The 72,089-nt window shown below is 44.9% G+C and overlaps 1 protein-coding gene across 1 annotated transcript; it reads right to left on the reverse strand.

The window, feature by feature from the left end:
- Positions 1-11,272: 11,272 nt before the first annotated feature.
- Positions 11,273-41,984, reverse strand: Roe1 (grpE protein homolog, mitochondrial Roe1). Its single transcript, XM_065439739.1, has 3 exons — positions 41,828-41,984; positions 38,282-38,423; positions 11,273-12,279 (listed from the first exon to the last, which is right to left on the reverse strand). Exons 1-3 carry the CDS (start codon positions 41,923-41,925, stop codon positions 11,851-11,853), a joined length of 669 nt encoding a protein of 222 aa, XP_065295811.1. The 5' UTR covers positions 41,926-41,984; the 3' UTR covers positions 11,273-11,850.
- Positions 41,985-72,089: the final 30,105 nt, after the last annotated feature.

The raw sequence follows: 72,089 nt of genomic DNA on the forward strand, positions 1-72,089 counted from the left end.
TTCCTCCGGTACAGCCTGCCTCTTATGTACAACACCTACAAAAACAATTTGCGTACAGTTCATAGCATTCATGCCCAAGCTCTGAGGATATACCTTGGATTACCACGCAGTGCGTCAGCGGCTGAAACTATTGCCATTGCTGAAGATTATTCACTCACGACGCACATCGCCGTCGAGACAATGCGTGCACATGTCAGGCACATTGCCCGCAGCCCTTGCCATTACCTCGCCGCACTCACCTTTGCAAGACCCCGCACGTCATTTAGCACAACTGTCAGAGCATATCGTGCCTCGCTTACATCGGGGTACACACCTGCGGCAACGTCGGTGTCCCCTCCATGGTGTTTGTGCCGCCCTGAAGTACACCTCACAATTCCAGGACTTCAGAAAAAGTCAGATCTACCACCGCTTGCACTAAAACAATTGAGCTTACTCCTGTTGTACGAGAAATACAGTAGCCACGTACACATCTACACTTACGGATCGACCACATCGACCAGGTCTGGGGGTGCTCCGTTTATACCGACACACAGACTAACACTGCCATTCAAGACGTCACATGTCACGACGTCCACGGCTGCAGAACTCACGGCTCTGCGCAGTGCGCTTCAATTTATTGACACAGAAAGTCCTGGTAAATGGGCAGTGTTTTCCGACTCGATACCGGCTTTACACAGCTAGCAAAGGGATCCACCCATCGCTCTTTGACCCCTTTTCCGCCACTCCCTTTCTTAATAAAGTTTTACTACTACTACCTGTGTACCTAGACTTATGTGCACGTTAAATAACCCCAGGTGGTCCAAATTTCCGGAGTCCCCCACTACGGCGCGCCTCCTAATCAGATTGTGGTTATGGCACGTAAAACCCCATTATCTATCCCCCAATAACCCGTGTATAGGTTGATAGTTCTACGCGTATTACTTGAGCGCACTCCGTTACATTTATTGACGTTCGAATGCGTGTCTTTGAATGATAGAGGACAGTTACGATTATTTTATATGGACGCTTCAAACGCACCAAGCGTTTATGCCTACGTCCGCATCTGATTACCTCCGGAAATGAGTATTGCGTCATATAAATTTGAGCCAGCAGCAGTTATCATGAAAGGCTGAGCAGGAAAGCCTGTAACTTCCCGTACATCTGACTAGTAATCATCTCTACTGGGATAAGTGATCCTGTATGTGTTCCCGGCGGCCATAACTTTCGCTCTTGTGGAATGAACTGACAGTTCGTTTCATAACATCGAGCTTTCAGGCCTCAAAATTAGCGTGCTCCGTTATCAGCGGCTAAAAAAGACAAATCGACTGCGTAAAATTCACTGACAATTACGATACTCCCTAATGGGAAATTTGAGCGCAGTTCTATACGTGTTTTCATTTCGCGATATATGGGCTGGCGCGGACAATCTGTCGCGTGCGGCACGTTCCAAACCTAGCGAAGTGTGGCGCGACTGCCTCGCTAATCGGGAGAGCGCGAGGGGCAGCGCGTGGGTGACGCGTGGGCGCAATTTACAGCAGCTGCCGCAGACAGACATCCGCTAATGCAGCGCTTTCTTTCCAGACTTGCCCTTTTCACGGAGCAATTTGTTCTAGAGAAACGAGATGGCGCTTTCGGCGGCGCACTGCACGTAGCCTCAGCGACACCGCACGAATACGAAACCTCTACCGCTTCCACCTTGCTTCTGTGCGATCAGCTGTCGGAAATGCAACTGAGTTTTCGCTAACGCGCTGTGCTCCAATCATGCTGGATTGAAGAGTGTGCAGTAGCTGATTGCAAAAATTGTGACTGGCATATTAAGGAATTGAATGAATATGTGTGGCCAAGTTCGCAGGCCACTGCTGTAACTCCGCACGTGTTACCGGCACTTCGAGATGCACATCTTTCCTCGAGGATACAGAAATTTGCTCATCCGCCAGCGTTGTATCGCGAACTTTTAAAAAAATGCGCCCCAGTCCCTGAACGTCAGCAAGAGTGAGAACCGCTCATTAAAAAATGACAAAGGGAGTAACGCTGCTTCCAAAGGGAGTTTCGCGCACATGTCAGCACACATCTACCCCAACTGGCACAGAAACTTACGCCCACTCTGTCGCCAACGTGTTAATGAATGAATGGGCGCACACTTGAATATATGCGCACCATACACGCACAATAAATGACGGACTACACCGATTGCGCACGAATGGTCGAAGCCGAATGTTTCGTGATAGTCCACAAGAGTAAGCGACTTACCAGCGATAATACATCTTTGCTACATGGTATTACAAGGTACAAAACAGCTATGTTTCATGCCTAGCGCGCAGCAAGATCAAATCTATCGGAAGTGTGCACACCCGCGAGTGATTAGGCAGAAAATAATTAGATTGTGGCCGCATGCAGATAGTCAGAAATGTGACACGCTGCTGCTTCAAAATATTTACCAAATAAACAACCAAGAGCAAAACATACTAATCCTGATTCAATTCATGAGCGGAAAGTTTGGATAACTTGGAACACATATTTGGCTTTTAGAATAAGCACGGTATACGCTGCTTGCGCCGTTTGGAGATAGCTTAATCAGCTCCGAGAGCGCTTTTGCATGTTCTTAGACGCTGTGGCCAAAACTTCGTTTCGTCCACCCAGTCACCGTCTACGATATCTCCCGAAACAGGGGTTTGCTAAGCCGCACAGGCGTCATACACACCCATTGTAAATACGGAGGCAGTTGAGGCAAGCAATGGATGCGTCACCAGGTGAACAAACATGGCAGCGCCTAGGGAATCGCCGCGAAAAGAGTCAATATGTTATCAGTGGTGTCATCCCGTAGCCGTCGTCGCCGCAGAGCCCCGTCTTGCACGGCACTACGCTTTTCTCACACTTTCGCCATATCCTCCCCGCGCTCTTCGCTATTGCCGTCTTTCATCCCCCGCTGCGCTCCGCGTTCACTCTTCCATCATTCGCTGTGCTCCTTCGCTCGGTTACGAGACGCCGACACCGACGCTCGCCGCAGAAACGGGCGCCTGAGAGCTCCGCTCTGAAAGAGATATTTACGCACTTCCGTTCAAAGAAACACCTTCCGCGCCGTTTTGTCCCCGAGGAAAGTACTGCCCGTGGCCTTTACTCTCAACTGATGCAAGAGCCTGTTGTGAGAACACCACTCGGGCATTTTTTCGAACTGCTCCATGGGCTGCGCAGGCGCAGTACTTCGCTGTCATTGAGATTAATTGCGTCATACTGGCTGAAACCGGTATTCGCTTGGAACGTACTTATGTCCTTTTACATCCAGAAAAAATTCGAACGGCCCGGCATTCGTTACGTGCGAAACAACTGGGTGCTTAGGAACTGAGTGAACAGGAACCTACGAAGTGGGCTTTTATACTGTCGGGTACTTTGCAGGGTGCTCCACACCTGCGATGCTGGTCCGAAACGAACATTCAGATGACGTAAAAAGCAACTGCTACTGCGAGTAGCCTCCGTAGCCGTTTCTTAAGCACCATCTAATAGCAATCACAGTAGCTATACTACTACAACGACCCGCCGTGGTTGCTCAGTGGCTATGGTGTTGGGCTGCTGAGCACGAGGTCGCGGGATCGAATCCCGGCCACGGAGGCCGCATTTCGATGGGGGCGAAATGCGAAAACACCCGTGTACTTAGATTTAGGTGCACGTTAAAGAACCCCAGGTGGTCAAAATTTCCGGAGTCCTCCACTACGGCGTGCCTCATAATCACAAAGTGGTTTTGGCACGTAAAACCCCAAATATTATTACTACTACAACGCTTGCTCAAGTGCGGGCGTATTGGCAATTAACGTGATCATTTACGAGCTTCTATTTTCTCGTCCGACATCCTTACCATTTTTCTTTTAAATCCTCTGTTGCCCGCATAGCGCGCGCACAACCTTCTGCCAGCAGCTGAGCTCTAACAGTGACATGCCACCAGCAAAGCCGTATCCTGAAATTATTTAACGGATCGAGTCAGCCGCTTGTTGACATGGAGGATTAGTACGATCAAAACATCAGGTCACGCTGCGAGACTCGACGATTCGAGCGCAAAGTCGTAGCCACGTGCTCCGTTTTACGCCGCGCAAGCGAGACGGAGAGAGAAAAACGGGAGCGCGGCAAACGAGATAACTACAACGGGATCCTCTCTTTCTCCTCGAGCGAAGTGCGCCCCCAAGAAAGCGGTTTGCAGAACCGGTGCACCGGCAAACGGAAACGCACTCTCCGAAGACTCTCAAAGGGAACGGGAGTTTGCGCGCCGAGCCAAGTACGGCCAATCCATTTAAGACGGCAGTGATTAAAGCGCGCCGCCCAAATGCGCAAGGTACGCTCTCGTCATCGCGTTACACGTCCATTACGGCCATTTAAAAGCAGGGCGCAGTGCGCCCCGCGAGATCGGCGGCGGTCAATACAGTCATCTCGCACGCGCGCCAAAGGCGAAGCTCTCCGGCACCACATTCAGCTGGGCTTTACATTCAGCGGCGCCATCGCGGAGAGCGCGCTCCCGCCGGACCCCAGACCGAGCCATTTTCCGCTGAATGCGCTCTCATATTGCGGTCTCGTTCCTACTCTTCTTGACCCTGGCCCGGGCAAACAAAAGCAAGAGCGGGGATTCCCGGCAGAGCACAGAATGAAAGAGCCCGATGGGGAGACTCCCTGAAAAGAAGCCCTCCGCCGAGCCCAACGAGGAAAAACAGGGCCGTGGGCTCTCGCAGCCAGGCGAAGAGTGCTCGCCCTGTTGGGGGAAAGTACGGGGGGAAGGGAGGGGGGAGGCAAAGCGCCCGTCCGCCAGCCGTTCTGCTCGTGCTCCCTCGGGATTCGGTTTCCCCTCCTCCACACCGACGAGCGCACACACCGAGCCAGACCACCGCTCGCTCCGGCGGTGATAGGCGACTTCCGATGGCAATCTTTCGGGGTTAGAAACGAGATTAAAAATCCGTATCATTAAAGCGCGCTCGCCCCTCGTCAAAAGGGGCTTGAGCGCCTATGCCATCACGAAGGCCCGCGCAGAGGGGACTCAAGGAAGCGCGGATCGAAAAACGGCGAATCGGAAAAAGGAGAACCGCACACCTTGTGACGGAGAGAGCAGTGCCACAAAAACGGCGATAGAGTGAAATCAGCATTGCTCAACACATTGAACACGTTACAAAAACTGAGGGACGAGGTTAAAATAGGAGCTCCTATCAATGCAAGGCGCCCAAACGATGTCCCTTTCCCCCTTCACTAAACACGTTCATCGCAGTGAAACTCCTCAGACCGCGCAGAACAGCTTGTCGTTCGTGCGCGATAATGGCCACGAAACACACCCATGTCAGTTCAGTTTGCATAATTTCACTCAATGCAGTCATTCAGTGGGTTCACCAGTGCCGTTTTTCAGCCGACAGAAAGAACAGCAGCGTCAAGATCAGGTGCTGCCCTCTTACGATAGAAAAACGAGACTGGAAACAGCGAGGTTCCGCCAACGCCTCGAGAGAGAGCGCTGCTCGTGTTAATCAGGTTGAACCGACGTCTGAACTTTACAGCTCCCCCCCCCCCTTTTTTTTGACAGCTTCAAAGGGGGCCTTTATTAGCTGGTCTTTTAAGCATTGAAGACGAAATAGCACAGGAATAAGTTCGACCGTGTACATATACGGCTGCTGCTGCTTCATGCCAAGCCAAGGCGCTGAGCATAGTTTTGTACACCATAATGTCTTGCAACCACAGATAGATGGAGCAAGCACAGAGATGCGGGGAACTTTGGAATTTAAATGCAGCTAAAGGTGGAGAGTGAGGAAAAAAAAATATGCGAGAAAGTCAATGAGGTTAGCCAGCCAGTGAATACACTGGCTACACTGTACCTGGGTAAGGCAGTTATAGAGATTGAGTTTTTTTTTTTTTTTTAGGAAAAAGCTAATTGAGTGTATGTGTGAAAAAATGCATAAGAGAGCCTATCATAAAGTGTGCATGTTATGGCAAAAAGGAGATAGCACTACACGCATTTCCTTATTATAGCAAGGCAACACCCATTCATAGTCTTGATATATGGGGGAAACCTCTGAGGATCTGACAACTGACCTTTACTAGGCGGCATTCACACTGCATTCAGTGTCCAACAAACTTAAAGGTGCTGTCTACCATCTTTCAAAGCTCTATTTTCATAGCACAAAGTAGTCTATCATTCAAAGTGTCTAAACATGCAGTGGTTTCTCGGGAAAGCGAGCAGAAAATTTTAAAAACAATTTTTCTATCAGCGTAAGTCTCTTACCAATTACTGGACACAATGGCAATGCCGTGCCAGTAAAGGTGAGTTACCTTTATTATGATCCCAAAAGCCATCCATAGCATATAATCAGTTGTATAAGCCATTAGCTTTTTTTTTTTTCCTGATCACCTATAATCACATGTTTCCTACAAGCACAGTCTGTGTAGTCAATTCAAGCCTTTCTTGTGTGTAACGAATGCCTATAGTGGTGTAGTGGCGATGCCAGCAGCCCTTAAAAACAAAGTATTTCCAACATCCTGAAAAAAAACTGCAAAACTCGCACCACCCCCGCAACACTCTAGCACTGTTGCCCATCACCCTGTCAAGAGGGAATACTTGAGGACCCTCAATGCATCATTCATAGGCACAAAGGCACCACCACTTTTCAACACGTGCCAAGTGGACATAAGAAAAATTAACCTCTGACACAAAGAAAAGTTAGCAGCATATAAAATACAATTTTAGGCAAGACGTCAATGTCTTTTAACAAAACAACTTTCCCTTCGTGCGTTTTTGGTTAGATGACGGTCGACCGATTCGTTGATGCTGTTTCACCGGCAAGCAACGCCACATGCCATTTTTGCACAACTTTCAGTGTCAAATAAAAAATGCAATTCCTCGTTCAAGGGACACAAGCATGCTTGTTTCCGTCAATGTGAAACACAATCTTCTCATTCCCACCACAATCCAAAGTCACATTCTGAGCGGTACACAGTCCCTTAAGGTGATAAACAAGAACAATGCATTTTCTCAGGGCAACTGGTTAAGTCCCTCAAACAAAATATTTTAAAAGGAATAAATCTAAAAGGTGAAGTATTGATCTCAATTTGAAGAGAAAAAGAGCAAGTCGAGATGAAACAGGCCTACCCAGAAGCAGTCGGAGTAAAAGCAGATGAATTTTATGCTAATGCTTGCAAATATGAGGCTTTGGAACAAGAGAATGAAGGTAACAGATAATGAACTTACATTTAAATAATTTAATTTCAGAGGTGACAATTCAAGTTAGAGGTAAGTCACCAAGGCAACAAATAGGCAAGCTTTCCCAAGTAAGAAACAACCTAGTAAAGAAATGGCAAAGCATGAAGGTGTCTAACTGCTGAGATAAGACAAAATTGGCTGAACTGTCAAAGCTGATAACAAGAAGAAAATAAGCAATATTGGAGGTTGCGCCATCAGAAAGATTGAGGAAGCAGTAAAAAAAACAGGGGCAGCATGAAATCAGTGAGAAAACTTGGTACTAGAAAGAACATGGTATACACTGTGAAATGTCGTCGGCAGTTTCGATAACATACTAAAGGCAGCAGGATTGTGTACGGAACTGCTCAGTACCCAGAGCAGCCATGTAACCACGATTGGACATAGTGACAAACAGAAAACAAAGGTTTAACATAAAGCTAGCAATGAAGTTAGAAGGCATATCTTGGGGGAAAGTGGCAGGAGAAGACGTAACAGTCGAACTGGCCAAAGACAGAATGGATATTATACTCAAAAAGCTTGAAACCTTTTAATCGCAATGCCTCAAGGCTTCACGTTCAACAGATTTGTAAGAATGCCAACAACATACATAAAAAAGGCAATGCTAAATTGAATTATAGGCCCATTAGCTTCCCTTTGGTATTGTACAAAATATTCACCAAGGTAATTTCCAATGAAATCAGCGTAACGCCCGATTTGAGTCAACCTAGAGAGCAGCTTCAGGAAGGGGTATTAGACTATGGATCACATCCACGACATCAATCAGGTAACTGAAAAATTTGCGGAGTAAAACCAACCTCTTTATATGGCTTTCAAAGAATATGAAAAGGCATTTGGCTCGGCAGGGATGCCAGCACTCATGGACGCATTGCATGGTCAAGGAGTACAGACAGCATACACAAATATCTTGGCAAACATCTAGCAGGGGTTGCATAGCTACTTTAATTCTTCCCAGAAAATCCAGAAATATTCCAATAAATACAAGGGGTCAGGCAATGAGAGACAACCTCTACAATGCTATTCACTGCACTTTTAGAAGTATTCAAATTGTTAGAATGGGAAGAATTAAGAGTAAGGAACAGTGAGGAGTATCTCAACAACCTGCGGTTTGCAGATGACATTGTCCTGTTCAGCAATGATGGAGATAACTTGCAACGAATGACTGAGGACCATAGCCAACAAAGTAAAAGAGCAGACCTAAAAAGGAAGTTTTTGCTGGGGTGCTCCTGTCTAAATACTTGTAAAAAGAGAATTCGTTTCTCTTGGCAACTACTGCCAATTTGACGAAGTCTGTTGCATCTCAAAGAAAAACTTCAAATCTAGTGACGGTTGGTTTCAATTTTTTTGTTTAGGTGGTCAATTTTTATTAAAAATTGGCAAAAATCGAAAATTTTCAGAAAAAGAAACTATTAAGTTTACAACTCTGTAATCTGCAATGAAAAATGATATCAAAATTCTGTGAACTGAATCTAGATCAGACAAAATTGATATGTTACACATGACTCTAAAAATATATTATTATGAAAGTACAGCTTTTGCAGAATCCTTGTACACAACGTAAGGAATTCACGTAAGATATATATTGACATATTGAATTTGTCTGCTTTGAATTATCTAATGGATGCCATTTGCACAACCGTGATATCCAATTTTGATGCAGAGCTATTAATTTGTAAACTTTGTGCTTCTATCTATTTTTAGAACTTCCGAATTTTTAAAAATTGTTTAAAAATTCAGGCCATAAAGCGAAGTTTCACTGCCAGTAGCCACTACAATTTAACTTTCTCTCTCAAATGCAACAAATTTCATTAAACCCGGTCCAGGGGTTATCTCAGAAAAGTGTTTCTGCGTTTTGTATGTATTTGAATAGGCAGCGTCGGAGTTGGGCCCGAGCTAAACTTCCTCTTAAGATTAATATGCAAAAGACTAAGGCAATGCTCATTAGCCTGGCAAAAGATAATAATAATAATAATATTTGGGGTTTTACGTGCCAAAACCACTTTCTGATTATGAGGCACGCCGTAGTGGAGGACTCCGGAAATTTTGACCACCTGGGGTTCTTTAACATGCACCTAAATCTAAGCACACGGGTGTTTTCGCATTTGGCCCCCATCGAAATGCGGCCGCCGTGGCCGGGATTCGATCCCGCGACCTCGTGCTCAGCAGCCCAACACCATAGCCACTGAGCAACCACGGCGGGTCCTGGCAAAAGAATGAGAATTTGTTAGTGGCCGTGAACCTCTAGAATCTATGCACGAGTATGTTTACCTAGGTCAATTAGTCACAGGGGACCCTGACCACGAGAAAGAAATTTACAGAACAATAAAAATCAGTTATGCTCATACGGCAGGCATTACCAAGTCATAACTGGTAGCTTATCACTATCCTTGAATAGAAAAATGTACAATCATTGCATTCTACCAGAACTAACATATGGGGCAGAAACTTGGAGGTTAACAAGGAAGCTCTAGAAGTAAAGGACAGCGCAACAAACAATAGAAAAAAAAAGTGAAAGGCTCAATCTTTAGACATCCAAGATGGCAAGTTGGGCCAGTTGGTTGGGATTCATTGTAAAGTTCATAACAGTGCAACACAAGACACGAACAAAAGGAAAGTAAAAATGACAACAGAGCGCTACATGATGACACAGCGCCGTGTCATTGTTTTTACCTTCCTTTTGTCCATGTCTTGTGTTGCACTGTTACGAATCTTACACTCAATCTTAAGATACTGGAAGACAACACATAACCAAGCAAGAGAGCAAATTCAGGGTTCATGCAGAGCATTCAACTAAAAAAATTCAAGTGTAATGAAAGGATATCAAGGATGCTGAAGGACAAAATTAAAGTAGGGGGGAAACAAACCTTATTCGTACACACACACACTGAAAAATAGCAAAACTTCCTGCTTCTTAATGCAATTCATTGCAGCTAAGCAGCTGCTGAATTGTACACACACTTCAAACGTTTCATGTGGCATATTTTAAAAGTTGACTTTCCTGAATTGTACACACACTTCAAACGCGTCATGTGGCATTGTAATGATGTCAATCACCTTCTCGCATGATGGTTGGTAGTGTGTGGCTTCAGCCTAAGACAGTCATGTTAAAACCAAAGGGCTAAAACTTACTTACCGCCAGGTATTTCTAGAGCCTAGGGCTCAAAAACGGAGCCACGATGGATGCAGTGTGAACCCACTAGCATAGATAAATGAAGCTACAGCTGATCTGGCTTCGTCTAGGTTCACAATGGCAATTTAGATTAAGTAAGCCTATCATTTGTGGCTGTAGACATGCCACAATGCAATCACTTAGCAACACTCTACAAGATATCTAGGATCATTTCCCAATAGACAGTGTCCCCGGCAAAACCTGTATGCGGAGTTTGCTACTTTCAATATTCAAGAGTCAGCCCCCCTTCGCCCCAAAATCCCAGCTTTCAAGGAATTCAAAGAGCATTATTTTTAAGGATTTTTAAGGGCCCTTGGTTCTATTTTTCCCAATTCAAGGGTATTGAAAGGTTTCAAGGAGGTGTAAGAACCCCGAAAACGAGGCTAGGCAATGTTCTAGCTGACATTAAGAGGAAGAAATGGAATTGCACAGGTCATGTTGTGTGTAGGCCAAATAATTGGCGGTCTATTCGAGTTATAGAGTGGGTGTCACATGAAGGGAGGCCTAGTTGGGGATAGCAGAGAACTAGATGGTTTGATGAAATTAGGAAATCTGCAGGCAGAAGATGGGAGTAGCTGACACTAGACAGGGGTCATTGGAGATCACTGGGAGAGGCCTTTGCCTTGCAGTGTACTTAACTAAGATGATGAAGACTAAATCTTAAAACAAAACAGTTGTGCTGTAAAAGCAGCACATGTTTAAGTAAGGTATGAAACAGGGCCAGCATCTTTTGGAACATACCAATTACGTACATCCAAATAAGTGCAGGACATATGCAGCACACCATCAAAAACATTAGTCTTCTAAACGCATCTCTTTGGATTTTACAAATAAGTGCACTGTGCACTGTTTGGCGAGTCAAAATTGATGCATAACACTGTAAACAAAATATATAAACTTGCAACAGAGAAGCTAGTAACAAAGTTAAATTTATTTCAGCCGCACTTCATAGTCACAGTCAGTGAAAAATCTGCAGGCTGCACACCAATTTCTAAAACAGGCACGCTATTACACACGCACCTGACTACTAGTGGAGTTGCAAGCTTCTCAGCATCATACTAAATTGGCCAGCCACTTCCTTTTGCCTAGCACTGCGTGGCCTATAACTGCAAAAAAAGCAGCACAATTAGCAACAATTTATAAATGACCTACACAAGTTATCATTCATTCACCTGACTATTTGTCTGCTGAGTACAGGCTGGCTCTTGTCTACTAGGCCTTTAAGAAAAGCCCACAAATATAGCAAGCCCTTGCAAATGCCTAACTTACAGTTTCTTTAGCTTGTTTATCAAATACTTTGCCCCCACACTTGGAATGATCAAAGTCAAGTCCAAAAACCACAGCCTGCCTGTCATGCTCACTGCAGTTGTTTCATGTTTCAGCTGCATGAGAACACATCTGCTCCTTTCCCAACCTGAGCTAAATGGCCAAGAAGACTGCAACCCAAGCTACATGTCAGTGCCAGACTAAATTTGCAAGTCCAGTTCCATCAGGTTCGCTCAACCACACCAACCATGGCTGGACGAATGGTGCGATCTTTGAGCTTGTAGCCAATTTTAGACACTACACCTACTGTACCGGGCTCTTTGCTTTCATCATGGTGCACAAATACGGCCTGATGCTCATTGGGATCAAATTTCATTCCGATAGGATTGAGCTGTGTAAGTCCATGGCGCCGAAACACTGCCTGCAGTTGTGCCTGAGTCATTTCAAGGCCAGTGTAAAGGTTTTGCAAATGCGGATTGTCAGGGGTCACAGCTTCCTTGGGAACACTTGAAAGGGCACTACTCAGCACATCGGCAACGTCTAGCAGGTCCTTGCAGAACTTCTGAATGCCAAACACACGGGCTTCTTCAATCTGTTTCTGCATCCGCACACGCAAGTTCTCGTTCTCTGCCAGCGAGCGCTTGTACTTGTCCTGCACAAGAGCAAAACATATTTTGTATCATCTATCACTGCAAGAGACTGAATGGCACAGCAAACCTTTGAACTACACAATTTTTTTGCTTAAGGCAAAAACATTATGCAGTGTTATGAAAGGGCCACAAGACAAGCATGATACAGGCGTAACATCACCAAAGAACTTATTGCAATGCAGAAAACTAAATCTTTTGAGGAAGTAGGAAAAGTACGCAAAACAATTTGACCATCCTATGTAAGCACTATCTCTGAAATCCTCAGAAGCCTTAAATTCCTTCTACCTAAATGCATGGAAACACGAAATGTTAACTATTTACCTTCCATAAATGAGCTGACTATGTCCACACTAAAATGCATCAATTTTTCACACCAAGGACCATCCTAGCATATCCATGCATCAATAAGGTTTTGAAAGGGATAGCTTTCCTTGGCTCTTCCCCCTACATTGCAATTTGTCAGTTTCAGGCTGTTTACGGCAAACTTCATACACAGGGTGTCACTAGGCGCTACTAGGCACCGAATGAAAGTACCAATGAACAGGCTTATATAATCCTTGTACGCTGACCAGGTATGCCCATCTCTGTTTTGCATAACAAATTTTTAAAAAACTTTCGACATAAAAACTGAACATGCAATGTCAGTTGACAGGCATTTCTAAAGCACATTGATCTGTTAATACAATAGTGAATTGTACTCAATGGAACCTTTCACTTACTTTAGTATGTTCTTTCGTTTAACCAAATAGTAAAGTATTTTTACTAAGAAATACTCAGATGCTAATGCGACGAAAATACCGCAGTTTAGCAAAAGAAAATAGACAAGACTATTTCCATTGAATAAATTTGGTATTTTCTTTGCTTTAGCCACTCAGTTTGTGCCAGTTAGTGTCTGCCCATTCTTTGCTAATCATAAAAAATAGGCTAGCGCCACTATGATTCTCGCACAAAAAATCATTAAACCAACTCAAAACAGCCTTCGTATAGCATCAAATAGGCATCATTATTAAACAACTATTGTGAAAAACAATAAACATGTGCATGTAAATATGTAACAAATGTAACTAAGTGTGTGTGTCTGTGCGTGTGCATTACTACATAACATATGCTGAAAGACGCTTCCAAAGCTATAGCTTTCAAAGATATTAACCCAATCAATATTGGTTCTACCTGAATTATCTTATATTACAGATGGCACTAAAATAAAATAGAACTGTGGCTTGAATTATTTGTAATTCTAGCAACAATAAAAATAGAGTTGTCATCAGTCAGCGATGTTTCTTGTGTTTTCTAAACGATTCAAACAATCTAACAGCATGACTTGTTGCTTATAGCGTACTATGGTACATCCCTGCAGACTAAATGCAAGAAGCCCACAATATGCTGCTTTATGTGCCCCTGTCAGGTTTCTTCTTTTTACGTGTTGGTTCAACGGACATTATATGCTACGCAGAAGCTGGTTCTTCATTGTCACTTTCTACTGTTTGAAAATCCACGAACAGTTAGTAAGCTCCCGTCTCTCACAATCTGGACAAACTTTATCTACCACACAATGGCTGACCACGGCTGCCCTACTGATCTTCAGCTCCTGCCTTTTTTTTTGCATGTTGTTCTTAAAAATTAAATTCTAGGGTTTTATGTGCCAAAATGACGATACTATGAGGCATGCCGCAGTGGGGGACTCCGGATTAATTTGGACAACCTGGGATTCTTTAATGTGCACCCAATGAAAATCCATTCCACAGTACAGAGGTGTCTTCGCATTCCACCTCCATCGAAATGCAGTCACCGCGACCGGGATTCAATCCCACACCCTCAGGCTTAGCAGCCCAATGCCAGAGCCACTATGATGGGTGCATGTTGTTTCTGTGGATATTTCATGCTATACAGAAGCCAGTTTCTCAGAGCTTTCATCCGATTTAGAATTAACCAACAGCTCATAAATCCCTTCCTCTCTGAATGTGCGGATGCACCCACCACACTGGCTCTCCATGGCTGCCCTGGCAAGACTCCACCTGCTGTTTGCTCCACCTGCTGTCAACAACTTAATCCACAAGTTTCGTGTGCTTAGATGACCTCTCCATAGATTGCACAACAGCTACGCAAGAGTTCCTTCAGAATCAACGGCGGTTCACTGAAAACACAAAACGAGCATGTATAGACCGTTTTATCCGCGAGGAGGATCCTAGCCTCGAACCCGCGTGCCGCGCCACTCCTCCTCGCACTGCTATGTGTGGATTCAGCTTTTTCCCAGAGACAGCTTAGAAAGGTAGCGGTTTAATTGTGAATTAGCGCGGTTCTAACGTGTTCTGTCTGGCATTTCTGTGATGTCAGATGGTCCAAGATTGACTGGCTACCACTCTGCTGTATTCGGCTGTAAAAATAACTTTAGGAAGCAAGTGTGAAGTGCATCTTCAGCCGCGGCGACGTCATGGACACCGCCGCTGGGATAGCAGAGAAGTGTCCGCTTTGTACTGCCAGCATGAACAGAAAGGGCTTGATGCCATCGCGTGTATGTTCGGAAGGTTTTGTTCCCAGTGAACGCTCGGCAACGAATTCTGATCTGTGCACCCGTGATCAAACTGGGATATCAAAGAAAAGTGCGTATTCGAGTCAGTAAACTATTGCCAAGTGGATGAGTCTAACTATTTCTTCATGCACGCACATTAAACTTATTCTGTTCAAACGTGTACAAAGATTACCATGCTTGGAAACCCACGTTCTGTCGCAAGTTGACCGAGGACGTATTATGAAAAAGAGTACATGCCGATTAAGGAATGAAAGTGTGCTATTTTACATTCTGCAACTAAAGCCATGCCTACCATGTGCCGGCCGGCCCTAGTTCACATGGGCTCTCCCATGCTTCCGAATCTCACCGGCAAGCTGTCGACGCCACTCATCGTGCGTCGTATTACTGCAGAAAATAAAGTTGCTGTTGCAAAGAACAGTTATTCCTTTTTCAGCTCTCCCGAGTAGGTGAGGTGCCCTTGCACGCACAGGCACCATTCGAGACCTAAAAGTGCTCATAATCTTTCAACGTGCTGCATGCGTCTGGTTGACCGTGGCATATTCGCAGCTACTATCATCAGCTCAATTTATCCATGTTAACAGCCCTTTCGATTGCGTTATTTTACAGTTCTTTATATTGTAAAGCTTGATGCCCAGATGCCAGATAAACAATGCTTAGAAAATTGTACTGCGAGAATTTTAGAACCATGAAAGCTAGCAAAACATGCTTTCTCAGAGCTTCGTAGTTACCTGGATTGGGATGTATGCTGGTGCGGCACACTGCATGACACATGGAGACACCTCTGATTGTTGTTGCCCAAGTGACACCTTAATAAAGTTCAAGGCTATACTTGCAATTATTACACGTTACATGTGAACGCTTACATATCGACAATGTTCAGACTTGACTCGCCTCCTATTAATATTGTAGGGAGAGCTGCAGGAGCGCCTCTAGGCACGTCACCGTTCGATACTGCGGTTATATCGAAGCTGAAAGCTTAGTGACGACACAGAAAGAAGTTTTCCAATCCAAACAACTTGTTGACAACTGTCAGGAAAGTGCGAGAACTTGCCACTTGTCAACAGCATGTTCACCGTGCACCCTCCGGCGCGATCCCACATACCATCATGGCGCCGCACAATAGACGGCGCTGCGATCGCAAAATGGCGATGCCCTCAATAGAACGGTCTATACTCAGGAGTGGAAGGGGCTGTGTGAGGGTGGGTGCAAGAGTTCTTTCAGGGGTGGCAATGCAAGGGTTAATGTGCAACCAAAGCATGGTATATTGCCATTTTTGCATTCTGTCCCCACTGGAATGCAGCCACGAACAAAACCCACAACTGTGTGGGCATCTGCAAGATGCTATAGCCCCTGAGGCACCGCAGCAGGTGAAATATCTATTACACAAGACCTCATACCCCTGTGAACAATACCAATCCTTTTTAGGTTCTTGTAGAGGATGGACTGCTGTCATTCTGAAGGCCCTGAGCCACCCTCTTACAGTACTATGCCAGAAAATAATCTTTTACCCAAGGTACACAAAAAGCAGTGCTGAAGAGGCTATAAGGAAGAAAAAATTATAACACGGCATGCAGCCTGCTTCTGCACCTAGCCTTTTTTATGCCTCCAACTGCCAGTGCTTGGATGCAGACACTAGAATGCAAACACTAGAATATAACTACAGCAGTGCTTCAGCACATATGCAAACTTAAGCCTGACAAATGCACCATCACCAGACCACCATTGAGAATGCAACCAGTATGACTTTACAGATCCATTAACCTTTTATTGCCAGGCATCAAGAATTCATGCTGTGCTGTTCTTAACCTGTGGGCCAGGAAGTTTTTAAGGTGCAAGCATCAGCTTGAAATTATAAATTACAAACTTTGCCATTAAGCTTTGACATTTCATAGCATCTACAAATCATTGCCAAGGTGACAACCATTGTTTCAAGACACAGGGAGGGAATGTTGAGCTGTGCAAAAGCCTTGATCAAACAGCCATATACAGAAGAATAAGGGGTATTGCTTGACCACAAGAAAATTTTTTGTTAGCCAACATTATATAGGACATACTGCAGTATGTTGTAAATTCATCACATTTGAGTTAAGTCCTTAAATGCCATCAAAAAAGATATATAGAGACATCACAGTTGACAATGTTGCCCATTTCTTCAGAGCAGATTATGGGTACTCTGAACTTCTATAACCAATAGTCTTTGTACATGCTAAATGTGCATGAAACATAAGATATACAAAGCAGAAAGTGCCATACATAGCAGAAAGAAACATATCTATAGGAAAGCAGTTTTCTACTTTGCTTGAGAAGATAAGAAAAAAGATCAAAATTACCGTGATGCAGACTGACATTAAGAGTTAGAGCTTCCAAACATGTGCACAGCCATGACCTGATGAATTAGGAGAAGCTGCATGGCTAAACAGTGCAAAAACTGAGCCTTGTCGAGGAACCCACGACCAGTAAACTTTGGTTTCCATCAGTAGGTCCATTTAGGCTGCATGCACCACCATGCACAGACATGAGCAAACGTTTTCTGAGCGCGGTTTTCATGCAGAAAGCAGATTTTCCACTAGCCTGTCATACAGCCTATTACTGGTCAGTGGACTGCTACAGTGCTTCCAGCATCAAAGTTGTGCTGCACTTCTGCATTTCAAGCTACATGCAAATAGATGCATACAAAGGGGAAGCACTCGCCAACCCAATTATTTACTTGCGTATGCGCCTATTCACTTGTTTTGCTTGTTTAAAAGGCTCGCAATACTTCGTTCCTCTCTGCCAAAACCAGACAGCTGCAATCTTTTGACACTACATATGGGCCATGTGAACAATACGCAACCATGCCTTTTCCATTTACATCTGCATAAAATTCCATACTGCTTGTAGGATTTTCACCACTATGAGAAATCGAGAAGCACTGTGGTACTTCACACTTAAGGCAGGGTACCACAGGGCATGGCATACTAAGCATTGTGCTAAGAGTACTTGGGAAAGTACTCCAACGCTATAAGCAACACATCGCCATCACAGAAATATATTTTCCCACTTACAACCTTCACTACATATCACTTGGGCCCAGTGACAGGTGCTGCCAATACACAATGTGCCCAAAATATTCCTGCAAAGGTTCTTTTTTTAAAAAAATCAAATCGTTTTATTATGCGGCTAAAAATAAGGCAAAGGGGCTCACAAGAATTTTTAAATGCTCTTCCTTCGCAATTCAAGCGTAGAGAATTAATGGCGAGCTGTGCTAACGATAACACGACCTACAATAAGTGATGTATATTCAACAAAACCTCTCACTTATCTGCTGGCTACCAAAGCAGCAAACGAAAAGCTTACACTCGGACAACAAAAACGCAGGCTTTCAAGAGGCCTTTCAGGACCACACATATATGCATATTTTCAGCTGTATGAGATCAGAATGGCTGGTTGCAATGTGTAGTGTGACACATCAAAAGTAGAACATTTGGCAAGCTTACTGAAGCAGGAACATAGGTCCGAAAGATATTTGCTAATTTACAAATGTGAAGAGAACCCCTACCATGATTTTAAAAGATACAGTAACTGTGAAACATGAGTAAACTGCTCATTCTTTCAAATAAGTTAGTTTTATTTTATGACGGATCTCTTACTAAATAGTCAAACCATTGTAGTGTGGCTGCGCTGTCTCCTTCAAATGCTTCCTTTGTTTACCAACTCTTAAAAAACTCAAGCCTCTATCTTCCCGTGACCCCTCATCTTGTCAGATAGATGGATGGGTCATTTATTTTTCTGTACATGTCAACGTAGTATAGTGCAAGCACTTGTCACTGTGGTTTGATTTTAGCCGGTAGCAGGAAACCAGGAGCAGTGTAAACATGGCAAGTTTAATGCACCACTTTGCAAGCAAACCCCCCCCCCCCCCCCAAAACACACTAATGACCTTTGCAAAACACCTGCTGCAACCTCTGCTCAAACACTGCACGTTAAAATTAAATTATGGGGTTTTACGTGCCAAAACCACTTTCCGATTATGAGGCACGCCGTAGTGAAGGACTCCAGAAATTTCGACCACCTCGGGTTCTTTAACGTGCACCTAAATCTAAGTACCACGGGTGTTTTCGCATTTCGCCCCCATCTAAATGCGGCCGCCATGGCCGGGATTCGATCTCGCGACCTCGTGCTCAGCAGCCCAACACCATAGCCACAAACACTGCATGTTGTTGAGCAGCACAGGTTTAAGCCAGCCAAATGCATATTCGGCATGCAGCGATGATGAAATTAACCCACTAAAAACTGACTGGAAAAATCATAGCTCTTGTCAGCTCGTGGCACCGCTATGACCATTATTATGTGATCCTGTCAGCATTAAAGGAACACCAAAGAGAAAAATTATTTGAGCCTTATTAAACTACCCTTCAGCAATATCAACAAAGCCCCTCTTGTAGAGGGAGGCTTTGCTGGAACTTACCCTGCTAGCCTGGTAAGCCAGAAAAAACACAAGAACAAAATTTGGGTGATGCCACTGCCTTGAATTTCCCACACCAGCCTGGCACAACATAATGAGTTTCGGTGGCGACTGCTTGAGCTTAGTTTATTTTTATTGGTAAAGGTAGACTACACTGTATTCTAATCTAGCCAAAAAATGAACTTTGTTTCCATAACCTTAATGGGCTACAATGGTCCAATCAAAAAAAAAAATGCTTTTAAATCTGTAACATCACACTATACCACCTGACCCCAATTGGTGCAAAACTTTTCAAAAACTCAAGTTTGGCCTTCATTTTCTACTCCAGTTTCTTCCCTGAAAATTAATCAAAATGTAGTTTTGAAAAAATACTCTCGAAGTCTAAACTGATTTTGTATTTCTCTTTAGTATCTCCTTAACCCTTTGAGGGTCGACGCCGTAAATATACGGCGCCGCGAACAGGTCCGAAAATGGTCGATGCCGTATATTTACGGCGCCGTCTGTACGTTTAAAACGCACGCTAATTTCCTAACTTTTTCTTGCCTGGCATGTGCTGCCACTATGTGGCAATACATGGAATTTTTTTCTCGCGTCTCTCTCTTTCGGTTTTCGTTGTATAGTTCTTTTTTTGCTCCGGAGCGTCTGCTACCACTCGCGCATTGGCGCCTTCGCAGGCGCGCGGCGGTTAGTTTCGGTTTTGTTCCGCATGCGGCTTCGGCTTCTTTCGCTCGCAAAACTGATGGCTATCTCGTTCTTATCACTCAAAGGGTGACCGCCTGTTACTCGCTCGTTTGTTACTCACAGGGGTCCGCATACGAAGGATGCCGCCGTGCATGCGTTTCCTTTTTTGGCCCTTTATTCAGAACTTTCCTCCCACGGCTGCTCAGGGAAGCAGTACCCAGAGGAGGTGCCACGTATGCGCCTACACCACTCGGCAGCAAAAATATCGCAAGGACACAAGGTACATGTGCGCTGTGTGCAACAAACCGCTCTGTATGGAGCCATGCTTCAAGGACTACCACACGCTGAATAAATAGTAGTGCAAGAGGAACATTTGAGACTTGCGAAAAATTTTCGTGTGCGCATTCTTCTTGCGTATTTTTCTCGTGTGGACTTTGTATATAACAATGCGCGAATTTTTTTTACTTCTTATAACTTTATCTGCTATTTTTGTTGTATAAACAATAAACAATAAACGAATAAACAATACTTATATGCCAATGGAAAACATTTTTTCTCACTTTACGGTCACCCTAGAAAACTTACAGTAAATTTTTTTCGAAATAGGTCCCTCTGAAGAATTTAAATGTGCAATAAAAAAAAATCGACCCTGGGCGGTCGCATATGGCGAAAAAAATCGACCCTCAAAGGGTTAAATTGTGCAGCGCAATGTCCAGAAATTCCGGATTAAATTTTACCACTTACGATTCTTAAACATGTGCCTAAATCTAACTACACAAGAATTTTGGATTTCATTCCCACCTAAATGCAACACAGCAGCCCGGTATTGAATCTGCAACCTCGTGTTTAGCAGCAGAAAGCCATAGCCACAGAGCTGCTATGGGGAGTCTGCATGCTGAGCATCAGCTCAGCATGCAGTTTCTAGTGAGAAAGTATGCTGCCGGTGCTGGATTTGGTTGCATCCTTGCCGCACACACATAATGTCGCCCACAATCATAATACATAAAATAGCAACATTCTACAGAGTTACAGTTACATACCAAAGAGTTAAGCATTACATTGTATAATACTATGTAATGTCACCTAATTTAATATGGTGCCATCACCCTATGTTTAGCAAGCATCAGAAATTGCATATAAAGCTAATCCTTGTCTGCAGGAACAATAGATCCTGTGGCCGCCTCTTCCACATAGGACCATTAACCAGGGGGTGATACACCATTGTGATGTGTCTATGTGCATTAATAACGTTCCAATAGAACCCTTTCAGGTCAAGATCCTTTAGAGTCCCTGTGTGTGATGGGTTTAAAAATATTGCTACATGCGTGTGATATTTGATTGTTTGATGGAGGTGCGTGGGCGCCATCACCTGCCTTTTTTTCCCCCTTTTTTTGAGATAGCCCTCAACTCAATAATTACGATACGAAGCCTCAATTCCTCGAGAGCACCACAAATAATTACAGCAACTTTTATATGACATGTTCAAAACACGTACCAAGTGAAGAGCAGTTTCAGATGTGAAAAAAGAAGATTCATCACACTGCCGAAAGCGGAGGTGGCAGCCACGTGGCATCACAGATAACTTAAACCTGCCAGTCAGCCCTGTGCAATGGCTGAAGGACATACAATGACCATGTCACTGAAAGCTGCATAATTGGTCCTTCCATTCGTTCACTTCTCTTGCAAACATGAGGGAATACTCTCCACTCTCTAGTTCCATCAAGCTGAATTAAATTTTTGGCAGCACGGCCTTAGTGTGTGTGTACGCATCTATGGTATTTGGTATCACGAGACTGCCACAACAGGTTTCAATGACATGATGAGTCTCCTTTTTCACATACAAAGCCATGCTGCACTTGGCACGCATATTGGGATGGTCGCATTAAAAGGCAATACGATTAATTAAATGCTTGGGTCTCAGCGAATTGAGGCTCCATACCATTTACTGGGTCAACAGCTATCCAATAAAGCAATAAAAACAATACAAAAAAATGTTCTGTTAGTACTCTTTAAATGTACACAATGTGCCCCATGGCTACTGTTTAACTATGTGGCTCGCAAAGGTTGCAGGCAGTGGTAGTCATCAGTGATCTGAATAAAAAACTATTGTTTGACGAATTTAGGTCTTTATTTTTGTCTTCTTTTATCATGACAAGGTGGCTTAACCATTAAGGTGAGACATGGAAGCCAGGCGGAAAGAGAAATAAAAGCAAGGATTATAAGATGCACCTCCCAATCCTCCCTAGTAATCTGCTGTTCAAATCCACCACAGCATTCTCCTCAGCATTCCCCTCAAGTACAGCGAGAAAACAGCACGAGTTGATGTTATGGTATCAGAAGGGCAGGCACAGATACACTGAGTGTGGTGAACTCGGTTTATTACTGCTAAGATTAATAACTAAATTCTGAAGTTTTACATGCCAGAACCATGATTTGATTATGAGGCACACCGTAGTGGTTTAATTTTGACCCCTGGGGTTCTTTAATGTGCACCTAAATCTAAGTACATGAGTGTATTTTGCATTTCAACCCACTGAAACGCAGCCGCCCCAACAGAGTATTAGAGTGCAACTGTGTATTTGGTGGTCCACAAAAGTTTGCATCTCTGATGCACAAGCTATAAGAAGCATTAGCTCTGCAAATGTTAAGCCACAAGCAGCATTAATTCAGTGCCCTATTTTCATACTGTCACAGCAGAGCCCCTGCAGTTTCCTTTAGTCTGCATAAGTTGTACGAGCTCAGTACTGAGCATATGCCAAAGATGGCTTTGGAATAAAGAATTGCTGGTGCAGGTGGTTACATAATCCGCTAAGACTAACCCCTGTATTCATAAATGCATCTTAAATTAAAGAACATGCTTGACTTGTGATTTGATATAAATGCCGCCTGGCGTAAACATGCCAAACACGCTCATTGCGTTTTCCTTGGCGCATTCATGACGGGCATCATTTAGATCAAGTGAAGCACGAGCTTCAAGTGAAGATGCATTTATGAATACGGGTATAAGTTTTCACAGCTATTGCCACCAAGACAGCCTACGGTCAAGATGGCTAGAATTTGCACAAACAGCATTCTTGGCTCATCGCTTTAACAAATATCTCTAAAGAGACACTGATACCCTTCAATCCCAGCGCACACATTTGTGTAACCAATTTGTTTTTGCCATTTATGTCCAGCAGTGGCAAAAAGGAAAAAACAACAGACATTTAGCTGCAGGTCAACTGAACCCTCTGTTTACCCAATATGACTCCAGTTCACTTCAAACTGCGGAGTACTGCTACACATAACTACTTCATAAAGGCACTACCATGTGTTCTGTCAGGAATAATTCTTTCCTTCTTCGTAATGCCTGCAGCCAATCCTTGTGCATGTGGTTTGAGCTAGTGATTCAATGTTCTTTAAGGGGAAAAAAACAGTATTGATATGACTGATTGGGCAAGAAATAAAAATTTTAAAATACTCTATTGGAGAGGTCTCAGTATAAAATGCGGAAAGAATCGTCCTACCATCTTGACTTTCTTTCAATCGAGTCTGCAACACCTTGGAATGGAATTATGCATCTTTGACACATTTTTTGACACTGCTTCATTATTTATTTATTTATTTATTTATTTATTTATTTAAAATGTCTTTATAGGCCTCATATGAGGCATTGGGTAAGTGGGGGAAGGACTAAAAGAGTATATATATCGGGCACATAACAAAACATAATATACATACATTATTAATACAGTAGAAAAATGTATACACATCTTATACAAGCATTAAGGCATTGCACAATATAATAGGACCGGTAGTGTACATATTAGAGAAAAGACAAATGATACAGTTCTTCTGATAAACAAGTAACAAAAAAATAGCCACTCTAATACTAATACTAAATAATACTAAAATATACAAGAATAATGAGCAAAATAATGAGCTCATAAACAAGAGAGCACATAAGTAGAAAACAAAAGAAAGTGCATCATGCATTTTACTGAAGTTAGGCAGTGGAATATGAACTTTATGAAAATATGAATATGAAATTTATCGGGATTTGTTTTGAAGACGATGAAATCGGGAAGAGCGTTCCATAACCGAATGGCACGAGGAAGTGCCGACCAATTGAATGCATGAGTGTTCCCGCAGATGCGCGTAAAGCTGAGGTGATTATATAATCTGCGAGATGTGCAAGGTGCAACTTGAAGCCGTAAGATTTCCTAGCCGCATGAACGTACTTGTGAAATAATGATATGAGCCCAAAATCACTTCAAGTACTTAGGGGCTGAAGTGAAATATCAAGTTTTATTTGTGAGATGCTTGAATTGTAGGTGTAGTTACACGAGATAAACCTAGTGGCCCTATTTTGAACTGATTCTAATAAGCCGATTAGGTTGTTATGATGGGGTGACCAGATTAGAGAGGGAAATTCAAGCTGGGGCAAACAAACATCTGATAAGCTAGCTTGCAGATATTGGAGGGCGAATAACGTAGGTTTCCGCATCAGTACCCCAGTGATTTTGAAGCATTAGCACATATAGTATTAGTGTGATGGGTCCACAAAAGGCTTGGTGCGAGATTAATGCATAAGTATTTGTATGAAGTAGCTGGAGAAATTGCCTTATTATTTGCCTGACATAGGAAGTTAGAGGTTGAGTGCTTACGAGTGAAGGACATTACTTTGCATTTAGATGAATTAAGAGTCATTAAGCAATTATTACACCAACCCAAAATAAGCTGAAGGTCACTTTAATGAATGAGCTGGTCATCGGGGCTGGTTATGACTAAAAGGCATGAATATTGCATTGTATTGTATAGGGTTTTATGGCGCACAAGCAACTCAGGCTATCATGCGCCAAACACATGGTATAATTTATTTCAAAAATTGGGTATCCTCAGCGAAAGTCCGGACAAGGACTCTAAGAAGCCTAACAAATCAAATGGAGACCTCAGCCTTCTTCTCGGGACTGAGAAAATGGGTGAGGTGCATCATAAGATGCGTGAAAAAACTAGGTAAGAATTTTTAGAATGAGTAGTTCTGTGATATATTATATTTCGTTTAGGATCGCTGCGTCTTTCATGAATAGAAATACCAAGTGCAGCTGGATTAGTAAATAAAAAATTGTTGAAATTATATTCCGGGGTTACACGTGCCAAAAACCACAATCTAATTAAGAGGTATGCCATAGTGGGTTATCCGCATTAATTTTAACTCCCATGCACCCAATGCATGGTACACTAACGTTTACACTTTTAGGACACCGAAAATGTTAGTCCTACAATGCACGGCAAGACGTAAGGATGGCGATGCGACCTTTAAGTTTCTGCAGTAGCTCACCGTGACATGATTTTATTTTTTAGAGTGTACTCGGGAGTAGTTCATCGTTTACTGATAATTCAGGATCACACATGATTTCAGAGGAACTAATCAGAACCAAAAGAGTTTAGGTAACTTTCACTGCACAGAAATGACGTAAACATGTAAAAGAACTTGGAAACTTGTGACGTTATACTAACGTACCAGTGCTGTGGTTTGGCCACAAAGGTCTAAAGGGGAAACATTGGCCTTTATTTTCACAAGTAACAAAACTTTTTCTGGCAAATAAATGAAACCAGAGCTTTGGAAAAAATACTTCATTATTCTGAACTGCTTCAGTGTGGCTCTTTGGTGGTGGCCCCTCTAGATGAGCTCTGACTACCTCGGGCACTAACACAACAGTTGTCATTCGAGTTTAGCCGTTGTGCTGCATGTTACACTGCACAACAATGCAAGTATCCCTGAAAGTGACAAGACAATACCAGTCCTAACAGTATCTTTTTTTTTTGAGAAGCATGGTATGCTGGAAGGTGCATTTTCACGGCTACTGCTGCTACCTGCTCCTATGTAATTTCATGGGACTCCCATTCTACAGCTTCCTTGTGTGTGTCACTTATCACTGCTTTTGCTAACGAAGTACACTGGACAAAACAGTGCCACAGTGTACCTCTGGGAACTGAAACTGTGATAGGCTGACAGTCAGAAAAATAGAAACAGACACAATATTGTACGATGGTTCTCATTGTGTGAGCCCCTCCTGTCCACTGTCCCGATAAAAAATTTTGCTTTCTTGATGAAGTGATTTGCATACTTCAAATAGCAATAAATACAAGTGACTGAAAAAGAGCTTTGTTAGTAATTAGGACTCGAGTGCCAATTCATTACTCTTTGTCCAAGTATCCTTGCATTATGCCTGTCAGAAAAGTATTCTGGTACTGACAAGCACAAGCATCCATAAGAAATGCGTCAGCAGTGACTCATTTCCTATGGCATTGTTAGAGTCAAGAGGAGCAAAGAACCTTGTGGTAGAGAAAAGGTTGACGACAGACCATATTATCTTGCATACCTTCTCCTTGCTCAGCTAGTTTGCCAGCCTTCACTAACTAGCATTTCTTTTTATATATTTTCATGTCTCTCATAATGTTATGGCTCTTGTAACATGCAGGTGCAAGAAAAAATCTGACTAAAAGGTCAGCTTGTTCTGACACCACCAGGAAGCCATCACAGAGTGTTGCAAGAAGCCTGTTACCTAAAATATAAAAACCACAATGGGGAAAGTCATGGAATGTGACATAAGTGGAAGCGCGATACCATCAGGATACATAAAGAAAGACTAATGGGATTATGTGCGCAGAGCTGAGACGTCCGTCATTGTGTGTGAATGTCAGCAAATGAACTATGACGACAATCTGACACAAGGAGTGGCCACAGCGCATCAGTGCCATTCCATGTGCAGTGAGAAGAGAAGCATGCACAAGTGCACATGAGAGTATTCAGGGAGAAGACAACCAGCATGGCAGAAGTGGAAGGAGAAGATGGTGTCAATGGCACAGGAGTAACGGTCTGTCACATTGGGCATATTCGTTCGTATATATATATGTTTTTTGTGAAACCATATTTTGTGCAACACAACAAGAAAAATAGAAAAGAATAAAAAGAGAAGAAACATATGCAGTGAAGCCTAACCAACTATGCACAGTAAAGGCGAACTTTTATATCAACGTTTAACTTTGGATGAGCCCAGCATGACCTCAGTAGGAACGAGTTAATACGACCTGTTTAAAACTTGCACCATGTGCACAGCAGCTCGGCATATGAAGCAGGAGGCCAGCTACATCATGAAGTTGGTGGTCATGTGGTACCAAACACCACTGATGTTCCCACCCTGATTGAGCTGCGGAAAGCCAAGTGTTTGAGCACACAATAAGAGGAGAGGAACCTTCTGTGTTCCCAGAGAAGGAACAGCAAAAAAATTTGGTTTCGCCCATGTTGAAAGCAGAGGAGTGCAGAATAAAAAGGACTACCGTATTTACTCGCACAATGACCACACCCCTGAATTTTGTCGTCAAAATTCGATTTTTTTTCTTTCCCGTGTAATGATCGCACCCTGAACTTGTCGCAGCGATATGTTGTGTGCCAAGTCTAGCTAATGATGATCGCGCTTACCATATGTCGAATGCTATGCGAATGATTCTTGAAGACATACCAAGCGGTCTGCACGCACGCAACATTCTTAAGCAGATGCCCCATTTCATTCCTTTTATCACTTTCCGCACTTCCATGAAAAAAAAAGCTACAACCAAACTTGCCTCTGGTTTATTATTTGTAGGCTTCATAATGGTTTTGGTCAACAACATAAAGGGCACCTTTCGATTCCTCCCGTCTGCACTCGTGGGCACGCAACAAATCGTGAGCGGCAATGATAGTGGCCACATTTACACTGATTTGTTAGAAGTGTACCCTATTCATACGCCGACACTTGTAACGCAGCTAAGATATTCACCCACCCTTAGCATGGCAGACTCCGAGCTGGTGAGGCTCAAGGGGCGGACCTGAGATGCATGTTGTCATTTTTATGGCTTCAGCGTTTGTGCTAGTCAAATTCAGCCAGAGTCGTCAGCTTCTTAGAGCAGGCCATTCTGGTGGGAAGTTCTAATGTGCCCCCTCAGTAAGAACTGACATGGATGTGGATCGAGCCAGTAGGGCCCAAGCTACCAGAGACACGTCATTTCCTTATTGGGTAGTGTTTTAAGACTGCAACAGGAAATATAAACAAAATCAAGCTGCTGGGCAACAATGGAATACAATGCCACTAGAGTGATACATGACGCTCCCTTTGCCGGCCTGCAGAATTAAACAGCTGTGCGCTTGGGTTGTCGCGTATTAAAAGCATGCAGTACACTTCCAACAGCACTGACGCTCACATACTGTGAAACAGATAAGTGAAGATGCTTATCGCAATAGGGTTGGCGGTGATAGCTGTGAACGCTTGCGCAATGACCTGGGAGGAGATTTGCTGGTACTGGTGTGAGAAACTTAGTGCACACTAGCATTTTCATAGGAGAAGGGTGGGCAAGTATTGCAGGGAAGCTGCTGCAGCGGGTGGCTACTGTTCTGGATCGCAAACGTTGGTGCCAGGAAATCATACGTAATGGGATCATATCAATCAGGTTCTGCTGTATATGTTGTACTCTCAAAGAACTGACACTTGATGCAGCAATTACAAAGGAAACAGTTAATAAAGGCAAAAAAATAATGAATTTCTGCATCACTACTACTTTTAAATCATCTGAAGTTGGCATGGCAGTGAAAAGCATGTCACAAAGCAATAAAAGAAGGCAAAATCACTAGCTGGTTGATGTACAGGGTTGTCCACTCTTAGGGTGAACATGGCTCACCATGGCGGCGCATCGAAGCGAAGCAGCGCAGTCGCGCACGGACCTTGGGGAGGTGCTTCACGTCGTCTGCTAAAGCGCTGGAGCGCGCCGCTCTTACTCTGCTGTCAAGTGCACTTTGCTAGACCCACAGGTGACTGAGTAGCCGAGGCAGCATTGCGGAAAGGCGCACTTCACTGACGACTGGAGCATTTTCCAGCTGGTTCTGTCCACAGCTTGTGAACAGCTTGCTTAATCAATATACATAAACAGAAACAAGCTTCTCACCATATAAATCCCTTAGCATGTTTTTATACGTGATGAGGGTAAAAATACAGTCATTTTTTCGCGCTCTTTCTTAGGTAGGGGCATAGAGGCCACGCTTGACAGTCGTGTCACAGACATCACCCAGCCTGAGGCTGTTCTTAATTTCCCGAACGGTGGAGGTCGGGTTTGCAGCTGCTGCCCCAACAATAGTCATGTATTCAGCTTCAGTGGTCACTCTTTGCCGGGCTTTATGGGGAGCATCTGCAATTCTTCCATCCTTCTTGTAAGCCTGGACGATTCTATTCACAGTTTTCAGTGGCCTTTTTGTCATCTCCGATATAATGCATTGAGAATAGTTTTGTAGGCACATATCTACAATGCGTCGTCTTTCTTTTTCCAGTACCCGCGACATGGCTAGTTTCCGAAAGTGCACCGGGGAAATGAAATTATCCTGCACTGTTACAGCGTTTTTATCACCGAAGTGCCATGGCAACCAGCAACCGAACAAAATGCAATTCATCGTGCAAGTCAACAGAAATGCCTTTAATGGAAACAACTCTGGTGTCTTTCGATTTGATGAGCCATCCCAGAATCTTATTGAGTGGCCAGTCACTCAGTTGAGCAGCCGTTGGCTGCACCGCATCATCATATTAAGCTAAGATGGGGCAGCATGACCTAAGCAAAAAAAATCATCACATGATGACTCCAACCAAGAAGAGCGTGCCTAATAGGTTTCTTGGTATGCAGTACACCAAGTTCTGTGATATTAAAATAAAATGGCCCCAGCCTAATAAAGGGTGCGAAAAAAGGACTATTTTTACCCTTATCACTTATAAAAACATGCTAAGTGATTTATGTGGTGAGAAGCTTGTTTCTGTTTATGTATATTGATTAAGCAGGCTGTTCACAAGCTGTGGACAGAACCAGCTGGAAAATGCTCCAGTCAGTGAAGTGCGCCTTCCCGCAATGCCGCCTCGGCTACCCAGTCACCTGTGGGTCTAGCAAAGTGCACTTGACAGCAGTGTAAGAGCGGCGCGCTCCAGCGCTTTAGCAGGCGACGCGAAGCACCTCCCCGAGGTTCATGTGCGCCTGCGCCGCTTCGCTTCGATGCGCCGCTGCGTCGGATGCAATGGCGCCCAGCGGGGCGCGGCCACAGTGAGCCATGTTCACCCTAAGAGTGGGCGACCCTGTACACGTACCACAAGTGAGGTCAATGATTTTAACTTCGTGGACGAGTTCCGCATTGACTGGAAGTCAGGGTCAGGATAATGAAACTATTCTACACAAATCTTTATTTTATTTTCTGTGCTTCATCAGTGGTCTGAGTGGTGCTCTGCCTAGGTTACCTCAACCATCCACCAGTTACTAGTGGTGATGGATAAGAAATTAACAGAAAGGAGAAAAAGTGGATCATACATTCTATCTGCCCAGCTATACTTTAGACAAAGTAGACAGGTTCAAACATGTATGCCTCAGCTACCTATTTTTACTAGTATGCATGCTGCTGCCATCTTTGTAGTTTGTGAAAAGCACCTTTGTTTTTTCTACACATGAAAAGTTCTTTGAAGTGATTCATTATCAAATAATGCAGCAGAATGAAGTCAAGTACAGGATAGCCTCTAGTAATCTCCAATCACCCATGTGTTGCATCAGCTAATTCCACCGTATGCCTACAAATTATATGATTGCATCCCACGAACTAATATAATCTCCTCCCACCTTGAACTGCTTTTCCCTTCCCTTGACACATTGGTTGCTTCACGAATGGTCTAGACCGTTAGTTACCTGTTATCGACATTACATGTACTGCTAACTCCACTTCCAGATTATCAGCTACATACACGATCTATACTACTGTCTTCCGATCTCTCAAGTTTCCCTACGCTACACCAATCATTTTCTGCTCTATTGCTTGTGAAATCCTTAGCTTCCTATCAAGCTTTTGTCAACTTTTCTTCTTTTTTTTTTTATTACCAAGTTTTGGTGCAACAGGGGCATAATTGATTACATACTTTTGAAGGATATTGGTAAGGCACTGTTCACAACTTGAGAACGCCTACCAAGCTGCAAGAAATATACTAGTGGATGTTTCAATTCAATTACTCATAATAACAACCACTGTGTCACAGAATATTTCACTGCCCTTGGTAACTGTCTAATAAAGGGTTTCTTACCAGGCCTGGCCATTTTGAGCTGACAAGCTCGGTGCATACAATGCGCACTCACAATCGTGTCTGCTAAGAATTACATCGCTACGTGACGCGGATAGAGCTGAAATTTCTAACTAAATGCCATTTGCCTTTCTACTCGTAGGCACTGCACTCCAAGATGGGGGATGACGTACAACAGCAAGTGCACCTACGTACATGTATATGCTGTGACGTCTCCCATAGTGACCTGTGACACTTGGAGAATATTCAAGGCAACATCTGTTATTTGTGTAATCTGTTGCTTCAAAAGACGAATTAATGTTTAGAGAAATAATAGAACGCACAAACTGAACGTGTGCGTGTTTTTGTTTTACTTCACACTGCAGCAAGAGAGATGTACTTCCGTTTCATCTGCTTGTTCCCACGTCGTGCAGTCGCGCGCGCCGAGAGTGAAACAATGTTATTTTCTACTGTGTTTCAGCATGCGATCATGCTCTGTGATCCACTTGCGTCTGCCTCAGTTCTCATGTAGCATTGACTTATACTGATACGCTCTCGTGCACAGCGCACAAAATAGTGCGCAGTGCAAAACAAGACAAACGCAGTAGCTCATGCACATGACCGCCAGTGGAAGTGCACCGCGCTGCAATAAAGCAGAAAGAGAAAAAAGGGAGGGGCCCGTGACGTATGCATCACGCAATCCTCCAGCTCGGGTGTGGGAGAATGCAGGGAAGGAATTTCTCTTGCGGAGGCTAGATGGGGCATGTGGAAAGAGTGTTGGCAGCGACACTCGCCTCCTGAAATCATGGGTTTGCAGCACTGAAATATTTCTATTTCGACTATTAATGAACCAATTTGAAAAATTCTTGCAGTAGAACGCTCCCAAGAGGGCATGTAACAACTTCCAGCATATAACAGCAATTTGCTGTGTGGCCTGGTGAAGGGCCCTTTAAAGGAAAGGCCACAGCATGTCAATATTATTTGGTTATTGTTAATGGTTAGTAACTGGGCTGAAATCTCTGCATTTGATATGCTTCTTGTGGTTTTCGTTTAAAAAAATTATGTGCTAAGTGGTCTTCACTTGAATACACCACTTACTGTGCTGTCTCCTGTAAAATTGCTGTAAAAAAGGTTACACGACTCATTGGCAAGTTAGCCTCCTCCGGCTGTGTCTAGTGCACTCCAAACACAGCTGTGGAACATCCTAGCTACTTTAGGCAGCACAGTAAGCTTTTCCATAAAAGTTTTGTGACCAGAAAAAAAATCAAGGGTTTTGCTCATAAGACTACTTACTCTGCTATTCAACCTTCTGAAATTCCTGCTACTTCATGTACACTGCTGAGCACTTATAAACACAATGGCAACTGGTCAAATTTCTTTAGTCTACCTGCCACCCTGCAACATTAAAATTTGTAAAAATACAGCTGACACAAGAGATGGAGGGGGACTTTAAGTTTGCAATGAGCACACAGCTCTCATGGAACACATCCGCACTAAAACAATTTACCTTTAGAAGAATGTTATCCTAAAAACTAAAATATGGCTAATTAACACTCTAGTTCTGTGTTAATTATGGATGCAAGTTGTGGTTGAGGTGAGGTAATGGTAAATAATTCCCTCCTTGATCACTAACGCTACAGGCTACAGTAATGTGATACTCATGGCCGTTATCAGAAACTATCAAAACTCAAGATGACTGCAGGTAAAAATTTTCTTTAATTAAGGATATAGAATCTCAACACCTAGCCGCTGCTTGCCTCAGTGAGGCAAGAAGTCTGCCACCAAGCAACCACTGACAAAGAGAGAATACAAAAAACAAAAAAACAGGGTAGTTAAATAGAGCAGGTTGCAGCTGGCTACCACTACAAGGTTCGTACAGGTCTCGGAGACAGAAATTAAAGGATATTCAAGGATTGTAAAAGCTTTTGAAAGGGTGCAGAGCGGCATCCCATGTAGCAATCTTTAACGAAGTTGATAAAATCGGCACTTTACTTTATCATATTGAAATTCGACCTTTTATGCAAATAAGTACAGTCGCTGGCAAATCTTTCCTGCATTAAAGGGGTCGTAAAGCTTTTTGCATTATCGCGCAACCTTTAAAAACAAACGAAATTCATGATTAAAAAGTCTTTTATTTATTTATTTATTTAGGAGCCCGCAACCAAAGATACGCTTTCATACCATGTTGATGATGGCTTACATCAAGGATACGAAACAAAACCTGTGAAGCTTTCATGTCCATTCTGCCGCTGCGGCTGAAGAGTTGCTCGCAATGGCATGACTTTGCACCTGCTATAGATTAACTTCAAAGGTAAAGTGCGAGGGCTGTGTGAAAAAAGAAAAGTCACAGTTTCGCACAAAAGGCGAAGCATTGATTATGATAGTAAATTAGTAGACAGTTATACAAAGTAAGGATAGTAGCTTTATCGGCCATATAAACTTGGAAACATTCGCTTACTAACTGAATTAACAACCATGGTGTCAGCGCGCACAAGCAAACCTGAACACATCCCACTCAATGAGCGCTGACACTCGCTGTCAAAATGCTGCTGTTAGCAAGCACGGCAGCAGCAGCGAGTTAAGTGGCCTTTGTGCTGTCTATCGCTTCAATGCAAGAGCGGTGAGAAAACACTGCGCACGAAGGTATGAGTAATCTGCAGATCCCTTTCAGGATAGAGCGGCGCGCGACCTTGCGAAGTACACATTTGATGCGGAGTCGAAGCGCCCCCTCCCTCACACACTGGCTCCCCACTTTCCTATCGGGCACAAGATTGAGCCGTGAACGTCAGTTCCCCTTGCACCTGGTTGCGAAATATGCAGCTGCTCCCAGAGCATAACACCACCCCGCCCTCCCTCCCATCACCCCACGGCCTTTAGCACAACGAAAGACAGCGCGCTTACTCTCTGCTTTCCTCCTTCGTGCGTGCCAGACTGAGCTGTGATTGTCGGCTCCCGTCGAGTGCTTTCACTCACACATACAGTACACGATGCACGGCGACGATGTTATTGCCCTTCAGCTTTATTCGGAACATCACAGCGATGCAATGATATGCCTGGAGTGATCATAGATTTGCTATTGCAATAAAAAGCGAGCCGCCACACCTGCATTTGTGCTGTGCATCAGATGTGGCAGGATTTCGCTGTATCACCCGCCTCTCGCGCTTTCTCCCATCTCCATTCCACTCTTCTGAAACATGAGTCCGACAGCACCGACAGAGAAGGGGTAAAAGGGAGACAGGATAAAGCGCGAGAGGGTGCGACTGCGACAAAGTCGTGCCGTGCAGGGTGAAAAAATTCAATGGTTTTCAAGGAAAAACAAAAAGAATTCCAGGACTTTCAAGTGCCTTGAAAACATACTTTTCAATTTCAAGGATTTTCAATGGTTTCAAGGACGTGTTCACACCCTGCACTAGCTGTGAAATTGGTCAAAATACATTTGTGTTTATAGAAATATTTCCATAGAATCATTGGGATTTGCAAAAATATTTGCCTGCTCTTCTACATGCAAAAGTGTAAAGCCATAAGAAGGCTCAAAATCGCTGCAGGTTGACGACACTAAACAGAAACACTCAATCACTTTGGACTGATAAAAGTACTTTATCAGAACTCTATTTTCATTAACTTTGCATGTTGATTGTTAGAAGCAAGCATGAAAGTCACAATCCCACTTTTTAAGTTTCACTGCAAAATCCCAGCCATGGTATATCACAGTGTGACGTCACGGATTTCAAGCCACTTTTCTATATTTGGGGGGTTGTGGCAAAGTAAATGTTTTTGAAACTTTCTAAGTTCAGTCTTTGGCTCCAATGGAATACAATGTAGTCCATCCTAGCAGATAAAAACTTAGCAAGGCGTGACCAGACACCATCAATATCCATGTCGTCCCAGCTGGGAAGTGCAAGAATTTTAAGGTGCTGGTGCCACCTGTCCTTCCTTTTTGTCCCTGTCATGGCTTACCAAGCCTCTTTTCACAGCAAGAGTGATTTTCTTGGGTATTGGAGTAGGGCAACTGACAATTTGCAAAATAGTGAGCACCTCCCCCCCTCACATGGTGTTTTTTAACCACGTACTCTCATTCACAGAAAGATAGCATTTCTCCCTCTAAGTGACCCCTCCCTTTTCAGGGAGGCGGCGTGAGCCCAAAGGCTTTTCAAAAATTACTACAAAAATACCAGGTCATCATAGTTACCCCACCCTGTACCTCGGTTCAGTGCTGGATTAAGGGGGTGGCTAAGGGGGCCGCAGCCCAGTGCCCCACCTTGGACAGTAGGAGAAGGGGGCCCATTTATTCTAACCTGCTCAGTATATGGAACCATGGGCAACGGCATGAAAGGAAAGAAGACGTCACACAAGCTTTTGTCCGCGTGCTGTGGGGCATGGAATGTTCACGGTTCGGGCTAGGGTTGTGGAAGAGTGAAGGGGGAAGTTGTAGAGCTGGACACAAAGGACTGTCTCCAGGACCCGTTCCTGCCTAGTGGCTGCGCACCCATAGGGGGCCTGCATGTGCATTAGCCCAGGGCCCCCATTTTTTTAAATCCGGCCCTGCCTGGGTTTGAGTAACAATGTATATGCTGCTATTGAATAAACTCTAGCAGAGTAGAGGCATGTGCAGGGTTTGCCAGTATAAACGGTAGGATATTGAATGGGAACAAGTGTTTGTTCTGCTAGTCTATGGTCGAGGTTACATGGTTAGAAATATTGTTGCTCACGCATGCGCACCAACATTTTTGCAAATGGTCAATTTACTAATATAGCTCAAGTAATTTTTTTTTTATCCCTTTAAGCAAGTGGCTTTGTCTTTTGTGGTTCACTGGTCCATAAAACATCTTGAACACCTTCATACACATGATACACACTGCACCTAGGATGCTGTGAAGAAGGTTTGACAGCCCATTTATAAGCTCTCCCCACCAGGGATGAAACTTTATCATAGGAATGTGCAACAACTCATGCTACTGGCCTAACTCTCATTTCTACGAAGTTAAAAACAGACCTTTCTTATTCACATCGTAATTTGAGCCTAAATGCAGGAATACTTCACAATGGCCATGACCAAAAAGTATAGCAATCCCCATGTGAACTTGTCAAGCCACTGAGGTTTGGCTGACTAAACGACATATTAAAGGACCCCTCACCAGGTCTGGCCATTTTGAGCTGACAAGTGCAGTGCATACAATGTGCACTAACAATTCTGTCTGCTAAGCATTACATCCCTACGTGCTGCAGAAAGAGCTTAAATTTCAAACGCCATTTGCCCCTCTCCTCATGGGCACCACGCTTCCAGGCAGAGAGCCAACCTATATCACACAAGTGCACCTACATACATGGCAGTGCTTTGACGTCACTTAAACTGACACGTGACTTCGAGAATTATTCAAAGCAACATCAATTATATGTTTAATCTGTTGCTTTGACAGACAAATTAAAGTTTAGAGAAATAAACATCCACACCGAAAGTCTGCATGTTTTTGTTTTACTTCGTACCGTAGCAAGAGAGATGTACTTTCGTTTTGACTGCTTGTTCCCACACTTGCGCGCAGAAAAACTCATTTTCTAACATTTTCCAGCTCTGCGATCATGCTCTTTCATCCTCTCACGTCTGCCTCAGTGCTCATGACTGCAGCACTGACTTATGCCGCTAATCAGGTGTTTCTCTGCAGAGCGCACAAAATAGTCCGCTGCTCAAAACGAGATACGTAACAGCTCACACATGAGACTGTCACCAAAAGTGCACTACTCAGCAAGAACACGAGTGAGAGAAAAAAAGAAGGCAGGGCCTGTGATGTATTCATCATGTGATCCCCCGGCTTCAGTATGGAAGAACGTAGGGAAGGAATTTCTCTTGCAGAGGCTAGACGGGGAAAGTAGAGAGAGTGTCTATGTTGGCAGTAACGCTCGCCTTCCGATATCATGGGTTCGCAGCACTTCAACTGCTTCTACCTCTGCTATTAATGGACCAACTTGAAAAAGTCTTGTGGTAGAGCACTTCTGAGAAGGCTTCCAGTGTATAACTAAAATTTGTGATGTGCCCTGGTGAGGGGCCCTTTAAAGGTACTGAAAACCGATTTTTAAGGACCTATCTTCTATGGTGCAATGCAAAGCTCACCCTCGGTAGCGTTTATAACTGCAGCGGTTACTTCCAAAAGCGCATGGATATTTTGTAAGCAAAATATTTCTATCTGTGCAGCCTCTAAAAAAATGAGAGTTCCTTCTCCAGCAACGCTGAGAACTGAGAGTGATGTCGATAGCCCACCTCGCAAATTGTGAAAGCTGCCCAACGTTCTGCTTTCACAGGAGTGAGTGTAACTGTGATTAGCCACCTACATTTTGACCTTCTCAACCATTTTTGAAAATAAAAAAATGGTAAGTTCACGTTGTTGTACAGACCTTTCTTATGTTTGATACCGCGTTTTTCCCCAAGTGCACGCCTACAACATGGCTGGCTGGCCCCTGTAGTGTTTCTGTCGATAGGCGAGCCAAGCCAACTTATCAAAAATGAAGGCAGCACCACTTTTCTATTCACTACAAACGAAGGCCTATCTGCACATTGTAAGAAAAAACTTATACAGGAAAAAGTGTACCACGTTTCAATACTAATAAAAAGACCAAGAACCACGTACACTAATAGAAAGTCATGTGATAGGCCTCTTTTGCATTCTTGTTTTTGCCGCATGAGGCACCAAAGGTTATTTTTCGCGACCTTTAATGAATTAGAAACATAAATCCACATTTAATGAGAGAAACATGGCTTGTTTTAGCCACTACAATAGGCAATCTTTCCATCAGTGGGGTTATCTCTATGCATGTCCTGTGCGGCAACACAGAAACACAGCAACAATGTAAAGAAAGGACATGATGGCTGGCAGGCTTGGCATTGTAACACATGTTGTGAGCCATTGTTTAAGAGATGCTTTATTGTGTCAAAACAGATATGAACTAATTGAAGCAGCAAAAATATGAAGCTTAAATTTCAAGAAAAGCAACATATTTTTTTAATGTAATCTAGTACATGCTTGGTATCCTTGCATGCATATTATATGCATGAGTATGACGTATGCACCTGTTTCAAATAAAGCCTTGGTTAAGTTAGTGGTGTGTGTGTCCACTTGCTTGTCCTTGTTGCGAATGTGCTTAAAGATCCTAAGTAAGCTACATACCACTTGCCTCACTTCCCTCTGCTAGGACAACAGGCTACGATGGCCAGCAAAGCAGCAAGAATTGTGTTTGTAACACTGATGTCAGCATAAGCACAAACTTACGTCAATGGTCTTAATCTGTTCAAGAAGCTTGCGGTTTTCTTCTTGGCTTGCAAGTAAACTAGGATCAGCTGCAGGCTTCTCTTCTTTGGTCTCAGCTTCCCGTTCAGTGGGGGGTGCTGTAGTGGCTGTAGAAAATAGAAGCCTGAAAAGCAGATCAGTATTCTCATCAGTACATGACCACTAGGCATTAAAGCCACAAGTTTCAGAGCCCTTCACTAGAGCATCTTTCACTGTGACAGAGTTCCTCTGTCACCCAGGGTTCTTGAAGTCTCCCTTCAGTGGAGGGGGAACCTCGTAGGGTGGCAACCAGTATAGCGTGCAAACACTCACACTATATATATATGCTGCTAATGTATATGGTGGTCCTGCCTTTGTCAGAGTGATTACTCTGACGAAGGCAGGACCACTTGCTGAAACGTTCCACTCCTACCTACCTACAAAAGTGGACAAAGTACATGTGTCTTTTGTATAACACAATACTCACAATGCACAACTATATGAATTAAAATTAACTGGTAACGTTAAGAAACCATGGTGAACCTTCCCTAATTCATGAGCAGGTAGCTTCACGCTCAGTGGCACATCAAACAGTATGCGGTGTTAAGAATCTTATTCGAAAAAAGGTGGTGACTGTGATGTGCAGTCATAGAGTTTCATATTAGTATAACTAGAGGGAAATCTGGCTCTGCGATCGTTCAACCGTCATAGGAATGATGGGAAGTACAGGCTTCAGATTGGCGTTCTGTTGACTGGCGAAATAACCTACAAGTATTTTTTTGGCTGTTTTGGTTTCGCTCCAAGTGTAATTGCTGTAACCTGCAGTGGGACAGTGCAAAGCAAAGCTCTCTGCCTTTGTTCTGTTGCTCGAAGTGGCGACAGCGCGCTGGGCCAGTGGCTGGGACGATGTTTGTGTCATGGTGTGGCGCTGAAGCCCTCACCAGAAAGCGACAGCATCGTAAACGTTGAAAGAACATCTTTTGACCGTTTGGACCTTGGTTTGCTAAGTGTGTTAGGTTGGCGCTGTAGCGTGACGTGCTTTATGAAACTTCAGAATAGGAAAAAGAAGGCATTACTGATACAAGACATAGACAGTTGTACTTCTAGTGGCTGGACAATCAAATTTTATTGAGGGCTTTATTATGTATTGCTCATTTATGTGCTCATTGAAATACATGTTTTAGGACTTTGAGAACACAAACTTACTTGTGGTAGGAAAGGTTGCTGCTTCCTGGCTGTAGTCTAGTGTCGCAAAATGGGTAAGTGCTAAGCTACATCATAACGCTTCGGAAGCGGTACATCAATATAAAATATAATGAAGCATACTCGTAAGAGGCCAAAACATCCTAGCTAGCACTGCAGCAGATGTGCTTAAAAGTGCTTGAAGACATTTATCTATCGTGACAGCCGGCGCAGCCTTTCGAAAGAGTGAGAAAGTTCGCAAGTGCCTGTCGTCTGCGAGAAAAGTCTCGCGTTTGCAGCAAGCAGGCATCGTAGCAGACGACACTTGTAGCATTACTCTCAAGGGTGCAACACGTTCTCACATTGCAACATTTTTATTTTCATAAATACTTGATGAGTATCTTTATTTAAGTACATGCACGGTTGTTATTGCTATTGCAAAAATAAATAATTTCGGGCATTAAATTGGGAACAGAATCGCACAAAAATGCATACCCTGATGCATCCTGGTAATACACCATAGTGAACCGCGCTTCCATCTCAAAGTCATACAAAGTTTATGTAACGTGTTGTACATTATATACCATACTGCAGAAATAAAATTAGATTTTACACAATAACATTTGAGCATAGCTTCGTTTGCTGCGCCTCAAGAAAACACCACTAGTCTAAAGATTGAAGTCAATCCGAAGCCTGTACTTCCCATCACTCCCATGTAGGTTGAGGCAACGCTCATGAGAGCCCCCATAGACACTAGCGCCACATTTCCCTCTGGGGTATTTATTTAGAAACTCTATGCGTGCAGTGCCTCGGGGAAATGCATGCAGCAGTACGACAATACATTCTTACTTGCTTTTGCTCCTGCCATATCAATCGATTACTGTGATTAAATCATTAATAAAAAAAATTGAGTTATAATTGAACAAGGCACTACTGGTAATAAAATCAGCTCAAGAACTTGTCGAATGGGTGCCACAGCGCTATGGCTGACCTGCTCGAGGGGGGGCCTCACAGGTGAATGAGAATGAATTATACAGTAGAGAAATTCGACATGAAATACTGTAAGTTGCAGTATACACAGAGCCCTGAGCAGCAAGCAGCAACTCGGGACTCAGTGTTAAATAACAGCTTTACAAAGGAATGTGTTGACGGTACACAGAGATTTACCCAGCAAACCGTACCTTTTTTTTCTTCTTCTCAAGATCACAATGGCTTTCAATTGTTTTACTGTCAAACATCATATACATGATTAGATCTCGCTGCATTAATTTATTTGCTTCTAATTTGGGGCAATGGTGACCTCACGTTGGCAAATGTAGGCGACAAAAGAGGGTACACTCATTCATCCACACAAAAGTTAGAAGCATCAAGTATGTGTCACCACAGTTTGCTCACAACCTTATTTTCCAAAAGCTCGTAGACTCGTTACTGTGTGCTTAGAAAGGGAACAGTTCACACACAAACAACGATGCGAAATTACCTAATTTACATATAATATTGTTGCCCAATATGCAGTTGGGTATATGAAAAAGTACCCAGCATAAAGGACCAATGGCAATTCATTATTCTGTTGCTTCCCATGACAGTCTGGAAAGTTCAAATAAAAATTTTACTTCTTTGACTTCAAATCCATAAAAAGCTGCAAATGTAATGGGGCACGCCTGCTGCAGCAGCTCTTACTGTGACCTTACATGGTGGCCCTGTAGCATCAAAATTGAACCCAGTAAACGCTTGAATTAGTCGACCATACAAACCATAGTTGCAGTTAGCACACCTTTTCGCGGTGTAGTTGGTTATGCATTGCTCGCACACAAAACTTACGAATTAAGTCCGCTACCGCAAGCAGTACCACCACATTTCTGCAAAACAATTATATTTCACATCATACATTAAGAAAACACGTTTTGCTAACGACGCATAATGGATTGACATTCACGATTTCACAGCAAAATCGCGGTGCGTTTTCTGCCAAATACAAGACGTAGTTCAACCCTCTTACAGCATACTGGTAAAAACAGAGCCTATTCCTCTCTCAGCGTCAGGCCAATACAAGCAACCAAGCGGACCAATGAACCCACGAACTGAAAACGATAACCTTTAGCACGCGATTAAATAAAACTACGATCATGAGTGCTAGCATCGCAAACAGGAAAGGTCAAGACTTGCTTGATAATTAAGCTGTATTCGTCGTCTAGCTGTAATATACATCGAGTGATAAACTTTACTCCTACGAATTCACCCGACGTTGGTCACGGCATGAACCAAGTAATTGCATCAGCGTGCACAGTACGGCGTTAAAAGAAACAAATTACTAGCATTTTGACATTACACTCTGCGCACACCACACAACACCACCTCCGAACTTACCTTGCAGAGAACGGGGCGTATGATTTCGAACAAACATATGAGCTTCGTCGAAATATTTGGCGAAGCATGGGGGAACACATGGCAGCGTTGGACGCCATCTTTCCGGATAGTGACGTCCGTGACGTCAGCTGGAAATCTCGAAGCGCGCGAGACCTCCGAGAACATCAATTTCGCATCGCTCGCTGCCGCCGCGACCTCAAGCGCCATACGCAGAAACTGTAAAAAAAAATAACTTTGTAATTTCCCTCTAGGTGGCGGGACTGCAATGTGGCGTTATGTGTAAAGGTGTTTGACAATGCGGTTGTTTGCAGCGGTACGATCAGGACTCGATAGAAACCGAAGGTGAGTGGGTCGCCTCGCATTGGGCGCTCAGGGGAAGACTGCAAATTAAGCTGTGCAGGGTGATATGGGCTGGACTAGTTTTGAAGTGAGGGAAGCTCGCAGTAAAATTGAGTATGAAGAACGATTGAGGAATATGGAAGAAAGTAAATCGGCTGAGAGAGTGTTGAGGTATCTGTACAGGAAAAACATTGATTCGCAGTGGAGGAAAAGAACTAGGAAGCTTACCAGCAAGTATGCGGCCTGTAGGGTGGGCAACACAGCAACAAAGAACGTCAAGCGGAAAGTCAGAGAGGATGAAATAATCTCATGGGTGGCGGCAATGGAAAAGAAACCTGCCATGAGTAGCTACTTAAAAAGAAAAAACGAAATCAGGAAAGAAACAGTTTATGATAACTTAAAGGGAAGCTCATTACTTTTCAAAGCGAGATCGGTATGCCTTAGAACACGCACGTACAAAGCGAGATATGAGAAGGAAGAAGAAGCATGTGCTTGCTGCGGTATAAAGCTAGGGAAACGATGGAGCATGTTTTATTAGAAAGTGAAGACGTCTACCCAGCGGTCGATTTAGGCACCACTGGCCTCCTCGAAACCCTTGGGTTCAGCGAGAGCAGTGGAAAAGTAATCATGTCCGCAATAGAGATTAGTAAGAGGCGATTCACTCTAAGAACAGTTTACACCCTTTGGCGTGCCCCTTCTGCCACACAACGATGATCGTCATCTGCCTTGATGCGTTTCCTTTCTTTAACGCTGCGAGTCCGGAACTTTCCAGTAACGAACGGCACGCGCGTTATCAGAATAGAACAGTTTACACCCTTTGGACTGCCCCTTCTGATAACGCGCGTGCCGTTCGTTAAACAGCCACAAAAATTTATTGCACTTCGAAAGCGAACATCTTATCACAGATTATGCACATTTTCACGGTGCCAAAATGATACTTCGCTTATAAATGACTGGTCTCCGGAAAAAACACTGCATTGTCATGAAGGTACTCATTTGCACCCCATTTACACTAGCTTCAAACGATGTACAAGATGAACTTCGCATCAGCAGCAGCAGTAGCCTGGTTACGCCCACTGCAGGGCAAAGGCCTCTCCTATACTTCTCCAACTACCCCGGTCATGTACTAATTGTAGCCATGTTGTCCCTGCAAACTTCTTAATGTCATCCGCCCACCTAACTTTCTGCCGCCCCCTGCTACGCTTCCCAAGATACCCCAAATTAATCCCGATCCTTTCCTTACAGTGACCTTATAAGCCGCTGTGCAGCTTAGGGCTGTGATAAACAACATAATTTAATTTTAATTTTTAGTCATCGTCTTGCGAATATACAGAGCAAAAGCGTATGTAAATACATAATCTGTTGCGCGGTAACTTCGACGTGTCTGCTGCCTTCCGTTGCTTTTAAATTTATAAGACCCAACTTTTGCATGTTTATGTGCATCATCACAGCATGAAGTCCGTGACGTAAAGGCCAGTATAGCAATAAAGAAAAAAAAATAAAGCTCAGTTTTACTTAAGACCAGTGAGGTCTGCATTGAAACGCTATAATTTCACTGGTATGCCTTTCGGGCATTCACGTGACGAAAGGAATACACGCTACTTCGGCAGGGGTCAAAACATGCTAGGATCTCATTTATAGCCATAATTTTCAGTCAATAGATTATGCTTGAAGTTTTTTTTTTTCTGCACACAGCGAAGATGGCGCCGAGATACATGCGCTCACTAATCAACACGTCTCATTAATTCTCACCTGTTCCAAGAATTACTGGTCCTGAATTTGTATCGGCACCTGATCACTACGACTGGCATTATTACACGTGTAAATGAGGTTTATTCGGGTCGTAGAGCAGCAGCGACAAACTCAGCACCAGCAGGTAGGGCTCAGCCAGAGAGCGAACTGGGTACGAGCCACGCGATGCCAACGGGGCGTTTCAGCCTGCCGGTCTTCGTCACAATCAACCTCGGGATTAAAGAGTAGTCATCCTGGCGACCTAGGAAGAGGTGAGCGGATCGTAATACGGCTTCAGCCGGTCAATTTGTACAGTCTCTCGCCCCCGACGACGCAGATCTGGAGATGGCGATACGGGTTCGACCACGTAATTAACTGGTAATGGTTGCGCAACCACGCGGTAGGGCCCGTGGTACTTCGGGAGGAGCTTGGACGAAAGGCCAGGAGCAGCAACAGGAGGGACCCAAAGTCACACGAGTGAGTCGACGGGGAAGGGGTGAGGGGGTGGGCTGAGGTTACGATCGACGCGCTTTTTGGCGGCACTGTTGAGTAGACATCAAAGAACGGGCCAGTTGTCGGCATTTCTCGGCGTACTGAGTGACCGTAGGAACAGGTGAGCATTCAGCAAGGTCCGGTCGGTACGGGAGAAAAGTATCAATGGTGCCGGAAGGATGGCGGCCGTAAAACAGAAAGAATGGTGAGAATCCGGTAGTGGGCTTGAGAGGCAGTGTTATATGCGTATGTGACGAGTGGAAGTACAAGATCCCAGTTGGAGTGGTCAGATGCAACATACATTGATACAGGCACGTACCCAGGATTTTTTTTCGGGGGGGGCCCACCACCTCCATCATCATCATCATCATCATCATCATCATCATCATCATGTTTTATGTCCACTGCAGGACGAAGGCCTCTCCCTGCGATCTCCATTTACCCCTGTCCTGCGCCAACCGATTCCAACTAGCGCCCGCGAATTTCCTAATTTCATCGCTCCACTTGGTGTTTTGTCGTCCTCGATTGCGTTTTCCTTCTCTTGGTACCCATTCTGTAACCCTAATGGTCCAACGGTTATCTAACCGGCGCACTTCATGACCTGCCCAGCCACATTTTGTCCTCTTGATGTCAATTAGAATATCGTCTATACCCGTTCGCTCTCTGATACAAACCGCTCTCTTTCTCTCTCTTAACGTTATGCCTAGCAATCTTCGTTCGATCGCTCTTTGCGCGGTCCTTAACTCATTCTCAAGTCTCTGCCCCATATGTCAGCACTGGCAAAATGCACTGATTGCACACCTTACTTTTCAATAATAATGGTAAGCTTCCAGTCAGGAGCTGGCAATGTCTGACGTATGCGATCCAACCTATTTTTATTCTTTTGTGAATTTCCTTCTCATGATCAGGGTTCCCTGTGATTAATTGACCTAGGTAAACGTACTCCTTCACAGTCTCTAGTGGCTGACTGGCGATCCTGATCTCTTGTTCCTTTGCCCGGCTATTTATCATTATCGTCACCTTCTGCATACTAATATTCAACCCCACTCTTACACTCTCTCTGTTAAGGTCTCCAATCATTTGTTGTAACTCCTCTGCATTGTTGTTGAATAGAACAATGTCATCGGCAAACCGAAGGTTGCTGAGATATTTGCCGTCGATCTTTACTCCTATAAGCCTCCCCAGTTTAATAGCTTGACTTCTTCTAAGCACGCAGTGAATAGCTTTGGAGAAATTGTGTCTCCCTGTCTGACCAGGTATCTCCCTGCTTTTCTTGTGTAGAATTAAGGTAGCTGTAGAACCTCTGTATATATTCTTACGCGAAGGAGGAGCCAGTAAGACGAGAAACTATTTACAGATTATATTGACAAGAACGGTTGCAGCGCTGACCGGTCAGATTCACAGCGCGAGCCCAGTTCGTTCTTCCTCCTCTTTTCTGGAGTGATGGCGCCCACGCACCTCGTTCAAACAAACAAATACCAAACGCATGTAGCAATATTTTTCAAGCTTTTTACGTAAGCGTTCTGTAGTCCTTGATTACGTAGTGCCTCTAGACTGCTGGTATCTCTACTGAATCATATGCATTTTCGTAATCTATATAAGCCACATAGAGAGGCTTATTGTACTCTGCAGATTTCGCGATAACCTAATTGATGACATGGATGTGATCCATTGTAAGGTATCTCTTCCTGAAGCCAGCCTCTTCCCTTGGTTGACAAAATCCAGTGTTGCCCTTATTCTATTGGACATTATTTTGGTAAATATCTTATATAATACTGGGAGCAAGCTAATGGTCCTATAATTTTTCAATTCTTTAACGTCTCCTTTTTTGTGGATTAGTATAATGTCTGCATTCTTCCAGTTTTCTGGGACCCTTGCAGTCGATATACACTTCGTATAATGAGCCGCCAGTTTTCTAAGCAATATGTCTCCTCCATGTTTGATTAAATGGACTGTTATTCCACCTTCTCCTCCCGCTCTTCATCGTTCCAAGTCTTGCAGGGCCCTTCTGACTTCATCGCTAGTTATAGGAGAGTTTCCGTATCCTGTTCATTACTGTTTCTAAGTGAGGTATCGGGACTCCTCTGGGTACTGTATACAGGTCAGCTTAGAATTTTTCCGCTGCTTTTACTGTATCTTCGAGATTCCTTATGATATTATCCCTCTTATCTTTTAGTGCATACATCATGGTTTGTCCTATGCCAGGTTTCTTTTTTACTGATGTCAGGCCGCGTTCATTATTTTACGGCTTCTTCAGTCTTTCACATGTTATAGTTTCGAATATCAGTTATTTTCGCCTTGTGGATCAGTTTGACAGTTCCGCGAATTGCGTAACGCTCTGCGGCCGTCAATCCCAAACAAACGCGTCGAGCGCAGGACTCTGCGATTCTAGACGTACTGCGCTCACCGAGAAAGGTTAGAAAAACACCCACATAAGCACAGCAGAGAAGTGGCTGCGTGAGGCGGTTCGACCGATAACTGTAGAAGCGTCATTCAAAGCAAGTAATTATTCTCCACTTCCGGCGGCGTTTTCTCTACTTCCTTTTTAAATAAAAAGATGTTGATCCATAAATATTCTCATAAACAGCGGTTAACATTTTTATTATTCGCTTTTGCTTGCAGTTTGGTTGTTGCGCGTTGGCTCTCTCCCTTAGTAGATCGCTTAATTTCTCAACTCCTTGCGATTTTTGTTTCCGGTTTCCAATTTTGCACGAAAAGTGCGATACAATTAAGGAAAAACAGACGAGGTAACTGGCGACAGTCATCTTGCTTATGGGTTTAAGGGTTATTGCAGGGTTTCATGATGGACGCTCTTTCACATCATTTTATTTCCCACCTTATCTAACCCATATCACGTGTATATGGTTCCGGGCATCGGCCAGTCGCGGCGAGCCGTCTCTCAAGGAAATAATGAAGCAAAGGGAAAAGTTAAACGCAATTGGCGTTTTTTCCGGCCGCAACTCGTTCCATGAGAGTACATACCAGCTGAGTAACAGCCGCATCCCTCTCCTGGTCCCAGGATCAGCCTAAACAAAGAAGGTTGAACTAACAAAAGCAACAGCTATGCGCGTGACGGTTGAATAGATGGTGACAACTGAGCGCATCTCGAGTTAATCGCGCGGGTGCGGAATCTATGAGAAAACTGTCCTTCACATTACAAGAAATGCCGATAACTACCGCCATCTAAAAGGAGTGAAAAATGCAGCATAAGGCTGACCGATGAACAGCTGCCAAGTCTCAACATTAATCTGGCGGTGCTTTAGGAATGTGTGAGGAGTGGTGGCATGGGCGAGGAGGGGGGGGGGGGGGAATGCCACTTGATTTCGGGGGGGGCCCGGGCCCCCCCGGGGCCCCCCCCTGGGTACGTGCCTGCATTGATGGCATGTCACCAAGAGCTCTGTTGAATCGTTCTTTTAAGCCATTGGTCCGTGGATGATAAGCAGTAGTAGTGCGGTGAATAATTTGGCATTCAGATATGAATGACTGCAGGACGGCGGTGAATAATTTGGCATTCAGATAGGAGTGACTGCAGGACGTCCGAGAGGAATACGTGACCCCGATCGCTCAGCAGTTCACGAGGTGCGCCATGGCGAACAAAGTTGTTTAGAATGAACGAGGCGACGTCTTTTGCTGATGCGGCAGGCAAGGCGGCGGTTTCAGCATATTGTGTCACCAGATCTACGGCGACAACAATGCATCGGCTGCCAGCGCCAGTAGATGGAAGAGGCCCGTATAAATCAATGCCGACACGGTCAAATGGCCGAGCTGGGTAGGGAAGTGGCTGGAGAGGTGCGGTGGAGAGATCCGGGGCACATTTGCGTCGTTGGCAGGCAATGCAGGAACGTACGTATTTGTAGACTAATGTGTACATCCTTCGCCAATAATATCGTAGGCGAAGCCGTGTGTAGGTCCTTGACACTCCGCCGTGACCACACTGCGGGTCAGAATGAAAAGCGGAGCACAAATCTTTTCGAACGTGGCGGAGCACAACTAAGAGCCATGTGCGGTCGCCATTGTGGTAGTTGAGGCGGTATAAAAGTCCGTCGCGGATGGTGAAATGCTGCGCCTGTCGGCGTAACGCTGCCGGAGGATTTGACAAAAAATCGAATATCAGGACGATCCATGGGTCTTTTCGTTGCTCCGAAGCCATGCATGTCAAGGATGTCAAGGATGTCAAGTGGTTCTCGAGATGTCATGTATGTAGGTAGAAGTACTGATGCCTGAAGTAACTGGGAAGCGCGAGAGGGCATCGGCGTGAGACTGCGTCCAGAACGATAGACGATACGGACATCATATTCCTGGATTCGGAGGGCCCACCAAGCGAGGCGGCCCGACGGGTCTTTGAGGTTAGACAACCAGCAAAGAGCGTGATGATGCGTCACCACGTCAAACGGTCGACCGTAGAGATATGGGCGAAATTTCTGAAGAGCCCATACGATAGCCAGGCACTCTTTTTCTGTTACTGAGTAATTGGCCTCAGGTTTTGTGAGGGCCCGACTGGCATAAGTGACTACGTATTCAGCATTAGTGTTCTTACGTTGTGCGAGCATGGCATCAAGGCCGACACCACTGGTGTCAGTGTGAAGTTCTGTAGGTGCGCTTGGATCAAAATGGCGCAAGATTGGCAGAGACGTGAGTAGGCGACGAAGAGAAGGCATCATCATAGGCTTCCGACCAAGTAAAATGTTCATTGTCGCCTTGGAGAAGTTGGTTTAGTGGTGCGATCACAGCGAAATTGCGAAAGAAACGTCGGAAATAGGAGCATATAGGCCAATGAAGCTGCGCAGTGCTTTGAAGTTAGTGGGCTTCGGGAATTCGGATACGGTGCGAAGTTTAGCAGGATCAGGAAGAATGCCTTCTTTGGAGACAACGTGGCCTAATATAGTCAGTTTTTGAGCTGCAAATATTTTTATGTATACGGGTACCTGCAGCACCACAAGGGCATTATTGCAGGGGGACTTTCTTAGGCACTTTCTTTAAGTTAAGCTGGAGACAAGCATTCCGGAGACAGTCAAAACTTGATGTAAACGGAGAAGATGGGTCGGAAAATTATGGGGAAAGACGACAACGTGGTCGAAGTAGCAGAGACAAGTATGCCACTTCAGGCCGCGCACGATGCTGCCCATCATGCGTTCAAAGGTGGCGGGCGCGTTGCACAGACCAAACGGCATTACAGTGAATTCATACAAGCCGTCTGGTGTTACAAACGCGGTTTTAGAACAGTCAGCGCCAGCCATGGGCACCTGCCAGTAGCCAGAGCGGAAATCTAAGGAGGAAAAAAACCCCGCTCCTTGAAAACAGTCAAGTGCGTCGTCGATACGTGGCAACGGGTATACATCCTTTCGGGTATAATCTTGTTAAGCCTTCGATAATCAACGCAAAATCGTATGGTGCCGTCTTTTTTTTTTTAAACTATAGGACGACTGGTTACGCCCAGGGACTACTACAAGGCTGCAGGATGATACCGCGTTTGAGCATATCGTTTACGGTCATTGATAACGCGTCTTTCAGTCGCCGATACTCGGTATATAGGGACGCTGACGAATGGGTGCATGGCTCCCAGTGTCGATAGTGTGCGAAACAGTCGTTGTGCGGCCGAGTGATGTTTCTTGGCAGTAAAAAGAAGAGAAGCCATGGAGCAAGTGAAGAAGTTCGTCACGCTGCGTTGTCGTAAGGTTACTGGCAATAGCTGGCGTATAAGAAAGCGCCGGTGACTGAGGCGGCGATGCCTCGAGAGCGGCAATATAAGTGGAGTCGTCCATCGTGTCAAATATTGAAGATGACGCGAGTGGTTTTCACGGCGGCGTAAAGTTATTGGTTCGGCCAATGGATTTGACACGCACATGAGAGAGGAGCCAGTTTTAAACTCGAGGACGGCGAACAGCGGAAGTGGGAGTGAACGGCGGCAAACTAAGAGTTACAGACGGAGCGAAGAGTGCTGGTCCGTCATCTACAGAGTCACAAGAGATACTGACAAGGGCGGAAGACCAGGCAGGTATAACGGTGTCTTCAGAAACGGTGATTTTGTGACAAGGGTCCCTCTGGTCAGTGATAATATCGCCCGAAAACTGAAACAGCTCGATTTCGGCGCTGGCGCAGTCAATGATCGCATGATGTGTGGAGAGAAAGTCCCAACCTAATATGACGTCGTGTGAGCATGATGGCAACACGGTGATTTCTATGATATAAAGGACCCCCTGAATGACGACACGAGCGGTGCATGGCACCGGATGGCTCGACGTGCTACGCGTTGGCAGTCCGAAGGGACAGCCCAGAAAGCGGCGTCGTCACTTTTCCTATCTTGCGGGCATCTATCGCTGAAAGTGCAGCGCCGGTGTCGACGAGTGCTAGCGTCAATGTTTCTTCTATTGCGACTTCAATACCGTTTATTAACGCGAGAGCGTTAAGGAGCTCGTGTCGCAGAAAAGCCGGTGTCGTCGGCGTCGGGTGTCGGCGTCCGCGGCGTTGACCGTGAGCGATAAATCACGGCAGGCGCTTCATAAATAAAAAGCAGCTTCCAAGATTGGCTCGGTGGGAATCGAACCAGGGTCTACGGAGTGTGAGACGGAGACGCTACCACTCAGCCACGAGTTCGATGCTTCCAAGCGGTGCAAACGCGCCTCTAGTGAATGCGGTGTTGCCTTCGAAAAGAGCCGTGGAAAGTTATACTGCGGTGTATATCGGTAATTATGAACATGTAACTTACAGAAGTCGCAATTACACGAGTTGCGAAGTGCGTTTCCGCTGCATTTCTTCTGCGCTTTCCGCACACGCAGAGCCGTCTTGCGGCAAACACAGAAGACCCCCTCCTCTCAATGTACGGCGCTGCCCCGACAGGAGGCGCGCCGCGCGCGCATTGGGACCGGTGCCAGGCTCGTCGCGGTGCCGACTCCCTCTCCCCTGACGACGCTTCGCCGTGCTTCCGGCGAAGATTACTATCTATCTATCTATCTCTCTGCCCGTGCCGATCACGACGTTTGGCTGGCGTAGATCATTTCCTCTCCGAGACACCGAGTTCTTTGGTTCGTTCCGTTCGCTCAGGCGCACGTTTCGTTGCCGCGCCGAACGCTGCGTTGCTCGACGCTCACCGCGTGATAGGTGGGCGCTAAGTCCGATGCGGGGCGCCTCGTAAGTGATCGCTGTGCCGTAGCGCATTGTCTTATACCCCTTGGCGGGTCGACGGGAACGCTATCGCGTTCCACTCTTAAAGGCGAAGCTTAAGCGTCCTCCAATTTTTTTTTTCGGGGAATTAATTTGTTTTTTTTTTTTCAATTATGGGGTTTAAAGTGCCAAAACCACTTTCTGATTATGAGGCACGCCGTAGTGGAGGACTCCGGAAATTTCGACCACCTGGGGATCTTTAACGTGCACCTAAATCTAAGTACACGGGTGATTTCCGCATTTCGCCCCCATCGAAATGCGGCCGCCGTGGCCGGGATTCGATCCCGCGACCTCGTGCTCAGCAGCCCAACACCATAGCCACTGAGCAACCACGGCGGGTGTCGTCGTTTGTAGTGGATTCTAGTAATTTATTCTTTACGTTTACGCTCTTTGTTGTGCAGTCTAATAAATTCTATTTAAATATAGTTAAACAAACATACATAGTGTATCAACTCGCCTGATATTTCGTTTTGCTACTCTGTCCTCATGCCTTGAAAAATACGCGTCGGTTTTTCTTTTTTTTTTTTGCGCATCGGCTCGTGCAGTTTGTCCGATATATTCGAATATCTCAGCTTATGCTACGGCAACATTTCGTTTTCCGCTAGGATTCAGCAAAGCCGGTGAAGCCCCTCCATACACGCTCTCGTTTCCTGCCTAGGATTTAGACAGCGCCGGCAACATCTTAAACATATTTGCATTAGACCGGCCGGTGTCCCACGTAACTTGAGTCAAAATTTAATACGAAAATGCCACGTAGCTGGACAGAACCAAATTAATGTTGTTTGCCGTCGCTTGGAGATACTCATATTGTTTCTTTTTGCATTCTGCCCAATTACATAATTAGTGTTAATTAATTAGTCATCTCAAATATTATAATTAGACGAAAAGTGTCAATTAGAAAATTTTAGAGCAATATGAAAAGCTCCCGATACAGCTTTCTGTTGCTCGATACGTGCTACATTAAAGCATTTTTTTTTTTCCAAGCATGAAAGAAGCCTTGCCAATACGCAGGGCATGGCGCTCTGTCTCGCCGGTCTCTCCTCACAGAAAAATGTGACGCTGGAGACGTTCGCAGGTGCTCTTAACGCGACAGTGTTAAGGAGCCCATGTCACAGAAAATCTGGCGTCAGCGTCGGACGTCGTTTCGGCAGCGGCATTGCATGATCCAAATCTAAGCCGGAATCCTCTGTTTGCGCAGCTCTCCTTGTCGGCCTCTGTTTCTTCGGCGATCATTTTCGTGGTGCTGTCCCGCCGCTTTGCTTTCCTGGAAGGCGCTGCATCATACACACCGGTTGAATCTGCGACTGCGTAGCCTCATCCGGCCTGGGCAACTCCCCGGATTCGGTGGCAGTAGAGTTACTGTATATGCTACCAAAGGTACCTCATTTACTGTTACTGTATATGCTACCTTTGGTAGCATATACAGTAACACTAGGTGGCAGAGGTAATTGGCGCCATCTATGAGGAGGGCGGAGCAGAAAATCCGTTTCCCTTGCATGGCGTCGTAGATAGTCGCGCGGCCGCGCGCCGATTCAGGTGGCCGAGTCCTTTCCCCCCAAATCCTCTCCCCCTCTCTCTTTCATCAAACCCTCGTAACTCTCTCACTTTCGACTGTCTCCGCGCGCGCCCGGCGGCCCGCCGCCAGCTTAGCCCGCTGCATGACGTTTCATCTATCGTTATCTGCTGTTATCGGGAAGCGTGCGCTGCTGCGCGTGGACCGGCTTGGGTAGTTTTGTCAGTTTCGTGGTCCTCGATAGTTGTGTGCTTGTGCTCCGCGATGTTTCACCCGTTTCACGACTCGTACCACTCGTGCATCGTGTAGTGGTGCACGAATACCTCAAAAACAAGCCCTGCAAGGTTGTTACGGGCGTTGAAAGACAACAGGTGAGCGCGCAGTCCCAAGGATATCAAAGGCGCATGTACACGAACACGGCCCTGACCATGTGTGTGCTCGATGAGCCTCCGGGCGTCGTTGCGCCTTGATTGTGGTACACTTCCCTCTTACCGGTAGAGAAAGCTGACAAATAAATGTTCCTCCTCATTGTTTATGACTGTTTTTTTGTGTGTGTGTTTTTCTGTGTCAAGTCTCATTCTGCAACTTCAGTAACTTGCTTAGCTTTCCATTCCACCCTCAGTGCTTTTTCTGTGTGTCCCGTTCTACAAACGTACTAACAGCTGAAAAAATATTGTTCGTGTTTGTGTATTATCTCAGTAATCCCCGATGGGAAAACCGCGCGAACAACCTTCATGTGTAGGCACGATACGCTTTTTTTTTCTTCTGGAAAGCATGAGCATTGCAAGCGTCCTAAATGCAGACTTTTGCAGTTCGTGTTTATGATACAAAGTAGTGCCCAGTAGGTACGACTTAGTGCCTTAAGTGACGTAATTTTAGTGCTAAGCATTGCATTCGGGGTGAAAGAAGAGTCGAGTTGTTGGCTTATTTTACTTGGTCTTTGATTGAGCAATAGGCCTTTCTGCGAATGTTTTACCGACTAACTTCTGTTCCCCCTGGCCACCGTTACTCAAGTTGTTGCCAAGTGCAAAATAATGTGATAATCTGTATATCAGTTTTAGTACAATGTTATTTTTGTTCTGCCATGTCTTTTTCATTTTGTTCAGTTGTAATGAACATGTCACGCATTTCATGTACTTTCCTGCAGGTTTATTAGTAAGCTCTTGTTTTTTTTTTTGGTATGGCTGTCACTCAAACAATCTTAGCATTTTCTTCTATTTTTTAGGTATCTTGCGTGCCATTGTTTTTGCCATTGCCAGTGAATTTCCGCTTTCTTTGCTTGGGACTATGTCATACACGTCGTCCGGTATCTTAGGTTTTATATGAGAAGCTCGTCTACATTTCGGTCTTGAAGGGCATTATATAAAAATCTTGTTGTTGTTTATATATGTGTGTGCACATGAAACGGCCTTCACGTTTTCTAGCGCTTTTTTTTGTTATTTCACCGTCTGTGAACTTGGGTGTTTAGTACTCTTGTATATGTCATGCACCTTTCACTTTTGTTCATTTTTTGAGCGTGTATCACACCACGTTATAAGGAAAATCTTTGTTTTCGGAAACGGAGCCAATAAAGCGAGACCAAAGATCTGTCGTGTTGTAAGTTGAATTTTAACGCGATAGCGTTAAGGAGCTCGTGTCGCAGAAAAGCCGGTGTCGTCGGCGTCGATGTCGGCGTCCGCGGCGTTGACCGTGAGCGATAAATAACGGCTGGCGTTTCATAAATAAAAAGCAACTTCCAAGATTTACCCGGTGGGAATCGAACCAGGGTCTCCGGAGTGTGAGACGGAGACGCTACCACTCAGCCGCGAGTTCGATGCTTCCAAGCGGTACAAACGCGCCTCTAGTGAATGCGGTGTTGCCTTCGAAACGAGCCGTGGAAAGTTATACTGCGGTGTATATCGGTAATTCTGAACATGTAACGTACAGAAGTCGCAATTACACGAGTTGCGAAGTGCGTTTCCGCATCATTTCTTCTGCGCTTTCCGCACACGCAGAGCCATCTTGCGGCAAACACAGAAGACCCCCTCCTCTCAATGTACGGCGCTGCCCCGACAGGAGGCGCGCCGCGCGCGCATTGGGACCGCTGCCAGGCGCGTCGCGGGACTCCCTCTCCCCTGACGACGCTTCGCCGTGCTCCCGGTTTAGATAACTATCTATCTCTCTGCCCGTGCCGATCACGACGTTTGGCTGGCGCAGATCGTTTCCCCTCCGAGACACCGAGTTCTTTGGTTCGTTCCGTTCGCTCAGGCGCACGTTTGGTTGCCACGCCGAACGCTGCGTTGCTCGACGCTCACCGCGTGATGGGTGGGCGCTAAGTCCGATGCGGGGCGCATCGTAAGTGATCGCTGTGCCGTAGCGCATTGTCTTATACCCCTTGGCGGGTGGACGGGAACGCTGTCGCGTCCCACTCTTGAAGGCGAAGCTTAAGCGTCCTCCAATTTTTTTTATGTCCCTGCGCATGCTGGTATAACATAAGTATGGTCAAGACTGCGTGCGTGCCAACGCATAGCGCACGGCGCACCCCGCGCCAGCTCGCAAGCAATGCCAATGCGCGGCGTAGCGCGTGCATTGCTTGCGAGCTGGCGCGTGGTGCGTGGTAGCGCGCTATTTAAAAAAAAAAACTGCGCGCCGCGTACAGGTGAAAACAAAAAAAGTAAGCCGGGCGCGTGGCATGAGGGAAAGGGGAAAGGGAGAGGGTCGGCATAATAAAAACAAAAAGAAAAGAAAAACGCTAGGGACAGGAAGTGCTGCGCGGCTGCTGTTCCACAATCGTGTGCGCCGCCATTTTGCTAGTGCATCGCCCTCCTGTTAGGGCGGTAACTGAAGGGGAGCTTGGCGCTAGCGTCGAAAGAGCGCCTGCTCGAAAACAGCCAATGGCAGCCATGCGGAGATTCAACCCTGTGGCCTCATCGTGGCCTGCGTCCGGCACTGGCAAAATCACCACTGGAGTTCGCTTCTATCGCGGCGCGCCATGTATACGAGCTGACATCGACGCCTGCTCTTCATTGGCAGCAGCAGCATTGCATCATCCAAATCTAAGCCGGAATCCTCTGTTTGCGCAAGTATTCCAACTTTGATCCTTTCTTTTTTTTTCTCTCCACTACTACTACTGCTGCTGCTGCTGCCATCAATCGCGTTTCTTTTTTTCTATCTGAGCCTGTTTTTAATACTCATACCATGCCGACGAATGCAGAACTATCGAAAAAGATAAGGAGCTGGAAGAAAATATTAACATGGATAAAAACACGCACGAACTCGTCTTTGGTAAGATCTGGTTGAGGATGAAGGAGTCTGGGATTGATGTTGTTGAACTGAAAAAGGAAGTTGATTCCTTGAGTACAAGTACTGAACCCTTGAACGGACCTATAGAACTACGTAGCCAAATTGCTACGCTAATCGTTGAGAACACCAAGCTGAAATCTCAGAACCAGTCGTTGACTCGCAAGGTTGAGGAGCTTGAACAGTACTCTCGCCTTGCCGATGTCGAGATCAAGGGCATTCCCTGTTCCCAAGGAGAGGACTGCGTTACAATTATGAAAACGGTAGGGGACAGAATTGGCTGTCACGTATCGCCTAGCGATCTGGACATTGTTCATCCCCTTCCCACCAGATCTGATGACAAGAAAAATAGCATCGCTCGTTTCTATTCTAGAACGAAGAAAGCTGGCTTTGTTAGCAAAGCGCGTAAAGCCAAACTTTGTCTTATGGACATTGGATTTTCCGGCTCTTCCAACGCTCCCGTTTTTGTAAATGAGCCTCTGACTCCATCTAACAAGGCTCTCTTTTCCAAGGCTTTAACTTTGAAGAAAGAAAGAAAGTGGATGTTCCTTTGGATGGACAACTGCCAAATTAAGGCTAGGAAGACTACTAACAGCAAAGTTCTGCGTATTCGTGGCGAATCCGACCTAACCAAATTAGACTAGGCATAATTGTTTAACCAACCGACCGAAGAAACATGGCTTCTATACTGAAATCCGATCAATTGAATTCTTTCTTAAACGGATTTCATTCCATCATTCATTTTAATGTTAGGAGTCTTCGTAAACCCTTCGACGCTATCGATAATTTCCTCGCATCGCTAACTAGTCCGTTTTCATTAATTGCCATTACTGAAACTGCATGTTTATCTGACGATGACAAAAATTTGCATTGCTTCCCTAACTATAAAGTGGAATACTGCGACAGACTGGACGACTAATCACGGTGGTGCTGCCATATATGTTTCTTCTAATATTGCTTATCGAAGAAGACATGATCTATTCTTAACCGTTACTAAGTGCGAATCTGTTTGGATTGAATTCAGTAACTGCTTTCTTGCTCCAGATAGCAAGAGTTTCATATTTGGCTGCATTTACCGTTCTCCCTCATCGTCAGTCAATGAATTCTGTACCAATCTCGATCATATTTTACATACTGTATCACTAGAAAATAAAAATGTTGTTATAATAGGTGATATAAACATTAATTTACTCGATGAAACATCACCCATTTGTATTAACTACACTATTTTATTCCATAGCTACGGATATGATTGCTTAATTAACGTTCCCACACGGGAAGTCTCTTATGGTACAGGCACACTTATTGATCATGCTTTTCCTAACCTGCTTCATTCACCAGAGGCAAAAGTTTTGCACATCGACATCAGTGATCATTACCCCCTGCTTTTACGTTTCAATTCTAATGTACGACCTTACCCACTTTCACACACTAAAGATGTTCTTGACAAATATGGCTTCATAACTGCTGTTGCTAATACAAATTGGTCTGAAATTAAATCACTAAACGACCCACAGAAAGCCTATTCCAAGTTTTTTTTCCCTAATTACATCATACTTCCGAAAGTTCACTTCCAAAAAGAAATGCAAAAAAATGTGTCATTCTCTCACTATCCATGGCTCTCACAGCAGTTATTAGTAGAAATGCGCAAACGGGATAATTTATGTAGTAAAACTAAAAGGCAACAATTTAACATGAACCAACGTGCCCGATATAAAAGCTTATGTAACACTCTTGACTGTAAAATAAAATCAGCTAGACGATTGTATTTCGAGCAAAGAATTTTACAAGCGGCTAATAACACTAAAAAGAAATCGGAGATTGTCAACTTCTTTTTAAATAGACACACACAACTAAACCAGGTATCCAGAATTTTAAAGGATGGAGTAGAGCTCGATTCCCCTGCTGAAATAGCTGAGGCTTTTAGTAGTTTTTTTTTTCTTAACATTCCATCTACTCCTGCACAGATCGTCAACATGAACCGTCTACCTCACTCATTCTTTTTATTTCCTGCAACGCCAGAAGAAATAGCTGCTATTATAAATAACCTAAAAGCGACAAGCGCTGGAATTGATGAGGTCCACCCTGTTAAAATTAAACTAATTGCGCACCTAATTTCAGACAAACTTTCATTTATTGTGAATTTATTATACAAGACTGGTTTATTTCCTTCTGAATTGAACCATGGCAAAGTTATTCCAGTTTTTTAAAAAAGGCGATAGCTCATTATTGCACTACAGACCTATTTGCATTCTGCCGTTCTCTGGGAAAGTTATTGAGAAACTAATCGAAATACGGCTAACGAAATATCTTTCTAAATTGAATATGCTCTCTGCATGCCAGTTCGGTTTTCGCAATGGGTATTCCACAGAGCTAGCACTTATTCATCTTACGGACCAACTAAAAAAATTAATCGACGAGAGATTTCTCGCCGCCTCAGTTTTCATCGATCTAACGTAAGCATTAGATTGCATATTTCATAATATCCTATTCTCTAAACTCGAAGCAAATGGCATTTGCGGTCCGGCCCTTTCACTACTAAAAAGGTACTTATATAACCGGGTTCAAGTTGTTTCTGTTTCCAGTGCTTATTCTCGACAGCGAACTACTAACATCGGTGTGCCTCAGGGCTCCATCCTGGGGCCACTTCTGTATTTAGTTTATATTAATGATTTACCGAATTGTCTTTCTTCGACAAAATGCATTCTGTACGCTGATGATACCACAATATTCACTTTTCACAAAGATATCTCATCTCTCGTTAATAAGCTAAAGGCTGACTTAGAAAACATTCTAAGGTGGTGTAATATTAACATGTTATCTATTAATGCAACTAAGACTAATTTTGCTGTATTCTCTTCATATCAGCGAAACATAGCTTCCATTCCACCTATCAGTTTTGGTCCCCACTGCCTTCATCCAAGTTCATGTTCATCTTTCCTTGGCATTCTACTTGATTGTAAGCTGAAATATCACAATCATATTGCTCACATAAAAAAGAAAATAGCTTACGGTATACGCATCTTAATTAGAGCACGCCCTTACTTCAGACATACCACATTGCTCTTTATGCAAAAAAAGAGTTGAGGCGTGCAGACAGGACACAAGAGCAGAGAAGTGTTCAACATATGAATCCTTACCAACTAGCTCAGCTTTCTGTCATTCTAAGCCACATTGCTCTCACTTTATCACTCTTTCGTCCACTCTCATATTACTTATGGTATAATATGTTGGGGAAACACATATAATACTCATATTGCGTCTCTACAGACAGTTCAGAACCGAGCCATCAGAATAATTACTTATAGTTCACGCTTTTCTAATGCCTCTTCTTTACTACACGAGTATAACATCTTTTCTATTTCTGGGCTCACTAGATACAACCTAGGTATTTTTTTCTACAGATTTCTACATAATGAGCTACCATCGATCACATTTTCACCAGCTAACCTGACAATTGATAGTACCACCAGATTCGCGTTGAATCACAAATTTCTTTTACCGAGAATCCGCACTAACTACGGTAACCAAACCGTGGAATTCAGTTCCATATCAGTATGCAACACTCTCCCTCTCATTATGAAAAACACAAGATCTTTACACCAATTCAAAAGAGGACTAAAGATGCATGTATTGTTGACAGGCTAATGAGAAAATGTACTGTAATCGTTTATTTTTTCGTTCTTTTTCGTTTGTTTTTGTTCTTGTAAATAAAATACTGGTATTTTCTTCCCATACAAATATTCTTGCTACCATGAAATAAGCTAAACCCCGTTATTATTTGTGATCAGTTCTGTATTTTGCTCTGTTTACGTGCATTTCCTGTTGCTTGTATATGCTACGGTTGCTTTGAAATGTCTACTGTCATAACTGTTCCTGTTCAGGAGGTCCCGATACAGTCTTTGACTATGGGACTTCCTCCTGCATACTATATACTTGTAATGTGACCCAACTTCAAACAATAAACTAAGAAGTTTTGATTCTGAACCACAAATACCCAGGCCTTCGACGTGGCGCAAGCAATTGACTGAACTAATTGAATTTCTCAAGCTAAAATACATAGAAAAATTGTAAACTATGACTTGCACACAATCTAAAGACATGATAGCTCTCGGATTGTAATTTGACTATACGAGAAAACATAATTCTGTTACGCGAAAACTCAATGAAAGCCTCTCACACACACAAACCGGCCTCGGCGTTCACAGACCGGCCCCGCGGCGTCCGCCATGTTGTGCGCGCTGACGCGATGGGTGTCTTGGGGACCACGGAGCGGCGCGCCCGGTTCCTTGCACTTGCAATACCACCAGCTGGCACTCGCCTCCGCCGCATCGCAAAGCCCCTCAAGGGGCTTTGGCTTTACCACATCGCGGCCCACGCAAGATGCCGTGTTTCTACGACAAAGCTCGCCGTCGTGCATAGCGTTCGCGGCCTGCGTATCCCGGTAAACATTACATACGCCCCAGTTGCCGCGAAGCGTGAGAAGCAGTCAGGGATTTTTGAATGCTATCGGATTCCACTCTTAGAGGTGAAGCTTAAGCGTCCTCCAAAAAAATTTTTTAAGGAAAACCATATTTGTAGAACATTTTTGAGGAGACCGGAAACGCTGTCTCATGACGGACGCCGATGCCGGGACGGTGACGGAACGGGGCGTTTGACGGCTGTGTGAATCAGGACCAGCGCTATCCGAGCACACCCAAACCCGCGGACGTCCCAGCCAAAGCAGTATCCCTGGAGAAAGAGCGATGCGTTGCAATAAGGTCAAACATTAGAATGCGGGCTTCCTAACACATATCTAACAGGGGCTACATAGCTGCATGGCGAAACACATCGCGAGAAACAGACGCGCGATGCCGCCAAACTGGCCCGTCAGTTTTACAGGGAGGTCGCGCGGTGCAACATACGCACCGAGTTGTTTTTTAGAGCGCAGCTCTTTGGCGTCCGTTCCTGGGTTTCGCGTCGTCGTCGGCGTTGTCGTCGGCCTCGTAACCAGCTCCGCCCCCCTTTCATCCCCCCAGCGCTAGCAGCGACCGACTGATACCGCTGGATGCCGCTGACGCCGCTAGAGAGTCAAGATAACGTGACTGCATAGAACACCGTCGCCGCCATGCAGAAAGAGGAGGAAAGGGTCCCCCCCCCCTGTTCTTGTGTGGCGGATAGGGTGCTCTTCAGTTGCCGACGCGCCGGTTATTTCACGTAGGCCCCGGCACGTCGACGAATACGTGACCACCTTCGCACGGCTAGACCTGGTTCTTAGCGCTGCGGAAGCGAGGGTATCATATTGTTTGTGTCGGCATCGGCGGCGTTGTCCCTGAAACCAACTCCGCAGCTGGGGTTGACTCACTATCGGCGTCAGCGGCATCAGTCAGTCGCTGCTATCTCTTCCCTCCTCCCTTTATCGTGTTGTCCGCTTGCTGCGCGCGCTTCTGCCCCCATCGTTTGCCGCTGGGTGTACACGCCGCCCCCCTCCCCCCTCTTCCTGCGAGTCTCCGGTTGTCAAAGCGCCGGCTCGAACTTAATTCCTTTCTTCGCTCCTTCTCCAATGCAACCCCTGTGCGGTGGCAATCAGAGAGCCAGATCGGTGGCGGCGGATCTGTATATGTGCACCGCCCGAGCCGAAATTGCCGCTGCCGTTCGCCCTGTGCGGTGGCAATCAGAGAGCCAGATCGGTGGCGGCGGATCTGTATATGTGCACCGCCCGAGCCGAAATTGCCGCTGCCGTTCGCCACTGCGAAATTATCTGCCAGTTCTTTCTGAGCCATGAGCGAGACGACCGCTGGAAGTCCTCCGTCTGCTGCTGCTGCTGCTGCTGCTAAACGAGCTGCCAGAGCAGAGGCCCAGCGCCGTCGCCGTCAGAATCCAGAGGTGCGTGCCACCGAAGCAGAAGCTTACCGTCGCCGCCGTCGAGATGATCCAGGAGTACGCGTCGCCGAAGCAGAGGCTAAGCGCCGCCGCCGAGAAGACCCTGCCGTTCGCGCCGCCGAAGCGGAGGCTCATCGCCGCCGTCGAGAGTAACCAACCAGCAGTAAGCGAGGCTGAAGCAGAAGCTCATCGCCGCCGCCGAGAAGACCCTGCAGTTCGCGCCGCCGAAGGGGAGGCTCATCGCCGCCGTCGAGAGCAACCAGCAGTAAGCGAGGCTGAAGCAGAAGCTCATCGCCGCCGCCGAGAAGACCCTGCCGTTCGCGCCGCCGAAGCGGAGGCTCATCGCCGCCGTCGAGAGTAACCAACCAGCAGTAAGCGAGGCTGAAGCAGAAGCTCATCGCCGCCGTCGAGAGCAACCAGCAGTAAGCGAGGCTGAAGCAGAAGCTCATCGCCGCCGCCGAGAAGACCCTGCCGTTCGCACCGCCGAAGCCTCAATCTATCGAAAAGGTGAAACAGCTTATTTGCTGCGCTCAAATTTCGCATTAGGAAGTAACGTAATCGTCGGTAATTTTTTAATAATCTTTTCCATAGGCACGGCACAGTTCTGTCCAGCGAAAGATTAGGTATAGTTACAATGCCCGCGACCTTTCTTTCTCCTTTCCTTCCCGTTTTATAAGGAACACAATAAACTGCTACTGCCAGTTTACAATGGTTCCTTTAAACACGTGGCTCGCACCCAAGTACCTGCGAGCGTTCGAGGATTCCAAGGTGCTGAATATGGTCTGCATCTACTAAATGATTCCAAGGTGCAGCTATACTAACAATGTAATTCGCAAGTTCTCGACCAGAACCGACAAGCTCATGCCCCCGATGGCGTTGAAAAAAAAAAAAAACGCGTCGTCCGGTCCAGTGGTACAAAAACTATCATCATCAGCAATGGCTCATCGCACTCGTAACGCAGATGCTACAAGCGCTCAGCAAAGTGAAGCGAAGAGTGCATATATTCATTGAATTCACCCATACAACACACAAAACAGCATACGTTTCAATTCCCTGCCTAGAGGACGCAACGTAAAGTCGAAGAGAGATGTCGTTGCCACGAGCCTGACCCCGCTATATACGAGCGCGCGAAGCAGCAGCTGAGCGTCGAAAACGAGCCGAAGAAGTCGAACTTCGAATGCAGCAACGCGACGATGCGAGATGGCGCATTAACCAGTGCGCAGCAGGCTTTCCACTTCACGTGTTACAGGAGCGTAACGAGCTGCCGAACATTTTGTGTTCTCATTCAGTCTTCTGGCGCCCAGTCGTCATTCGGGCTTTTATATTTCAGTGATTCATTTCCGCTGGCGGCAGTCAGCTTAACAGTTTGATTATTAATTGAAATTCATTAGTGCCTGCCCTACATAAAATCAAATCAAATAAAAATAAATAATGAAGCGATCCGAACACTTGTTACGCGCAATTATACACAAACTTGAAGTAAGCTGGGAAATCTCTCCGTGGTCAGTTTCCAAGTATGGCGTAGCCAAAAAAGTACATTTTGCAGGCTGAATCTCTTCGCCCCTACAGACACAGACAAACGGAGAATTGCATCAGAGCGTGCTGATCACTTAACCTACTTGTCCGCGTTTCACTACATGCTGTATGGCTCCGTAGGGCCGCGCCCCCCGCGCTATCCTAACACTTTCTATAATGCAAACACGCTATTCCGTTTTCTATCAAAATAGAAGTAAAGGCTGACGTCTCCGTGTGTGGTCTGAGAAGGGCGTGACTTTAAAAAAATACTGAAATTTGTTTCAAACGTGCATAAAACGCTATATTTCACTGTCACGACTCACAGTCGATGCGTTAGCGCCTCCTGAGTGGTGGCATAAGGGGGTGGAGTCTGGTGCCTGGCTTTCGCCAATTGCCGTCGCGAACGATCGACAAAGGCCTGATGAAATCAAGCAAAAGGGCAGTAATTTAATGCGATTTCTCAGCAACAAAACAAACTGGCGTTATTAAGTAGTGGATGTGAATATGTTAGACAGAAAAAGTATGAAAGTGACAATTCCAAAGAGCAGGTGTAACAATGTTGAACAATTTCGATATGCAATCGTAACGTGAACAATGAACATCAGTTCAAGCTACATTTCTAAACAGTAACCGGGAAAGCAAATTAATTTAGAGTGCGCAATCCAAAGAATCAAAAGTGACATGCAGCAAACCGGGCGCGCCGACAGCCCGTCCCAACCGATGCGGCCCGTAAGTGACCCTCGAAGTCGGCGCCTCGACGTCGGCGGCTGGCTTCCACGGCGGCTGGCGGTGTTCGGTGTCGGGGCGTGATGTCGGCAGCTTATTTGCACGGGAGTGGCTCGGCGCTCGTTTGTCGTCCCCGGAAGGTGAAGTGTCGGATCGGCCCGTTTTTATAAACCTCTCGAGGCGTCGGCGCTCACCTCTTGCCGTCCAGACATGGATCACACACGCGCACGCTGGTTCTCGCCGTAGTTCAGACTCCACTGGCGGTCACCTTCACCGGTAGTCAATTTAATCACACACGAAACAACAGCTACGGACGAAGACGTCTTCACGTAGGCCGGGCGTACTTCCAGCGTGGTTCAGGTTCTGCTAGCGGTCACCTTCACTGGCAAGCAATTCAATAGCACACAAAACAACAGCCACGGACGCACCCAGCTTCACGCATTGCTCAACGCGCATATCTCAGCGTTCTCTGGATGTACCCGAAATGACGTTCCCTACCGTTTGCGAAACAGTGCGGCACGTATACGCTTGCGGGCCGTTCTTAAAGAAACGATGCTTAACAGACGTGTATACCTTGGAGGCGGGGGCGGATAATCGAAGAAATAACGCGACTTTTGTAACATTCACTGCTGTAAGTTCACGTTTCGGGATTGCTTACACAACGCACTTCCACTGAGAGATTTCAGAGTGAAACGTATACGCTTTGCAGAATCCAATCAAACCTATTCGCAAGAAAAGAAGAAAAAAAGTGTGGGTGGGGGAGTATTGCTCTTAAAAGGACACTACAGAGTAAGACGGATATGTATCTGAACTATATGCTTTTCTGAAGTATTTAGACATCCAAATTATTCGTTCGAAACTCTGTTTTTATTCAGTTATAGACAAAAATGTTTCATTTTTGTAAGAGAGAATGAACACTAGCCCTTTCTATTTCCTTTGAATTTTGCGTCGGAACCTTATAGCGCCGGTACGTTAGCAGGGCATCACGTACTTTTCAGTTATTTTCTCGTATATGGCCCATTTGGCGCAATAAAAGCTCTCGAAACTTTCCAGGTTGAGATTGTAAAGTACAATGTAGTTCTTCTTTTGCCGATAAACAATCGCAACTAGAACGGAGTAGCTGTGTCGAGGGCGTTGGCTGGTAGCGAGCGCGGGTGTCGGTATACCGGTCGGACAGGGTGGCCCCCAGCTTGCCTCGTGTCTCACAAAGGGGGTCACAGGTCGCAGGTAGCCTTTCTGAGGCACCTTATCCCTGTTTAGAAACTTTATACCACATTATACAGAAGTGTAATTTACGACTACAGCTTAAATTTATTTAATGGGGTACCTTCAGGGGGGGGGGGAGCGTACATTTGGACATTTGAACTGAACTGAACTGAACTTTGAACTTTATTTGTATCTATACAACGTACAGATAGCAGGGGCACAGACAAAAAGCCATAAAATCGGCTTGACTAGGTCTGTGTCCCTTATTGGTTTCTTTGGCATCACGTAGCAATGCGTGCACAAGTACAAGATGAACAATAAAAAATATAAACAATATGGGGATAAATGCGACTACTTATACAAATGCTTCACGAAACCACAAAATTTATTCAGCTGCGTTAGGTATGCTGCTATTCATGTTCCTGTGCTGAACGATCATGGCAAAACTGCTCATGTGACTCTCAGATAACTATATTAAGGCACCAAATAACAAACAGCTACTGACACATTATATACATGTCGAGGAGAATTTCGCGGAGTGTGTGTAAGGACCGTTATTAATGCATGATGTTGTCCTACCTTCTCACGTGTGTACCGAAAATTCCTTTCTTATGGATCGGGCTGTTTGCCCCGCAACTCAGGACGGCGTCGGCTAAGGAGCTTTGCATTTGTGAAGAGAATGACGGGATGGGCGCCCGCGAGAGCCTCAGTATCAGCCTCGAACGATTCCTTGAATCGTTTATTTCCTTTCACTTATTTTCACTTTAAAGATCCTCATCATCATGTGATTTGGGACTTTTTTTATGCCGTTAACTGCAAGACGATGAACGTTTTCAAATATAGCTTTCGACTAATCCCGCTTACTCAGTGTTCTGCCCTAACCAAAGGCAGGTGGAAATTGAGCAACGCGCATGCAAAAAACGGTAAATAACGGTATCGCTTTGTCTCGTGTTCGGTCTGCGTTTTGAAAACCTTGTAATCATGTTATTTGAGAATGCTTTCTTCGTAGGCTACTCACGTCCGTATTTATTTTATTATTTTTTGTTTGCCCACGTTTCAAGTGGCGCTTGTGAGAGGCTTTCGCAGGTTGTAAAACCAGTATTTGTGTGATGAAGGAATAGACAATCAAACAATAGAAACTTCGCGGTTATTCTATACCTTCATAAAGTGTCACATGGCCTGAAAAATCTATGTTCCAGGGATCCTTAGTGCACCAAATGAATTACTTGTCCGTGTTTGTGCTCTGTTGACAAAAAAAAAAAATGCTGGACAGAGGTCTACAGGTTTCGCTAAATAGGGCTGTCTCATTAATCATAGCTTGTGCCAGGTGTAAGAGTTGTACACCATATTCCCAAGTTCCACGGATATATTTCTACATTTGGGTCAGACGGGGTGCTGCTTAAATATATACATTAAGGGAGCACAGGAACAATTCAAGTGCAGATTATGTACCTCTGCAGAACTGCGAAAGGACCTGCTGTGTCTTCGTGAGATTCGTTAGCATTTGCAAAGCAGCAGAAAAGGTTTAGAAACAAAGAGAAACCATTGCAACATTTTCCTCCAAGTTCTTTTCTTTCTTTCTTTCTTTTTTTTGAGAAACGGCCTTAAAAGGAAATTATTGTCTAAGTGCGTCCCATTGAAGACATTCCAGGAATAAACGTTACTAGAGTATCTAATTACATTCTAGTGAGAAGTGTCTTTGGAAAAAAAAAAGAAAAAGAAAGTGACTTTTTAAACTAAAAACTTTTCTTAGCAGAAAGCAACTCGAGTTCATATAGAAATGGTGGTGAAATTTAAATTAATATCTGGGGCTTAATTCGTACTAAAACTGCACAGTGGAGCCGTGCAACTGCAGCCGTGTAATCGGACCCGCGACCTTGTGGTCAGCAGCACAACGCTACTGGGCAGGCAGCATTCTGGTAAACACTAATTTCCAAGGGGGTAGAGGCACGCGACCGGTGTTCCTGCCCCCCTCCCCATGGCTACGCCCATGACCACGCTTACTGGTGCTGCTAACCCTCTGTAGAATAACGCATACGTAAGACTAGACCTGCCTCGTCCGCGCAGTCAGGTCAGCGGCCCATTTATGCAAAGCAATCCCTTGTGCGCACCTTTATCAAACGCTTCTCGTGTTACCGATGTTCTTTATGTAGCTATATTGTTGCACTTCTCAGACTTCAATTGGGTCAGTTTTGAGGACGTAATGTAATGATGTAAAGGCCTACTTGCATAACAGGTCTTCAACCTCAGAATATCGCAGCGCATATTTTTGTACAGGAACGAAGGCTACAAAGGTCATAGTGGAAGGTTACAACGTGGAAACCGGCGGAGACAAAGGAGGCACACAAAGTACACAGACTTAGCGCTGTGTCTGTGTACTTTGTGTGCCTCCTTTGTCTCCGTCGGTTCCCGCGCTGTAGCCTTCCACTATGTTCAACCCACAAGCCCAACTGGTTACTCTACAAAGCTCAGCAGCTTCAATTGTGAAAGCGTAGACAAGGTGCAACTGCTTAAAAAAAATTAAATTATGGGGTTTTACGTGCCAAAACCACTTTCTGATTATGAGGCACGCCGTAGTGGAGGACTCCGGAAATTTTGACCACCTGGGCTTCTTTAACGTGCACCTACATCTAAGCACACGGGTGTTTTCGCATTTCGCCCCCATCGAAATGCGGCCGCCGTGGCCGGGATTCGATCCCGCGACCTCGTGCTCAGCAGTGCAACTGCTTGACATGCCCGCAAAAAGTATTCATTTGTATGTGTATATATATATGCGTGCGTGCGTGCGTGCGTGCGTGCGTGCGTGTGTGTGTGTGTGTGTGTGTGTGTGTGTGTGTGTGTGTGTGTGTGTGTGTGTGTGTGTGTGTGTGTGTGTGTGTGTGTGTGTGTGTGTGTGTGTGTGTGTGTGTGTGTGTGTGTGTGTGTGTGTGTGTGTGTGTGTGTGTGTGTGTGTGTGTGTGTGTTCTGGTGGAGCCAGATGGTTCCTGAACTAAGGAATCCTCCGATAGGGTGAACTAGGTCCTGCCTCGGACTACCGTTTCAGAAAATAAATGTTTATTTCACTCTTTGGTGGAGTAACAAGGTCACACCAGAAAATATATATATCGCATTATGTCTCGAAAGCATATATTTTGGAACATACACTGCAATTGCTTGCAGCACTGCCATACGCTGCCAGCATGGTCGCCATGACCTATAACAACTCTTCTCGACCTTCATTCATCAGATTCAAACAATTAAGGCACGACAATTAAATGGGGCGAGTTGTTTTATCATGACGACTCACTTAGCCGTTACAAAGATTAACAAAACTACAGAGCTTCGTGTTCTCTTATGTTGGCTGCGCTCAGCGGCCTTTTGTAGCGCAAGTTCAGCCATTGACGTGCGTGCCATGAATTGCATCTTAGAAAGTGCGTTGAACCCCCCCAGCAACAACAACTGCGCGCGCCGACCGGGCTGCATTGAAACGTCAAACTTGCCACCGCTGCGAACGTTTTTAACCGCAGCTTACGACCGCAAGAGTGTAGCAACAGAAAATTGCTCTTACGTATATAGCGTACTCGAATTGCCGGTGTGCACCCATATCTGCTTCGCCGACCGGCGAATAACAAATTTATGTCCGTCTCGCCTCCGAGACAAAGTAGAAAAGAAAGAGCTGCTTATAAAACGAGCGAGGTCGGGGAAACGTTACATCGATTCCAGAACTCTTAATTTCGGGGTTCTGCTATATATATATATATATATATATATATATATATATATATATATATATATATATGTGAAATGAGAACCCAACAAACACTGACACCAAGGACAACATAGGGAAATTGCATGTGCTTAATAAATGAAATAAAGTAATGATAAATTAATCGAAATTAAAGTGGATGAAAAAAGACGTTCCACGTCCGCCGCCAAGGTCTGTGAGTGGGGGCGCTGGCTAACACTCCCAGGGTTCTACTAGTACATATAAATACCCAAGAAAGTGGATGGGGAAACGCCGCCGCGGTAGCTCAATTGGTAGAGCATCGCACGCGACATGCGAAGGTTGTGGGTTCGGTTCCCACCTGCGGCAAGTTGTTTTTTCATCCACTTTAATTTCGATTAATTTATCATTACTTTATTTCATTTATAAAGCACATGCAATTTCCCTATGTTGTCCTTGGTGTCAGTGTTTGTTGGCTTCTCATTATATGACTAATAAATATCGGGTCCCTCGGTTAACCCCCTTTCTTCTCGTTTATTACATAACGAGGGTCTCGAATCCGGCAACATTGATGCCTTCAGGTAGCATATGTGGGTTTATTGACCAGTTGCCTTCACCCGAAAAAGATCACGTTCTCGTGACGCCTGCGGCAAAAAAGACGTTCCACGTCCGCCGCCAAGGTCTGTGAGTGGGGGCGCTGGCTAACACTCCCAGGGTTCTACTAGTACATATAAATACCCAAGAAAGTGGATGGGGAAACGCCGCCGCGGTAGCTCAGTTGGTAGAGCATCGCACGCGACATGCGAAGGTTGTGGGTTCGGTTCCCACCTGCGGCAAGTTGTTTTTTCATCCACTTTAATTTCGATTAATTTATCATTACTTTATTTCATTTATTAAGCACATGCAATGTCCCTATGTTGTCCTTGGTGTCAGTGTTTGTTGGCTTCTCATTATATGACTAATAAATATCGGGTCCCTCGGTTAACCCCCTTTCTTCTCGTCTCGTTTATATATATATATACATATATGTGTTCTATTTGATTTCGTCATTTCTGGTGCAGGAATATAATGTCGCCCCCCAATCTAGCATATACGTATGTACTTTCGTATCCTTGGATGCGGTGCGCCCGAGATGAGGCAATCCGACTGTCTGCAGGGTCGCTCTAGCATTGAAAAGCCAATTGCGGTTTTGTCTGTCTTATCAATATACACAAGTACACATGTAAGGATTTATGTGAGTCGCAGGCTTAGGAAGGATGATACTGTCAGAAAGAGGAATCTTAGTCTCTTTTATATTATCTAAGGAAAATATTGATATATACTGTATTTATAAGTAAAACTCGGTTGTATTTATTTATTTGGAATCGTAAATGAAAGAATGATCGACCATATTAAAACCTGAAACAAATGAATCATTATGGCATGGAGCTTCTTCCCGTACACTGAAGTTTGTCAACAATCGCACGACTGTCGTTGGGCCCTGTAAATAAAGCTGCTGTCAGGCTCACATTCTTGACCTGCCACGGTGGCTTAGCGGCTATGGTGTTCCGCTGCGAAGCGCAAGGTCGCGAGATCAAATCCCGGCCGCGGCGGCCGCATTTCTATATGGGGCGAAATGAAAAAAAAAAAAAAAAAACACACACACACACCGTGTCTCGTGCGTTGGTGGCACATTAAAAATCCCCTAGTGGTGAAAGTTAGTCCAAAGTTCCCCCACTTCGGTGTGCCTCATAATGAAATCGTGGTTTCGGCACGTAAAACCCCAGTATTCAGGCTTTTTTTGTCAGCATAGCGTCGAAAGTTGCTCTCATGCTCAATATCTCATTCGACGCAACGAGAGCAACGGAGAAGATTCAACGAAATGTCCCGCAATTGCGTATAGCTTTCCACACCGCTGTCAAGTCCGCGTTTCGAGAGCTTAGCGGCTTATCGGAAAGATTTTGCATGCTTACAAAGCAGACGTACCAGCGGTTATCGCGTTGTCTGCGAAACGACAAAGGTGCCACGGAATCCGCTTCTCTGCGTTCTGTGTACGGCCATACGCGTTAATTGGTCCTCTGTCGAATGAGCGTGGTGTGCGCGCTTGCTCAGTTGGGTTCTCGCATCAGAAAAATTTGTCGTTTGGCCTGCTGCTTCGCACTCGGCTGCGTGGAAGCGGTCCTCCGATCGCACTTTTTTTTTTTTTTTTTTGCCGAGTCTGCGATTTTTCGGAGACGCGATTGCGCAACACCTTGAGAGACCGGCTGCCAAGGCTGGGCAGTACCGAAGATACTGGTATCTTATGCTATCTGAAGGGTATACTATTTGGGTGTCTGGTATCTGCATCGTGACACATTCGATAGGACGTGTACCCGCAGTTTTGATACATCAGTCCAAGTAACGTGTTCGCGTAGATCTTAAGATACAGAGTACACTAATCGCAATATCCACGAAGACACCCGTAGTCAATGAAGGCTAGCAAATGACGGCAAGTAACGCTTACTTTAGCTTATATTTATGATCACCGAGCCAAACGAGAAATCAGGAACAATTTACAACGCAGTGCACCAGGCGAGCTCTCGCCCGCGTGAATTTCCATACGGAAATGCAGCACGGCACCATTAATATAGAAGAGGGTCTGTCATTACCGGAATGACCGTCATTATTCACCAAAGTAGCTAGTACATGATCATTAAGGTTGAGGACAACATAAGGGCAATGCGAATAATAATTAAACGTTTTTATCTCTAGAGGTG

The sequence above is a fragment of the Dermacentor albipictus genome, chromosome 1 (assembly GCF_038994185.2).
Source record: "Dermacentor albipictus isolate Rhodes 1998 colony chromosome 1, USDA_Dalb.pri_finalv2, whole genome shotgun sequence".
Taxonomy (NCBI): Eukaryota; Metazoa; Arthropoda; class Arachnida; order Ixodida; family Ixodidae; genus Dermacentor; species Dermacentor albipictus.

Excerpts from the sequence above, each read along its gene's own strand:
- Roe1 (XM_065439739.1), bottom strand. The coding sequence starts at position 41,925 with ATGGCGTCCAACGCTGCCATGTGTTCCCCCATGCTTCGCCAAATATTT. Across the intron at positions 38,424-41,827 it reads TACGCCCCGTTCTCTGCAAG|GCTTCTATTTTCTACAGCCA; the intron begins GTAAGTTCGGAG and ends TCTGCTTTTCAG. Across the intron at positions 12,280-38,281 it reads AACAGATTAAGACCATTGAC|GACAAGTACAAGCGCTCGCT; the intron begins GTAAGTTTGTGC and ends GCTCTTGTGCAG.